Source organism: Salmo salar, chromosome 15 (assembly GCF_965601325.2).
Source record: "Salmo salar chromosome 15, fSalSal1, whole genome shotgun sequence".
In the NCBI taxonomy this organism is placed as follows: Eukaryota; Metazoa; Chordata; class Actinopteri; order Salmoniformes; family Salmonidae; genus Salmo; species Salmo salar.
The window spans coordinates 38,049,674-38,121,762 of record NC_138305.1 but is presented as its reverse complement, the minus strand read 5'-3'; the positions used below and the strand labels follow the sequence as shown (position 1 = coordinate 38,121,762).

At 43.3% G+C, this 72,089-nt stretch overlaps 1 protein-coding gene across 2 annotated transcripts; it reads left to right on the top strand.

Moving 5' to 3' along the window:
- Nucleotides 1-32,735: 32,735 nt before the first annotated feature.
- LOC106571331 (mitogen-activated protein kinase kinase kinase 7) lies at nucleotides 32,736-64,572 on the top strand. Of its 2 annotated transcripts, XM_082961714.1 has the most exons (17): nucleotides 32,736-33,544; nucleotides 34,338-34,448; nucleotides 34,569-34,634; nucleotides 34,853-34,898; nucleotides 38,313-38,451; nucleotides 39,135-39,263; nucleotides 40,888-41,012; nucleotides 41,520-41,650; nucleotides 43,119-43,200; nucleotides 43,331-43,455; nucleotides 43,724-43,871; nucleotides 47,194-47,274; nucleotides 51,164-51,231; nucleotides 52,416-52,518; nucleotides 52,868-52,929; nucleotides 53,379-53,494; nucleotides 60,599-64,572. In XM_082961714.1, exons 1-17 carry the CDS (start codon nucleotides 33,458-33,460, stop codon nucleotides 60,777-60,779), a joined length of 1,800 nt encoding a protein of 599 aa, XP_082817840.1. In that variant the 5' UTR covers nucleotides 32,736-33,457; the 3' UTR covers nucleotides 60,780-64,572. The 2 variants fall into 2 exon arrangements, with proteins under 2 accessions (XP_082817840.1, XP_082817841.1); XM_082961715.1 differs by lacking the exon at nucleotides 47,194-47,274 and having other exon boundaries at nucleotides 32,737-33,544.
- The last annotated feature ends 7,517 nt before the right edge of the window (nucleotides 64,573-72,089 follow it).

Sequence of the window (72,089 nt, the reverse complement as noted above, 5' to 3'; positions counted from 1 at the left end):
GTCCCTTTTTCAGGACCCTGTCTTTCAAAGATAATTTGTAAAAATCCAATAACTTCACAGATCTTCATTGTAAAGGGTTTAAACACTGTTTCCCATGCTGTGGAACGGTTGTTAAGATACTAACAGCTTACAGACGGTAGGCAATTAAGGTCACAGTTATGAAATCTTAGGACACCAAGAGGCCTTTCTGCTGACACTGAAAAGCACCAAAAGAAAGATGCCCAGGGTCCTTGTTCATCTGCGTGAACGTGCCTTAGGCATGCTGCAAGGAGGCATGAGGACTGCAGATGTGGCCAGGGCATAAATTGCAATGTCCGTACTGTGAGACGTCTAAGAAAACGCTACAGGGAGACAGGACGGACAGCTGATCTTCCTCGCAGTGGCAGATCACGTGTAACAACACCTGCACAGGATCGGTACATCCGAACATCACACCTGCGGGACAGGTACAGGATGGCAAAAACAACTACCCGAGTTACACCAGGAACGCACAATCCCTCCATCAGTGCTCAGACTGTTCGCAATAAGCTGAGAGAGGCTGGACTGAGGGCTTGTAGGCCTGTTGTAAGGCAGGTCCTCACAAGACATCACCGGCAACAATGTCGCCTATGGGCACATACCCACCATCACTGGACCAGACAGGACTGGCAAAAAGTGCTCTTCACTGAAGAGTCGCTGTTTTGTCTCACCAGTGGTGATGGTCGGATTCGCGTTTATCGTCGAAGGAATGAGCGTTACAGTGAGGCCTGTACTCTGGAGCGGGATCGATTTGGAGGTGGAGGGTCCGCCATGGTCTGGGGCGGTGTGTCACAGCATCATCGGACTGAGCTTGTTGTCATTGCAGGCAATCTCAACGCTGTGCGTCACAGGGAAGACATCCTCCTCCCTCATGTGGTACCCTTCCTGCAGGCTCATCCTGACATGACCCTCCAGCATGACAATGCCACCAGCCATACTGCTCGTTTTGTGCGTGATTTCCTGCAAGACAGGAATGTCAGTGTTCTGCCATGGCCAGCGAATCTCCAGTGTTCTGCCATGACCAGTGATCTCAATCCCATTGAGCACGTCTGGGACCTGTTGGATCAGAGGGTGAGGGCTAGGGCCATTCCCCCCAGAAATGTCCGGAAACTTGCAGGTGCCTTGGTGGAAGAGAGGGGTAACATCTCACAGCAAGAACTGGCAAATCTGGTGCAGTCCATGAGGAGGAGATGCACTGCAGTACTTAATGCAGCTGGTGGCCACACCAGATACTGACTGTTACTTTTGATTTTGACCCCCCGCTTTGTTCAGGGACACATTATTCCATTTCTGTTAGTCACATGTCTGTGGAACTTGTTCAGTTTCTGTCTCAGTTGTTGAATCTTGTTATGTTCATACAAATATTTACACATGTTAAGTTTGCTGAAAATAAACGCAGTTGACAGTAAGAGGACGTTTCCAAAATTATTTGCATGTCAGCAATTACATTTTCAAGATATAAAACGTTCAAATTGCTCCGTTATGAGCCTCTTTGCTGTTGGACCCTGACATGATATAGAACACAAAAAAGCAGCTTCATCCACGTATGAAGAAGTGTCCTTAGTGAAACATGTCTCATGAGACGGGAGAGGTCCAGTGGTTAATGAGATAATTATCTTCGAAAAGCACCTCTTTTATTGAATGTGACGACTTGAACAACATTTCTTTCACAAGTGGCAGAACCTCCCCGTCTTAGTCAGGTTCAGTGCTAGAGGCCATACCTGCCCTTCCTTCAGTCCTTCCTGTCTGCAACCTCCTCTCTGTGTTATAATTTCAGTGAATTAAGCTCTTCACCACCCAGATACAGTACCTGGACAACTGTAGGTGGAATTTAACACATTGCACAGTGTCCATATTAGGACAGCTGCATGTAGACTAGAGGTTCTTCTGAAAGACGAGGAAAACGATACTGTCACTAATATCAGCGTGATGTAAATTGAAGTTTCCAGGCCTAATAGAGAATGCATGTAAAAGCCAAAGTGTCATTAATGGGAGCTGTTTCCTCTGAGTCTAATTTGGTGTGAGGATCTAATGTTATGGTTATTAGACTGCTCTCCCTGTCTCTCTAACTAACCAACAATATGGCTGATGTAACACCACACTGAATCCCCAAACATCCTCCTGACATCTTAATTCAACTGCTCCTGGGCAGGTTTTACCCCGCTGTAAATCTGTTTGAGAGGATTATATCCTCACCTTATTTTTGGGGTGTTTGAAATCACCATATGTTGGCTTGTGGCTAAATCTAAATCCTGTTTGATTCAGTTAGCTACATGTGTCTGCACTGTCATCCATTCTACATCGGGAGAAGCAGATACGGTGGAACCTCTCTTGGTTATACAAGCGTAATTGACTAATTTAACCACTTTTGAAGGAAGCGTTAAAAATAGAAAGTGTATACAATATAACAACAACAGTACTGTATCCTGGCGTTCCGTCAAACCACAAATTACTCAGATGTCACAGCGACAGATGTTGAACCATGACAACGTCCTACCTCATCTATCCATTTATAGGGCTGCATGCTGTTCTGGTTTTCTGCAGACTCCAGGCGGCAAGTGACTGGCTGCAACCAGTGGACTCATAAGGGGAAGTACCTGCCCTGAATCCTGGGTGCGGGCACGATTGAGCAACTTTTGGAGTTATAACAACACACTCTGCCGAGGTAGCAGGGTTGGTCTGGCCTCACCACACCGTCTAATCACAAAGACAGCGGCTCCCAAAGTGATGAGCGAGCATTTCTTCCTCATTATTTTTTCAGCTCGACACCAGTTGTCACTTTAGCTCTGCAGAGTCAAAAATACAATTCCTGATATTTTCCTGAGACTCTCTCTCTGTAGTTTCTGGCTCTCCAGACATCTTCATTTCTTGCAGGTAGATTGCTTTGCCTGGGCATAGAGTTACCTTTTCTGACAGTCCTGGGACTTGGTCCCGAGAGATGTATTGAATTGATATATAATACAAAGAAATAAAGTTATTTGTATTAAAGTGAAACATACCATCATCAATACCGACCTATTATTCCCAGAAACCACTTCAGTACTACCTTTTAGTTCAGGTCATCACAACGTTCCTGTGGGACTATGCTCATTAACGCAAACAAAAGTTACACTTTCACAGAATGTCTACCTATTATCAGTTCACAAAAAGCTCTGAAAAGCACTGCCTAAGCGACTACACGTGACTGTTTAATGTTTATCTGGTGGAATCAATGCTTTAGCAGGTGAGCAGGCAGCTTTGTGGGCACAAAGGGAGGGTGTAGCTCGGTCCCTAGACAGAACTGAAATTTTAATTAGCATTGCTAGCGGTTTGGGTCACCAACACAGACATTCATCTGAGAGTGCTCAATATTTAATTAAATGGCTCTTGCTTTACCCATTTATTCTCCCAGCAACACCTTTTATCCGGCCTCCCAATTAATCAGTGCAAAATAATTAATGAGAAACAGCTTAGTCAAAGCCAGCCCTCAATATTCCACAAATACTGTATCAGTGGTTCAATTCTCCTGCAGAGGAGATGCAATGATGTTCAGTCATTCTGGCATGACATGTAAAGGATTTTAGCACAGACTTTGTGAGAATTGAAAAGACAGAACTACCCGAATGTTGAACACAAGATCAGTAAAGCTGACAAAAATAGGATTAATTTTATCAAATTGTTTCGGCAGGTGCTCAAAGGACACCAGGGGGAGGATCATCCTGTAGCACCAACTGTTCATTTGGTCTCCAATCCACCAATACCTATGTTGCCAGTTACGTCACATGAATAAAGCCTGTCAACGACTGCTGCATGACTTCTGCCCATCACCAATTCAACCGAATTATACATTTTTCCATCAGAAGATCGTTTGAAGCTCCTTGTCTAAACATCTCAACATTTTCAGTTTGTTCTGAGCCTAACTCTTGACTCATTTCTTCTACTTGATAACAGGTATTATTTGGCAGGTTGACTCTGCTCAGTTCTATTTCACTCTCTCATTTAACTTTTTTGCATTTAAATGACTTTTTGTAATTGCCTGGGCGAATCATGAAATAACACACACACATACACTTCTCCTCTGTGTTGTCATCCTCCCTCTTCACTCTCAATAATAAGCAAACACAAAGTGCTCCAGATCTCGTCAGGAATTTAGCTCACTTCAAGTGACTCATGTCACTGTTGGTCGTCTGACTTTGATTCATTTCTCTGTGACACACAGCAATTGAAGTCGGCTAGCCCCTACATCAAGTAAAATATTTACCAATTATTCACACAACCCTTGGGAATAGGCCTCAAGAAGCACACATTGTTAGCATGCTGTTCATGAGCCTGCACAGAAGTGTGTGTGGGGTGGTGGTGTGGGTATGGTGTGTGGGGGGGAATGCTGCAGATAGTTGCTGGCCTTTACGAGTCATCCTGCCTTTGAGTTCCTTATCTTGTGAATACACAAGGACATTCACAATGTTGGGCCGGGGCATGGCTTCATATTAAATCCTGGAGCCTGAGCACCAGAATGCTATTACAGCTCAATTGGGTGAAGATACACTTACGTATGGCTAGATGGAGATCAACGTACAGCACTACTAAAGGCCTTTTCTTCACAGCACCGCATCATCTGGTGATGATTAAAACAATAACTGTAACAACTGACAAGGAACACTAAAGGATATTACCATTTATTGTTATTATTATTATAATTTGCAGAATCCACATCTGTGAACAAAGAAACGTAGCGCTGCAATCCCTTCAACTGAAATGGCCCCTTTGAAATCTGAAAAACAGGATAACATTTTTTTGTTGTTAAAAGTTTATACATTTGCCATTAGATCTGACCTGCTGAAACAGCAAAAACAATTATATCTTCAAAGAAAGATTAAGTCAGGGAAAATAAACAACGATCCCGGGATATTATTCTCTAATAGAAATATGTATTAAATCTTCAAGGAGGTAGAGTTTGAAATAATCCACTGCTTGCATGGAATATAATAGGCAAAGCGAATGGAGTGGCGATTAAAGAGTTTTACAGGCCCTATGGGTACACTTTACCTTAAATCAGAGCTTTCCAGAGAACACAAAGACTCTTTCTGTTACAATGTCCCTGTGGATTAAAGTGGCATCAAACACTTTCAAAATGGTTTCTGCAGTCCAATGATAAGATGGCAGGCGGTAGCTATGTAAACAGAGTTAACACTTGATATAAGCTAGTGGAGGGGAAGAGGGCTCTCTCTGTGATGTACATTACAACACTGTGAGAGTGACACACTCCATGAGCATGATTCTAAAGCCTGCAACATGAATGCAAGGGCCTCTGTGTGTCATAGCAATTATAGGGAAGTATTTAAGGAGCCCTGATGCCCTCAGACATATATTCAACACCTTAATGATTTTCAGATCATTTTATTCACACAGAAATATAATATTATACAAGCAGTTGTCTAGTATATACAGAATATACAGTACTGCATAATAACATATCTGCCATTGGATCCTAGATCTCCATATCTGAATTGTGAATATACATTATTTTCATGTAAGTTAGCAGACATTCTTATCCAGAGCAATTTACAGTTAGTGCATTCATCTTTAGATAGCTAGGTGAGACAACCACATATCACAGTCATAGTACATTCTTCCTCATTAAAGTGTTACATGCTGACCACACCGCTCGGGTTGCGTCCGCAACGAGCGTTGTAAAATAAATGTACAGATACATGTTATTCAATCATTGCACCCACACTTCTCGCGTACGTCAACGAGCGTCTGCGTAGCCAAGAGCTAAAATAGAACTTGGCTCTATTTGTGACGCGCTGCAAGTCCCGCCTCTCCCATCTACTCATTGGTTTTTAGGAGAATATCCCCACGTGGGTGACTGAAAGATGAACTGAGGTCCACACCTCAGTCCAGTTGGTAATGGAAATGCACCTTAAAGTTGGTTGCCAACTGGCATATAAAGTCCAAAGAAGAAGAAGCCTGAAGGAGGACAGATTACTAGAAATTAACTTGGTTTACCCTTTTATCTGTGGATTAATTGTTGAAGTAGAGGACCTTGTGCATTTCAGGTAAAATAACAACCCAATGTTTATATCCCAGAACAAATTAGCTAGCAACAGCAGCTAGCTAAGTTGCCATACATGTTTAATGCTTTTTGACCTGTCCCCAAACGTATATAGTTGGTTCAACCTGCATGTCCTGATCGCGTCTGGTGTGGGTGGACAAAATCAACCTGCTCCACTGCCGCCCCGTCGATGTGGATGGTGCGTGCTCACCTCCCCTCCCCCTTTCCTGTAGTCCACAATCAGCTCCTTGGTCTTGCTGACGTTGAGGGAGAGGTAGTTGGCTGGATGTCCCAGTGATTCACAGCGAGCTACTTCCCTGACGTTGAAGCTGTCTATGTTACAAGCCATGTGGAAACAAGTTTTCTCACTGTTCACCTCCAGCAGTTCTTCACTTTCCACTAAATTAAATCATTTCAGATGAGAGCTGTCAGCGCCGCTCCAATCCTCCTCCCTTTTGAATACCAGTCATAAAAAACGAAGGTGAGCCAAGGGACTTGTGTTGGAACATCAACAAGCAGACGGTGAGCCAAGGGACTTGTGTTGGAACATCAACAAGCAGACGGTGAGCCAAGGGCCTTGTGTTGGAACCTCAACAAGCAGAAGGTGAGCCAAGGGCCTTGTGTTGGAACCTCAACAAGCAGAAGGTGAGCCAAGGGCCTTGTGTTGGAACCTCAACAAGCAGAAGGTGAGCCAAGGGACTTGTGTTGGAACCTCAACAAGCAGAAGGTGAGCCAAGGGCCTTGTGTTGGAACCTCAACAAGCAGAAGGTGAGCCAAGGGCCTTGTGTTGGAACCTCAACAAGCAGAAGGTGAGCCAAGGGACTTGTGTTGGAACCTCAACAAGCAGACGGTGAGCCAAGGGACTTGTGTTGGAACCTCAACAAGCAGACGGTGAGCCAAGGGACTTGTGTTGGAACCTCAACAAGCAGACGGTGAGCCAAGTCAACAGGAGGAGTTTGACAAAGGGGGTAAGAGAAAATAAAATGTGACTCATGTAATGTTGACGCAGGCTTTCTTTTAGTGACTGTGGGCTTGCATTTATAAGCTTTGATAAACTGTCCCCTGAAGTGGAAGAATGTCCTTCCCTTCAATTGACTTGTAACCCCACACAGTGCTTTATGCAATAAACATCCACACTTCAGGAGGGTGGGGATAGGAAGCATGTAACTGAGCACATCTCCTTAATTTCAATACTCAAAACCATACAGTTAATCATACAATATATTTGTATGTATGTAATAATCAGATACTAGCATCAGGTCACCTATTGAATGACACACCTGGACATCCAGATCAAGTCCCTTGAACAGAATTACTTGGCTGCCTTCTGTCACAACGAGCTCCTCTAATGTTAGCTGTTTGATGCCACACAAGCTGAATAGAGCTGGGTCGGAACAATGACGAGTGACAGACAGGGACGAGGAGAAGTGAGGAGAGGAGTGCTGTCGCCTCATACTCAATTACAGTGAATTGATTTGGCTGAGATGGAGGAAGTCTAATCAGTTTCGCAGGATCTCCTGTGGCTCCTGCGCTATTCACTACAGTAACATCTGCGCCATCCAGCTAGCGCAGTCAGACACACGCATGGCACTTGCTAGCCTTCTGAACAAAAAACACTGTCATATTTTCCTTCTCTTTTGTCAAAACGCTATGTAATTACTGTATGGTGACAGCAAGTCCCATTTGCAGAAAAGAGGCCGGTGTTTGTTGCCGTCTTTCTAGCCCCAGCTGTACTAGTGAAGGTTTTGTAAAACTTCAGAATTACAGTACTGGCATGACTTTGAAAACTGCTATCCAGTAAAGAGCAAACCCCAGGAGCCCTTTGAGATTTGTCTCAGATGTTTATAAAGAGTTCTATAAAGAATGTCTTTCACTTTTAATGATAACCCAAACTAAAACCCTACGTACATACCAACTGAGGGAATATCATCTTGTTAGTATTGCAGCATTGTAGATTTCCATCCGAGAATCTCTTGCATCATAATCAGAATAATAACCTGGTTGAAAATCTGTTCTTTGATAAAAAAAAAACTCTTAAAACCTGTTACTGCGGTGGGCTAAACACTTTATGTACATCACAGAAGGCTGAAATATAACAAAACTGTTTGACATAGAAACATCAGATGTTTGTGAGGTTTTTAAAATAACCTTTATTAATGATGAAATTATAACAAATATTAATAGCAATCCACCCATGAGGCCAAAGAGGGCGCTATTCCCAATGTAACCCTTTCCTGAATGACTGCAGGAAAGGGTTACATTAGGAATAGGTAACTCACCATGCGTGGGCATGCCTGTTGGTTCAATTCAAAACCTCTATATGGGTACACTCATGTCACGTTTCATATCAAAGTCTGGTTGGACACAGTTTTCAATTTTCTCGTTCGAGACATCTTTTTCTCTGCTGGCTGTCTGTTGTACAGTATGATGGACACAGTGGATCGGTGCAGTCAGAGTCTTTGAGAATTACCAAAGCTGGGAGAGTTGATTTCCCCCAGAAAACATGGCCAATCATCTTGTGTGGACCCATGTTATTTTTCACAGAAATTGTGTTTTCATTTCCTGGAGGGAAATAGTATTATTTACTCCAAAATTGCTTGGCTTGTTCCCCATTGGGTGAACTGTGCAAGTTCAGACTAAACATGTCTCCTCTCCTTGGCTTTTCACATTGCCTACACCACTTTCAGGAGAGGCTTCATTTTCTACTACTTTGCGGCACTCAGTAGTGGAGCAGCACAGCGGTCTTTAAGGCTAAAGAACTGGAGCTCAACCACCTCTCAAACAGATGGTTATATCAAGGAGCTCTCTGGGAATGCTCAGGAACCGCAGGGGTTTATCTACTATGTCTCCTCAAATGAGCTCTTTACATGGGGATGGGACAGGAATGCAGTGGTTCAGGGCTTCTCATGAATGACCGGCAGTAAGGAAACATACAGCTTTCAAGTGTATATCTTGCCTGACAACAGACAGATAAAGAATTTCATTCTGATTGTTCTTTGCCTCCATCAGATTAACTTTTGTAATCACCAGGCAGAGTAATAAGGCTCCATATTGGTTGAGTGCACTTGGAGTGGGAATTTATGAAGGTGTTGCAGTTGGATAACAGGTGTGGGATAAATCATACTGTAGACAATATGGAAGACACAGTTTAATAAGACACACAGCGATAACACATCCTGTAATAACTAATAGTGCACTGAAATGTCAAATGCGGGTGGGTGGGCGTACTAGTACATGGCACACACAGACCCGTTGTTAACCTGTTATACGCACACAAAAGGTTTGGAAGTGGATACACATAACGACAGCAATGCGCATTTTGTTTCAGTTTGATTGGAGAAAGCCTGAATTCTAGTCAGACTTTATATGAGGGTCACTGCAAGCAGCGCCTGCATTTGCCAGTGTTTTCCTACATTTTTCCTGGCTGTCTCCAAACCTGTTATCACTATACTGTATTATGCCTATACTGAAGCACTCTCCTCTTCCCATGACTAGAAACCAAATGGAAACAATATGATTCAATATCAGAGTTGTTGTTTTGTAGTCAATAATGAAACAAAGCTGTGGTACTCTGAACCATTACACTACTGAAGCTAAAATAAAACATTATAAAGAAAGTACATTTCAAACATCCAACAGTTGAGTCACCATTCACTGAAACAGTTGTAGAAATGACAATATAAAAGTCTGCTTCAAAATGTCTTGACAAAAGACATTCATAAAGCAATTGGCCCGCAATTAGGAACCGTTTAGATGAAATGAAACTGCTGGGGAGACAGTCGCATAAAGTCATTTGTGGAGGATATGACCATCATTTAAGAACGGTACAGCACAGATTGCCTGGGTACACTGTCTGTAACTATTTATAGGCATAAACCCATATACGATTGAATACCAATTGGCTAAGAAATACATTTAACTCACTTTAAACCAGAACGATATCGAGCATTACAGAGATTTGAATGTATATGTAAATACCTTTCCAGCGACGCAAATATCAGGCATGTGCATCTTCCATGTGGGAAAAACAGCACTAAATCTCCAATGACAAACATTAACTGTAAATAAGCAATGTCAGAGGTCATGTCAGAGTTAAGCCATAATCATCAATTCAACCTCTTTAATAATCAATGCCAATAAACCAGGCCACTCCCACTTCTTCTCCTTTTTAACATTTGAATCTTGGAAATCAAATGGTAATTAATTCCTAATATGTTTTAGAAATTGCATAATTGCTTCATATGCCCGCTCTTCTCAGTCAGCCACCAGTTGCTTGTAGCAGCCAGAGGATGAATGAGCCGTTAATGATGCTCGGTACACTACAGTGATGCTTGCTGCTGTAGCCTGGCACAGCACAGCCCAGCCCTGGCAGTGTCCTTCTAATTAAATGCTGCATACTGTATGCCATCATTACTGCTGGGAGAGGGAGCTAGCTCATCTGCTCCCACTGAGTGCCCTGAGATCAGGACAGCAGGGATGTTCTCCACTCCTCCAACTTTCAACTAGGTACTTCATGCAGAATACTGAACACAAGCCACAACAATCATCTTTCTGTCTTCTATCAGCTAGAAAGCACTATTAGTGTCTAATGGTTTTAAATGTGCTGCTTGTTAAGCTTATTTAGGATATCTTGACCACAGATCAGATATGAACTATTGGATGATTGCTTGCTGCCCGGGTCCTTTGCCTTTAGGGCTAATTGTCTATTTTTGTCTGATAGTCCTCCGTAGTTTTCTGAACCTTCCTTATGTGCTTCAGACAGACATTGTCTGGAATGTCACGAGTCAAGATCCACAGATACTATTTTTCACATTTGGCGTATCGTCATCTCCATCTCTGTAGAAAATATCAGTGACACGTGGGGAATGAGAAGCAGAGAAAATATACACTGCTCAAAAAAATAAAGGGAACACTTACACAACACAATGTAACTCTAAGTCAATCACACTTCTGTGAAATCAAACTGTCCACTTAGGAAGCAACACTGATTGACAATAAATGTCACATGCTGTTGTGCAAATGGAATAGACAACAGGTGGAAATTATAGGCAATTAGCAAGACACCCCCAATAAAGGAGTGGTTCTGCAGGTGGGGACCACAGACCACTTCTCAGTTCCTATGCTTCCTGGCTGATGTTTTGGTCACTTTTGAATGCTGGCGGTGCTTTCACTCTAGTGGTAGCATGAGACGGAGTCTACAACCCACACAAGTGGCTCAGGTAGTGCAGCTCATCCAGGATGGCACATCAATGCGAGCTGTGGCAAGAAGCTTTGCTGTGTCTGTCAGCGTAGTGTTCAGAGCATGGAGGCGCTACCAGGAGACAGGCCAGTACATCAGGAGACGTGGAGGAGGCCGTAGGAGGGCCTCAACCCAGCAGCAGGACCGCTACCTCCGCCTTTGTGCAAGGAGGAGCAGGAGGAGCACTGCCAGAGCCCTGCAAAATGACCTCCAGCAGGCCACAAATGTGCATGTGTCTGCTCAAACCGTCAGAAACAGACTCCATGAGGGTGGTATGAGGGCCCGACGTCCACAGGTGGGGGTTGTGCTTACAGCCCAACACCGTGCAGGACGTTTGGCATTTGCCTGAGAACACCAAGATTGGCAAATTCGCCACTGGTGCCCTGTGCTCTTCACAGATGAAAGCATTTTTTTTACATTTTACATTTTAGTCATTTAGCAGACGCTCTTATCCAGAGCGACTTACAGTAGTGAATGCATACATTTCATACATTTTTTTTCTGTGCTGGCCCCCCGTGGGAATCGAACCCACAACCCTGGCGTTGCAAACACCATGCTCTACCAACTGAGCTACAGGGAAAGCAGGTTCACACTGAGCACATGACAGACGTGGCAGAGTCTGGAGACGCCGTGGAGAACATTCTGCTGCCTGCAACATCCTCCAGCATGACCGGTTTGGCAGTGGGTCAGTCATGGTGTGGGGTGGCATTTCTTTGGGGGGCCGCACAGCCCTCCATGTGCTCGCCAGAGGTAGCCTGACTGCCATTAGGTACCGAGATGAGATCCTCAGACCCCTTGTGAGACCATATGCTGGTGCGGTTGGCCCTGGGTTCCTCCTAATGCAAGACAATGCTAGACCTCATGTGGCTGGAGTGTGTCAGCAGTTCCTGCAAGAGGAAGGCATTAATGCTATGGACTGGCCCGCCCGTTCCCCAGACCTGAATCCAATTGAGCACATCTGGGACATCATGTCTCGCTCCATTCACCAACGCCACGTTGCACCACAGACTGTCCAGGAGTTGGCGGATGCTTTAGTCCAGGTCTGGGAGGAGATCCCTCAGGAGACCATCCGCCACCTCATCAGGAGCATGCCCAGGCGTTGTAGGGAGGTCATACAGGCACGCGGAGGCCACACACACTACTGAGCCTCATTTTGACTTGTTTTAAGGACATCACATCAAAGTTGGATCAGCCTGTAGTGTGGTTTTCCACTTTAATTTTGAGTGTGACTACAAATCCAGACCTCCATGGGTTGATAATTTGGATTTCCATTGATTATTTTTGTGTGATTTTGTTGTCAGCACATTCAACTATGTAAAGAAAAAAGTATTTAATAAGATTATTTCTTTCATTCAGATCTTAGGATGTGTTGTTGAAGTGTTCCCTTTATTTTTTTGAGCAGTATATAATATTATTTATGAGGAGTCGCTGCCCTCTGAGCTACATCGTTTATGAGAGAAAAGGGACGCTCGTTCTTGATGGTGCACTTCAAGAGACATCAGAAATACTCTAGGCCAATTGTCCTAACGCATGGGAAAGAGAGTTTGATTATTTTCTCTCATTCTCTCATCATGATGGCTTCCGCCTCACACGGCTGTCATTGGTGTTCTTCTTATTAAAGATGAACAGGATTGTGTCCCTGGCGTTGTACACAGGTTGCCCCTCATGACTGTTCCAGATGAATCCCAGGCTGTGTTATTGTGTTCCTTTCAAGTTCCCGGAGACCAAAAGCCTGGATAGGACTCACTGGCTCCGTCTCCCTCACTCTCCCTGTCATTCCCTTTGTGGGTGGATAATGAAAAGTGTCTTAGCGCTGTGAAATATGAGATGTAACAAACTAAGTCGGCGAGTCTCCTTTTTTGGCACTATCTCCTTCAGCCCAAAGAGGAAAAAGGGAGGATTAACGTTTTAAAAGATTAAACAGCAGTGTTTCTTCTCAGATATATTTGATCGAATCCCCCGTTTGAGTTTCAGTTTCAGCCTTGCTCGTCAAGTCATTATTTTCAGACCAACAGCACACGCTGAAACTTTCTTTCACTCCTTCTCTCTCACTCCTTCTCTCTCAACCCTCTCTCTCACTCCCTTTCTCTAACCCTCTCTCACTCCCTCTCTCTAACCCTCTCTCACTCCCTCTCTCTCCCTCTCCCTCCCTCTTTCTAACCCTCTCTCTATCCCTCTCTCTATCCCTCTCTCTAACCCTCTCTCCCTCCCTCTCTCTCTCACTCCCTCTCTCTAACCCTCTCTCTAACCCTCTCCTCCTCCCTCTTTCTAACCCTCTCTCTAACCTGCTCTCTAACCCTCTCTCTAACCCTCTCTCACTCCCTCTCTCTAACCCTCTCTCTAACCCTCTTTCTAACCCTCTCTCACTCACTCTCTCTAACCCTCTCTCACTCCCTCTCTCCGTCCCTCTTTCTAACCCTCTCTCACTCCCTCTCTCTCCCTCCCTCTTTCTAACCCTCTCTCTAACCCTCTCTCCCTCCCTCTTTCTAACCTTCTCTCTAACCCTCTCTCTAACCCTCTCTCACTCCCTCTCTCTAACCCTCTCTCTAACCCTCTCCTCCTCCCTCTCTCTAACCCTCTCTCTAACCCTCTCTCTAACCCTCTCTCACTCCCTCTCTCTAACCCTCTCTCTAACCCTCTGTCACTCCCTCTCTCTAACCCTCTCTCTCACTCCCTCTCTCACTCCCTCTCTCTAACCCTCTCTCTCTCACTCCCTCTCTCTAACCCTCTCTCTAACCCTCTAACCCTCTCTCTAACCCTCTAACCCTATCTCTAACCCTCTCTCTAACCCTCTAACCCTCTCTCTAACCCTCTCTCTAACTCTCTAACCCTCTCTCTAACCCTTTCTGACTCCCCCTCTCTAACCCTCTCTCTAACCCTCTCTCACTCCCTCTCTCCCTCCCTCTTTCTAACCCTCTCTCTAACCCTCTCCCCCTCCCTCTTTCTAACCCTCTCTCTAACCCTCTCTCACTCCCTCTCTCTAACCCTCTCTCCTACCCTCTCTCTAACCCTCTCTCTCACTCCCTCTCTCACTTCCTCTCTCTAACCCTCTAACCTTCTCTCTAACCCTCTAACTCTCTCTCACTCCCTCTCTCTCCCTCCCTCTTTCTAACCCTCTCTCTAACCCTTTCTCACTCCCTCTCTCTCACCCTCTCTCTAACCCTCTCCTCAACCCTCTCTCACTCCCTCTCTCTCCCCTTCTCTCTAACCCTCTAACCCTCTCTCTAACCATCTAATCCTCTCTCTAACCCTCTCTCACTCCCTCTCTCTAACCCTCTCTCACTCCCTCTCTCTAACCCTCTCTAACCCTCTCTAACCCTCTAACCCTCTCTCTAACCATGTCTCTAACCCTCTCTCTAACCCTCTCTAACCCTCTCTCTAACCCTGTCTCTAACCCTCTCTCTAACCCTCTCTAACCCTCTATCTAACCCTCTCTCTAACCCTCTCGCTAACCCTCTCTCACTCCCTCTCTCTCCCTCCCTCTTTCTAACCCTCTCTCTAACCCTCTCTCCCTCCCTCTTTCTAACCTTCTCTCTAACCCTCTCTCTAACCCTCTCTCACTCCCTCTCTCTAACCCTCTCTCTAACCCTCTCCTCCTCCTTCTTTCTAACCCTCTCTCTAACCCGCTGTCTAACCCTCTCTCTAACCCTCTCTCACTCCCTCTCTCTAACCCTCTCTCTAACCCTCTCTCACTCCCTCTCTCATTCCCTCTCTCTAACCCTCTCCTCCTCCCTCTTTCTAACCCGCTCTCTAACCCTCTCTCTAACCCTCTCTCTAACCCTCTCTCTCACTCCCTCTCTCACTCCCTCTCTCTAACCCTCTCTCTCACTCCCTCTCTCTAACCCTCTCTCTAACCCTCTAACCCTCTCTCTAACCCTCTAACCCTCTCTCTAACCCTCTCTCTAACCCTCTCTCTCACTCCCTCTCTCACTCCCTCTCTCTAACCCTCTCTCTCTCACTCCCTCTCTCTAACCCTCTCTCTAACCCTCTAACCCTCTCTCTAACCCTCTCTCTAACCCTCTAACCCTCTCTCTAACTCTCTAACCCTCTCTCTAACCCTTTCTCAATCCCCCTCTCTAACCCTCTTTCTAACCCTCTCTCACTCCCTCTCTCCCTCCCTCTTTCTAACCCTCTCTCTAACCCTCTCTCACTCCCTCTCTCTCCCTCCCTCTTTCTAACCCTCTCTCTAACCCTCTCCCCCTCCCTCTTTCTAACCCTCTCTCTAACCCTCTCTCTAACCCTCTCCTCAACCCTCTCTCACTCCCTCTCTCTCCCCTTCTCTCTAACCCTCTCTCTAACCATCTAATCCTCTCTCTAACCCTCTCACACTCCCTCTCTCTAACCCTCTCTAACCCTCTAACCCTCTCTCTAACCATGTCTCTAACCCTCTCTCTAACCCTCTCTAACCCTCTCTCTAACCCTGTCTCTAACCCTCTCTCTAACCCTCTCTAACTCTCTAACCCTCTCTCTAACCCTCTCTCTCTCACTCCCTCCCTCTCTCTAACCCTCTCTCTAACCCTCTCTCTCTCACTCCCTCCCTCTCTCTAACCCTCTCTCTAACCCTCTCTCACTCACTCTCTCTAACCCTCTCTCACTCCCTCTCTCCCTCCCTCTTTCTAACCCTCTCGCTAACCCTCTCTCACTCCCTCTCTCTCCCTCCCTCTTTCTAACCCTCTCTCTAACCCTCTCTCCCTCCCTCTTTCTAACCTTCTCTCTAACCCTCTCCCCCTCCCTCTTTCTAACCCTCTCTCTAACCCTCTCTCACTCCCTCTCTCTAACCCTCTCTCTAACCCTCTCCTCCTCCCTCTTTCTAACCCTCTCTCTAACCCTCTCTCTAACCCTCTCTCACTCCCTCTCTCTAACCCTCTAACCCTCTCTCTAACCCTCTCTCTAACCCTTTCTCACTCCCCCTCTCTAACCTTCTCTCTAACCCTCTCTTACTCCCTCTCTCCCTCCCTCTTTCTAACCCTCTCTCTAACCCTCTCTCACTCCCTCTCTCTCCCTCCCTCTTTCTAACCCTCTCTCTAACCCTCTCCCCCTCCCTCTTTCTAACCCTCTCTCTAACCCTCTCACACTCCCTCTCTCTAACCCTCTCTCTTACCCTCTCTCTAACCCTCTCTCTAACCCTCTCTCTAACCCTCTCTCTAACCCTTTCTCACTCCCCCTCTCTAACCCTCTCTCTAACCCTCTCTCACTCCCTCTCTGTAACCCTCTAACCCTCTTTCTAACCCTCTCTCACTCCCTCTCTGCCTCCCTCTTTCTAACCCTCTCTCTAACCCTCTCTCACTCCCTCTCTCCCTCCCTCTTTCTAACCCTCTCTCTAACCCTCTCTCACTCCCTCTCTCTCCCTCCCTCTTTCTAACCCTCTCTCACTCCCTCTCTCTCCCTCCCTCTTTCTAACCCTCTCTCTAACCCTCTCTCCCTCCCTCTTTCTAACCCTCTCTCACTCCCTCTCTCTAACCCTCTCTCTTACCCTCTCTCTAACCCTCTCTCTAACCCTCTCTCACTCCCTCTCTCTCCCTCCCTCTTTCTAACCCTCTCTCTAACCCTCTCTCCCTCCCTCTTTCTAACCCTCTCTCACTCCCTCTCTCTAACCCTCTCTCACTCCCTCTCTCTAACCCTCTCTCTTACCCTCTCTCTAACCCTCTCTCTAACCCTCTCTCACTCCCTCTCTCTAACCCTCTCTCACTCCCTCTCTCTAACCCTCTCTCTTACCCTCTCTCTAACCCTCTCTAACCCTCTCTCTTACCCTCTCTCTAACCCTCTCTCTAACCCTCTCTCTCTCACTCCCTCCCTCTCTCTAACCCTCTCTCTCTCACTCCCTCCCTCTCTCTAACCCTCTCTCACTCACTCTCTCTAACCCTCTCTCACTCCCTCTCTCCCTCCCTCTTTCTAACCCTCTCGCTAACCCTCTCTCACTCCCTCTCTCTCCCTCCCTCTTTCTAACCCTCTCTCTAACCCTCTCTCCCTCCCTCTTTCTAACCTTCTCTCTAACCCTCTCTCTAACCCTCTCTCACTCCCTCTCTCTAACCCTCTCTCTAACCCTCTCCTCCTCCCTCTTTCTAACCCTCTCTCTAACCCGCTCTCTAACCCTCTCTCTAACCCTCTCTCACTCCCTCTCTGTAACCCTCTAACCCTCTTTCTAACCCTCTCTCACTCCCTCTCTCCCTCCCTCTTTCTAACCCTCTCTCTAACCCTCTCTCACTCCCTCTCTCCCTCCCTCTTTCTAACCCTCTCTCTAACCCTCTCTCACTCCCTCTCTCTCCCTCCCTCTTTCTAACCCTCTCTCACTCCCTCTCTCTCCCTCCCTCTTTCTAACCCTCTCTCTAACCCTCTCTCCCTCCCTCTTTCTAACCCTCTCTCACTCCCTCTCTCTAACCCTCTCTCTTACCCTCTCTCTAACCCTCTCTCTAACCCTCTCTCACTCCCTCTCTCTCCCTCCCTCTTTCTAACCCTCTCTCTAACCCTCTCTCCCTCCCTCTTTCTAACCCTCTCTCACTCCCTCTCTCTAACCCTCTCTCACTCCCTCTCTCTAACCCTCTCTCTTACCCTCTCTCTAACCCTCTCTCTAACCCTCTCTCACTCCCTCTCTCTAACCCTCTCTCACTCCCTCTCTCTAACCCTCTCTCTTACCCTCTCTCTAACCCTCTCTAACCCTCTCTCTTACCCTCTCTCTAACCCTCTCTCTAACCCTCTCTCTCTCACTCCCTCCCTCTCTCTAACCCTCTCTCTCTCACTCCCTCCCTCTCTCTAACCCTCTCTCACTCACTCTCTCTAACCCTCTCTCACTCCCTCTCTCCCTCCCTCTTTCTAACCCTCTCGCTAACCCTCTCTCACTCCCTCTCTCTCCCTCCCTCTTTCTAACCCTCTCTCTAACCCTCTCTCCCTCCCTCTTTCTAACCTTCTCTCTAACCCTCTCTCTAACCCTCTCTCACTCCCTCTCTCTAACCCTCTCTCTAACCCTCTCCTCCTCCCTCTTTCTAACCCTCTCTCTAACCCGCTCTCTAACCCTCTCTCTAACCCTCTGTCACTCCCTCTCTCTAACCCTCTCTCTCACTCCCTCTCTCTCTCACTCCCTCTCTCTAACCCTCTCTCACTCCCTCTCTGTAACCCTCTAACCCTCTTTCTAACCCTCTCTCACTCCCTCTCTCCCTCCCTCTTTCTAACCCTCTCTCTAACCCTCTCTCACTCCCTCTCTCCCCCTCCCTCTTTCTAACCCTCTCTCTAACCCTCTCCCCCTCCCTCTTTCTAACCCTCTCTCTAACCCTCTCACACTCCCTCTCTCTAACCCTCTCTCTTACCCTCTCTCTAACCCTCTCTCTAACCCTCTCTCTAACTCTCTAACCCTCTTTCTAACCCTTTCTCACTCCCCCTCTCTAACCCTCTCTCTAACCCTCTCTCTAACTCTCTAACCCTCTCTCTAACCCTTTCTCACTCCCCCTCTCTAACCCTCTCTCTAACCCTCTCTCACTCCCTCTCTCCCTCCCTCTTTCTAACCCTCTCTCTAACCCTCTCTCACTCCCTCTCTCTCCCTCCCTCTTTCTAACCCTCTCTCTAACCCTCTCCCCCTCCCTCTTTCTAACCCTCTCTCTAACCCTCTCTCTAACCCTCTCTCACTCCCTCTCTCTAACCCTCTCTCTAACCCTCTCTCACTCCCTCTCTCTTACCCTCTCTCTAACCCTCTCTCACTCCCTCTCTCTTACCCTCTCTCTAACCCTCTCTCTAACCCTCTCTCTCTCACTCCCTCCCTCTCTCTAACCCTCTCTCTAACCCTCTCTCTCTCACTCCCTCCCTCTCTCTAACCCTCTAACCCTCTTTCAATCCCTGAATGAAGTTGATGTTGGTGCTCTAAATTGGTTAGAGAGTTTTTGTAAAACTAGAAATGCAGAGTTCTTTTTCACAGCCAAACTAATAAAACTGCCAATGTCAACCTTGTCACAGTGACTTGAAGGTAAATTGCTCCTCCTTCACATTGCATTAAAGGAAGGCACATATGTCTTGATAATGCACATATGTCTTGATAATGCCTGTTTTTCACTGCACTCTGGGATATAACAACAGCAACTCAGCTGGCAACTTTCACAAATAAACAAATCTACAATGCTGGGAGGAACATGTTTTTGCATTGACTATGACAGCACATTAATAGCACTGACATGCAAATATGTCAATGACATCATTCTGCTGGTTGCCAGTGGGCATATTTCAATTGCTATTCACTGTCTGAGATGGTGTATGTTTTACATAGGAATGAGAAACGGGTTGGTCCATTATACTACATCTATCCAACCATATCACTTAACATAAATCATTTCAGATAGTCTCATTATGGAAATGCCCACGTAGTAAAACAGATGATAATGTTACATTTAAAGTCTGGGAGAGAGGCTCCATAGAAACACTGTCTCTTCCCCTAAGAACTGTCACTTTAACAGACCAATGTAGACCCTCCAAGCAGAGATGGAGAAGGCATTCGGCCAGGCAACTGCTTGTCAGCCGACAACTACAGTATGTGGCATTCAGGAAATTGACAAACACTGATTTACATAGTCTCCATTTCTCAACCTGGATCATTTGAGAAAAAGTTTCCTGTGCACACCCATGGAGGGCCTACTCCGTGGTGTTCCCAGCCCGTTGTCTGACATCCACGGAGCTAGTATTAAAAACACTAGTGGCCCATCTGAAAGAGACACTCAGTCGTGTGGGTTGATGGATACACCAGCCGCACCATGAAAATGCTCTAGAGAGAATAATTGAGCCCAGCTAGCTGTGAATTGCCAGTAAGCATTTCATGGTAAGGTCTAAACCTGTTGTATTTGGCACATGTGACAAATACAATTTGATTTGACATTTTTCTTTCCAAATGTAGTGACTTGTGAGAGGGTGGTGCTAGATTGCCTTGGATATAATGTCTCTGCTGTTTGAAGGCTCCAGACCATGGGCTGATGGAGAGACAGGTCCCTGTTCTAGATGCTGTGGTGCATTGAAGGAGGGTACAGTAAGGTCTTCCACCACCATGACTCAGCATCCCTGTGCTGGACCATTCTATGGGAAAATCTCAATTACGTACTCCTCCCGCCCTCTCTCCTCTCTCCTCGCCTCCTTCTTAAAACCCATTGGATGAGAAAGCCAGAGGTCTCTTCCCTCTGACCTTCTCCTGCAATTGGTTTTGAGAAGGAGGAGTGAGGAGAGAGGATGCAAGGAGTATGCAATTGAGATTCTCCCAATGTCATCACATCTTGTGGAAAGCATCACAAAATCAATCAATTAATCAAGTATTCAATCAAGGAGCTGAGATGTGCCATGCATATCAATTCCATTGGTTAAGAGGGAAGGAGGTACTGGCCTTTTGAAGGCTTAGTTACCACCATTCACAAAATGTATAATTCAATGGACATCATGATGACACTCACAATGATTTTCATGCATCAACCTAATTTGTCACTTAAAAGGTTTTCAAACAATTCCAAAAATGAACCTTCAGAAGACAAGCACACAAGTCATATTTTGCTGGAACGAGAATCCATCTGGGATAATTAACATTTATTCCATCTGAGCACCAGGGCGTCAGTTCTTGTTGGTGGAGGACCATATTGTGCCAATGGTGTGTGGCGATAACGGCTGTCTGCTCTGTGTGTGTGTGTGTGTGTGTGTGTGTGTGTGTGTGTGTGTGTGTGTGTGTGTGTGTGTGTGTGTGTGTGTGTGTGTGTGTGTGTGCGCGCGTGTGTGTGTGTGTGTGGGTGTATGCAATATAGGACTTTGGGGAGTAGAGTACTGCAACTCCTCTCGTTCCATGTTAGATTCCTAGCTCTAACTGAATACGAAAACAGCTTTTTGACCGAATTACTCTGCCCTTACTCTAAAAACAATTGTAAGTTGGATCTACGGGAGTCCCACTTGCAGTGAACTAGCAACACTCTCTGAATCAATTAGTGGTCTACCATGGTTTACTGGAGTGATTGGACCTTCTGGGTGCAATGGGAAATTGTAGGCTACTTGAATTAGCAATGAATAAAGGGGTGGTGAAAATAATGAGTAAGAGTAGATTATTTTCTGGCCAAGACCACTTCAGCTTTATGAAATATTTGTCCATTCCAGGCTTCTAGAAATAAACACCATGGCATACATCACTCATTTTGATGGTCATATTGGTGATGTAAAAAACTACATGAATGGAAATGCACTCGGGCATTGGCCGGCAAATCGGGTGACTTTAAATCAAAAGAATCAAACTCAATTATTTCTTTGGAGTCTAGAATGTTCTGCTTGGCTAATTAAAGACAAGTTAAAGGTCAGAGACATGCAATCACACACGTTGGATTGTTGAGTCAAACTGAAAACCACTGAGAGTCCCAAATAGCACCCTATTCCCTATATATTGCACTTATTTTGGTGAAAGTAGTGCACGATGAAGGGAATAGGGTGCCATTTAGAACACAGCCCTAAGAGGTTAATGAAAAATGGGAATCCACATCGATGTCAGAGGATCTGAAAGACATACTGTAAGCCCAAATAGCCAAAGAAAACGTCCATTAGATGGGGCATTGTGACAAGTGATACATCAAAATACTCACTAGGTTCGATTGATTTGATATTTGCTTAGCTATCACAGAGTTGGTTTCCCACGTTGTCACAGTGGGTTGTATTTCTACCAGATGCATATTGACTGACTCTTCCGCAAAAATCCACAAGAGCAAGGCCTGGCAGGTTGTCTTAAAACAGCTGATTTGTTGCTTTTACATGGGGAAAAAATGTATGCTGCCAACACTGACTGCATCGTGGGCAAATCTGGAAAACTTGGCTTGGGCCCTCCATATAGGAATTGGCTGTATGTGACCTCTGCTTGACAGTTTTGATGATATGCCTGCTGAGGATGGCATGTATAAATGACTCTCAATTTCCTTTATTCATTTTAAGTGTCACTATAAATTTGTTTCTAAGTGGACGTGTCTTGGCATTTAAGCTTGCTGCTGTACATTGGGATGTCCCTCCATTCTTAATCGCACGGCAGCATACACAACATTTTCTAAATGACATTGCCGGTATTCACCTTTAACCCATACTGTAGCACTGTTGTAGCTGCAAACAAATGCCAATCTTTAAACATCAAGTTGGAATTACACAACTCATTTCACTTTTACATACAGACTTTGCAAGACCTTAACTTGTCAAACAATGGATAGCAATGGGAGGTAAATGAACCCTCTGTCTGAGGACAGAGCCTTAGCTAATCAACAATCTTAGCATCCATGTAATTTTTACAGACACCTCGCCACCCATTCCCATTTTTCTTCATTTTTTTTAAACAAACAGAATCTCAGAATAGCTTCCCAAGTGGCAGCCACCGGCATGCATATATTCTGGCTGTCAGAGTCTGTATTGTAAAAAGAGAGCAGGGGAATAACTTTATCTGAGATATGATGGCATCTGTCTCTCAGGCAGCAGACTCCTCATTACAGGCAGTTACTTTGACTGGTTGTTCAGACATCAGCTGTCTCAGTTCATCAACCATGCCAAGGTAGGGGCAAAATAAACAGCTGCCAGAAGAATGCTCAGTAGCACTGGAGCTGCAGACAGGTGAACACTGAGGCACTGTTATTTAGAAAATTCTCCAAACGCCTGACTATTATGTAATAAGATAGTGTTGCAACGTATGCTTATTTTGCCTCCATACTGTTGGGAAATATGTTGGAAACCAGTAAATAAAATGTATACAAAGAATAAAGAGGCATACAATGACCAGAATCCTTAGTTAAATCCCTACCTCAAGGACAGTAGTAGTGAGACCTGAGACCTGAAGACCACCAGACGGCCCAACATAGGCCTTTAGAGGTCCAAAGCAGCCGTTTCTATCTCAATAGCAAATCATTTCTGGGTAACAATTAAGCACATTACTGTGATTGTTTTCAATTAAAAAGAAACCAAAAATTGCGTCTTAGCAAGGGCAAAATCTCAAGCAAGAATTTTGTAAGAACTGTCTGGGTGGAGAGGGGAAAACTGAAAACGATCTATTATTGTCCGAGAGGTTTGGAACTCTTTCCTATTGGTCTATTAACTAATTTACTGCCAGGTGATGTCACCAAAACTCCATAATAACAAAACAGGCTGAAATTTCAGGCGGTCTTTTCAAACAGCTCTTACACTAAATGGGCATTATAATAATTCTCACAATTTCATAGTATTATTCCAACCTCATAGTGTGGAAATATTTATAAAATACAGGAAATCCCGTTTTTGACTGCACTGGGTCTTTAAAGCTGAAATCTGCATAAGGTGAAATAGTGCCACAGGCGCATTTGTTATTGTTTTTGTTTTGTTTTTGAAACAGGGCAAAGGAGCATCCTGCATTGTGGTAAAAAATAAATCATAGTACATACTCCACTGTTGTATCGCGTATGCAAAGACGTACAATGATGTCCGATTGGAGAAAACGGTGTTAGTTGTTTGATGTAACGTCTTTGTTGTTGTAATGTTGCAAATGGGCGTGGCAGTTTCACCTCTACAAATTCCAGCTTGAATAGATACTGTAAATAGCAAAAACATTTAATGAAACATATGACCTGCCAAAGGCAAGTGGGCGTGTAGAGGGTGGTGGGAGAGGCGTGTAGAGGGTGGTGGGAGGGGCATGTAGAGGGTGGTGGGAGGGGCATGTAGAGGGTGGTAGGAGGGGCGTGTAGAGGTGCTGTGAAAAGGTATAAACCCTGGCAGGTAGTGAGACCTAGCAGTCTGCCATGTCCTCCTGTCTGATCCCACCGTGTCTATATCTTTGGGCCAATCTGATACAGCCCTCATCTCTGTAGGGCTTTCCTATCCTTCCATCCTATCGCCGTGGAGCGCGGAGGTTCTGCACAACTGCCCCCCCCCCCCCCCCCAACTCCAAACGCTGCCCAGTGATCCCACAGCCACATTCCGAGAGTGCGGAAATTGAAAAAACTGAGGCTTCGCTCGGCCTGCTGTCGTTAAAGTCAGTGGTCAGATGGAGAGCTGGTGCTAAGGGGTGGTCATAATCCTCCTAAATCCCTGGGAGCTTGTATACCTGACCCGATGGCACTGAAAATAAATTAGTTCCCTACGCTGTACAGTTACAACTTGCCACTCTCTAAGAGTCTTCTTTACTTTTCAGGCTTTTTTTATCACCTCAAATGGGGATTCCTGCAGACACTCAGAGGAATCATCACAAATAACAAGGATGTCCTTGATCCCTGCCTGAATACCCTCTGGAGGCTGGCCGTCTGTCTGACCATTCTCTGGAGGCTGGCCGTCTGTCTGACCACCCTCTGGAGGCTGGCCGTCTGTCTGACCACCCTCTGGAGGCTGGCCGTCTGTCTGACCACCCTCTGGAGGCTGGCCGTCTGTCTGACCACCCTCTGGAGGCTGGCCGTCTGTCTGACCACCCTCTGGAGGCTGGCCGTCTGTCTGACCACCCTCTGGAGGCTGGCCGTCTGTCTGACCACCCTCTGGAGGCTGGCCGTCTGTCTGACCACCCTCTGGAGGCTGGCCGTCTGTCTGACCACTCTCTGGAGGCTGGCCGTCTGTCTGACCACTCTCTGGAGGCTGGCCGTCTGTCTGACCACCCTCTGGAGGCTGGCCGTCTGTCTGACCACCCTCTGGAGGCTGGCCGTCTGTCTGACCATTCTCTGGAGGCTGGCCGTCTGTCTGACCACCCTCTGGAGGCTGGCCGTCTGTCTGACCACCCTCTGGAGGCTGGCCGTCTGTCTGACCACCCTCTGGAGGCTGGCCGTCTGTCTGACCACCCTCTGGAGGCTGGCCGTCTGTCTGACCACTCTCTGGAGGCTGGCCGTCTGTCTGACCACCCTCTGGAGGCTGGCCGTCTGTCTGACCACTCTCTGGAGGCTGGCCGTCTGTCTGACCACCCTCTGGAGGCTGGCCGTCTGTCTGACCACCCTCTGGAGGCTGGCCGTCTGTCTGACCACCCTCTGGAGGCTGGCCGTCTGTCTGACCATTCTCTGGAGGCTGGCCGTCTGTCTGACCACCCTCTGTCCCTCTGTATTCTAGCAGTGAGGCTGTCCATCTGCCTAGCTCCTCCAACACTGGCATTGGTGAGACTGTCCACCTGCCCAGCTCCTCCAACACTGGCATAGGTGAGACTGTCCGCCTTATCCCAGTACTCCAGCACTGGCGTAGCACACACCCCCACAGCCCCCGCAAGGCGGAGGGGCCCACGAGCTTTGGAGGTTGGGTCCCCCAGATAACATATGAACACATAATAAGCCATAAAATAAATGTTTAGAATTACAGGAAATGTTCTCTAAGCCTCATGGCAAAATGTGTAGAATAGCAGAAAATTAGCTCAGAGATTCTTGAAAGTCGTGACAATCCTTATCCGGCAGGGAAACTCTATTTTATATTTGAAAATAATGGATTTTGTTGCATTAATTGAGCTTAAAATGTACAGTTAGGGGAATTTCATAAGGGAAAAATATTTGTTTTGGGAATTTCTAAATAGTTCAATACTATTATTTTATTATTATTAATTTCCATGTCAGCTGGAAGATGTGTCAAATGGCCTAGTGGCCTCATGGGTGCAATGTTATTAATATTTTGGTTAAAATGTAATACATTTCAACTCTATATTTGACATGGTACAGGTGTCTTTTTTGTTTTAAGCCCATGTGTTATGGTGTACAGTATACCTTTGTTTCAAAGTAGATTAATTTAAGACTACCAAGCAACACTCTGTGTGACCCTGATTTAGCCCACTGCAGTAAAAGGTGAAACACTTGTTGGACAATAATTGTACAAATTAAATTCCTTTTATGGTGTCTGACGAAGTTGACATAAATCCAGTTAGATGCGGGGGGCCCCTCGAAACGGTGCTACACCACTGTCCTCCAGGCATCCGACAACACTGAAATGTGTGATTGTGTGTCCCAAATGGCACCCTATTCCCTTTATAGTGCACTACTTTTGACCAGAGTCCTATGAGTAGTGCACTATATAAGGAGGAGGGTTCCATTTGGGATGCATCCTATGTGCATTTGAGAAACCTCTGAAAAGCCACAGTGATAGTTCCAAAAAGAAAATTGTCATTAAATGAAAAGCCAGTCTATCTTATTCAGAGCGCATATATTCATGCAATTCTTAGAAATAGACAAGTCAACAAATATGTGATAAATTGCTCTTTATCAGAGGCTCTGGAAATGTAATCTTGATCTCATCTCATGACTCAATTATAGAAAATTCTTTCAGGCGATGTAACCAACGAGGCCTGAAATAACCGCACCTTACATTTCCAATGAAAACACAAAGCATGGATTCTGAACCAGTATTCCACATTGAAGGTAATGAGTCATTTGTTTCAGTTATCACCGTATATATAGCCTAAATAAAATCACAGAGATATGTTGACCTGCATGACTCTGAATGAAAGGGCGGTTTACTGAGATGGGTCCCAAGGGAGAATTTTAGAAAGGCAATCTACAACTCCTGACACTGTCCATCGGTCTGAAATCACTTTAAACATGATTGATTCTCTTTGAAATCAGATATATGTACTCTGAACTAAACAGAGGAAATAAGCAAGAAAATAAGCAAAGTATTTCAAAGACCAGTGCACCATGCAGAGATAATCAACAGGCGCATGTTCCCATATGGCTGATAATGGTGATACCCAGACTGTTGGAATCTGGGCACTAATGTGGTTTTCTAAACATGCTAACAGATCGCATGCTTTCTAGTCTACATTCTATTCTACCATTTCTTCTGTGGTATTACTTTCCAGTAAATCGTTAACATTCTGTGAGCAGAAACATTGAGCTAGATTTTTTTATATTACCTCGTAACATGCTTCCATGGATAGGCCTATCTCAAAAGCCAAGCACCTTCAATCAAAACCTACAAAAAAATATATAGATATATAAGTGAAGAAAAAAGATTTTTTTTTTCTTGAGCTGCAAGACTGTGCTTATGCCGTTTGGTTTAACGTGGTAAACAACAACACAATTCTTACTGAGTGAATCATGAAACAAAACAGTAGGCCTATACTACTTCAAACATGCTGAAAAGGAAACTGAAGAGGTTTGGATTGAATAGAGGACGAAGACGTCACACTCTGATCTGTTTCACCTGCCCTTGTGATTGTCTCCACCTCCAGGTGTCACCCTTCTTCCCTATTACCCTCAGTGTATTTATACCTGTGTTTTCTGTTTGTCTGTTGCCAGTTTGTCTTGTCAAGTCAACCAGCGTGTTTTTCCGTTCTCCTGCTTTTTCCAAGTCTTTGTTTTTCTAGTCCTCCCAGTTCTGACCTTTGCCTGCCCTGACACTGAGCCCGCCTCCCTGACCATTCAGCCTGCCCTGACCTCGAGCCTGCCTGCAACTCTGTACCTCCTGGACTCTGACTGGTTGATGATCTTTTGCCTGTCCTCGACCTGTTTCTTGCCTGCCCCTTGTTTTATAATAAATATCAGACTTGAACCATCTGCCTCCTGTGTCTGCATCTGGCTCTTGCCCTGTATCGTTATAGAAGACCACAATAACACATATTTGCTTCATCAAAAAAAATGTATTTTCCCAACTTGTCAGAGGATAAACAATTAGCCGCGTGTCAGAGGCCCTCTCCTCTCTGAGAGATGAGACCGTCTCCAAAAAGTCAATGTCACTTGCGTCAAAATGATAAAGGTCACTCGTTCCCGTCAGTTCTAACCTCTTTAAGCCTGAGCTGAGGAATTATCACAGAGGAGAGACAATGGATGGAGGCCTCATCACCGGGATCGGGAAGGTGGCGGCATGATGTGGTGTGGTGCAGAGAGAAGAGCGGCTGCTGCTGCGCTGCTCCATCAGCCCACACGCTCAGCACCACCACTTATCAAGTGTGATGTATCTGAGCCCGCATTGAACAATCGGGAAAGGTCACTCTCAGCTGGTCCCCTGTGCACAGCAGTCAATCTGTGAGGAAGAAACAGCAGCCACCAGCTGTGCAGGGGGAGAGCAGCTTTGTCACTTGTCGGCGAGGAGGGCCTACCAGTATGATTCAAATCAGATGGCTGAACAAGAATGGAGGGCAGGCACTTTAAATGACATGGTCTATGAAGCCGGCTTCAAATAAAACCCTGGATTTACCTATAAGTATGGACCATATTATTCACTGGCCCATTCTTTAACCTGATTTAATCGAACAGCTCCACTCATTGGTCTAGACTACAGCTTTAGGCTCCCATTCAGGAGGTCCGCTGACTCACAGAGGCTACTATTCTAGTAGGGGTTCAGTCACTGCAAACTGCAGGCAGACTACCTCAGACTAATACTGATTAGGCTGCAGGATTATTTTTCAGCTGATTTATTTAGTATGTCACATAAATTCAGTGTAAATGAATGGAGGGTTTGGATCAAGTTAAAATGATTTAGCAAAATGACTGCACAGTGGTCCCTGGTGCCAGCGCTGTTTACTTGTCGGGATGCAGCCCTGGGAATTGCTCTACTTACACCAAATGATTTGTGTGAATATTTGCAAAGAGCGGTCTTTTTTTCTCACCACTCTAATTAAACAATGTAAGTTCTTATTTAGGACATAGATATTCATAATGCCAACCTAGAAGAGCTGGTGGCAACTAAAAGCCATAAACATAAGACAAATGTTAATCAGCTGCAAGAGTGTTATGTCATCAATCATCTGACTTTATTAATGAACGATATTAATGAAGGCATTCTAATTGTATAAGATCTGTTCTTATACCCAAATGCCTGAAATATGTTGTCCTTTTCTTCACTGACAACGCCATAAAGAGAGTAGCAGGAGAGACAAAGGCCTCCTCTCAGAAGTACACCAGCATCACCCTGTGGTGATGATAAAATCACATGACACCAACTATAGGAGCTCCACTACAATGCCTTCTGAAGGATTCCCAAGTGCATGACCTTTTCACTTCAGCTGAATTCATGCTCCATGATCATGAATGCTATGCCTAATTAGCATCAGCAAGACAGCAAGACAATAATGCTCCAAAAGTGATACCAACTCAAGGGCAGACCTTTCAAAAGGGCCAAATTCACATGATTAAATACCTCAGAAACTCTACAAATATAAACGAATTGACTGTGATGGATGACTAAATGTGATAAGTTAATTTAGTTGGTCAATCATCATGATTATTCAAAACTTTACAGGTATGCTATAGAGAGCAAACAAACCTGCTAGATTTTGAAGAGCACAGGTCCCCCGCCATATGTATGGCAATGTTGGTAGTCTCAGATAACACTCATTGAAGAGCATTTTAAACAGCCTTTCAGTCAAGTGACTAAAAAGTATTATTTATTGCAGTGGGAATTGGATAGCACTTGCATACTTCCAGTTCAATATACAACAAATAACTTATGCTCTTTGGTATGAGTTATGATTGCCTTGTGGTTGTGATTTACCAAGCTTCCTGTGGGAACTCCTTTTATTAATCTTTGTAAATAGGGAGTGTTACTGTTTCATCATGTGCTGTGTTTCTTTCAATACATAGCCTCATTTATTTAAGTGTTGCTGCTCAAATTCATATTAAAGCAGAGTTAGGATATTGGTTGTTAGACGTTATTACAATGTTATCTATATTACTTATTTTAAATATTGTTCTTATGGAGAAGCACTGATTCACTTATATGTGGAAAGTATTCTCGTGACCTGTACTGCTGGCTGCCTCAGCTGATAAAGTAGTTGGAAGAGACATCAGCTGAATCCTTTTTCAGACTTGCATTTGGTCTCATGGTCCTTCTGAAAGTGACATGAAGAACATCTGTTGGTTGGCCCACTTACTAGTAGACGTAGAATAGATATTAAAAAGATATCAGAATAGTATGTTGAAAAGCAGTCTCTTTCAAAGAAACTCCTATCGATGCTTCACTGATATTGAAATAAACAGTGTATTGTATTGAGTGTATTGTAGTGGCTCACTATATTCAGCGGTTAGCCCTGAACTTTTAATCAAACACAGCAGTTAATCCAACCAAGATAATGGCATTATACATTTGGGTTAAGGACTTGAGCATCTGATACATTCTAATCCTAGACTCAATCTGTAGTGGAAATACCCTTTCTTTCATTTACGTCATTCAGCAGACGCTCTTATCCAGAGCGACTTACAAATTGGTGCATTCACCTTATGATATCCAGTGGAACAACCACTTTACAATAGTACATCTATATTTTTTTTTGGGGGGGGGGGGGTTAGAAGGATTACTTAATCCTATCCCAGGTATTCCTTAAAGAGGTGGGGTTTCAGGTGTCTCCGGAAGGTGGTGATTGACTCCGCTGTCCTGGCGTCGTGAGGGAGCTTGTTCCACTTTCACTCTTTGCATCCCTGACACAGACAGAGATCTTGGTTGAATATAAAATCTGTCTTCCCCTTCCCAAAATTAGATTTTATATCAGACCTTATGTCAGAGAAGACAAAACATAGGGTCATGATGCTGATCAACAGTCTACTGAAGTTTCTGCCCCTCTCCACTGAAGTAAAATGGCAAATTTGATCAAAAATAGGTTTGATATATACGGCTTACATACCATACAGACTTGCTTTCTTTTCATTTTCACATAATAGAAAATGTAGTACATGCCGTCCTAGACCAACACACGATCGATCTGTTTCACATGGATAGCAACATCTGGGCCTATAGGCCTAATCAAATCACAAAGCCAATTTATTGGGAAACAGCCGGGAGGCAGATAATATTCCCCCCAAAATATGTCAAACTTTAACAAATAAATACTTAGAATCAAAGTCAACACCTTCTTACAATTGACCACACCTAAAACAATTGTCTTCAAGACAGCACAGTTCTCAAAATGGTTCTCAAACAGACAGCATCTCTACAAAATTCAGGTATAAATATAATGACACCCGCTGGTACACCACCGGTGTCCCTCCCCAGATAGTATATGAACAGGACATAAGTGATGGCAAAAATGTTTAGAATTACAGGAAATTAGCTGTAAAACTAAAAAAAGATTCTCTCAACCTCATGGCAAAATGTGTGGAATAGCTAGCTATAAAACTGCACATTTCTCTAATTGGCCCATGGAAATGTGTAGAATTGCAGGAAATTTGCTTTAAACAGCAACATTTTCTCTCAGACTAATGGCATTTTTTTTTTTTAAATAACATGAGATAAGCTATACAATGTGCTTTAAACAGCAACATTTTTCTCTTTGCCAAATAGCAAAATGTGTAGAATTGTAAGAAGTTAGCTGTTTTCCTTGCTCAGATCTTGCAGGGCCCTGCAAAACGACGGTACGCGACTGGAGATACCCCACTTGCTGTTTTCTTCTGGTTCAATGAAAGTCAATGAACTAAGTAGACCAGACCCAGCTGCTATTGCACCGGTGTCTATTGAAGACTGATCCCATTAAGTAGTCCGGAACTGACATTATTTTTCAATGGTAAAGTGCCTGAGTGAACTATCTTAACCTACCTTTGACACTTTAATAGCTTTTGAACTGTTTGCACCCTAAGTAGGCTCCCCTGGGAAACGATGACCAAAACTATGGTTCCTACTCTGTCACACGTGTTTCAATGACGAAGAGGGACTTTACAGATGTAATTGACATATGGGAAACAGCTGAATTGTATTTTGTCCAGACTACCAGACATACCATGGTTGATAGATCATGATTGATGGTCCATTTGATAAATGGACAATTTTATTTTGAAACACTAAAGCACTAAAATGAATAGCATTGTATGTTACCTGTGTTCGTCTAATTAACAAAGTTTATATTCACAGTAAGTCACAGTCACTTGCGTTTTTCAACTGTAGGCTACCAGTGGTGGGAAAAGTACCCAATTGTCATACTTGAGTAAAAGTAAAGATAGAAAATTACTCAAGTAGAAGTTAAAGTCATCCAGTAAAATACTACTTAAGTAAAAGTCTAAAAGTATTTGGTTTTAAATATACTTACGTTTCAAAGTTAAATGTAATTGCAAAAATATACTAACGTATCAAAAGTAAAAGTAAAAATAGAAATTATTTTTAATTTCTTATATTAAGCAAACGAGAAGGCACAATTGTCTTGTTGTTTTTTACTTAATTGATAGCCAGGGTCACACTTCAGCATTTGTGTTCAGTGAGTCTACCAGATTAGAGGCAGTAGGGATGATAGGGATGTTCTCTTGATAAGTGCGTAAATTAGACCAACCTCCTGTCCTGCTAAGCATTTAAAATGTAACGAGTAGACTACTTTTGGGTGTCAGGGAAAATGTATGGAGTAAAACGTACATTGTGTAGTGAAGTAATAGTAAAAGTTGTCAAAAATATAAAAAGTAAAGTACAGATACCTCAAGTACTTTACACTGTAGGCTACATATACTATTGACATTTAAGAGGCTAATAACGTTACTTATAGGGACATACATATGCATGCATTTATTGTAATAAAGTTAACAATAACATCGCATCCTTTTTATTATAGCGTCTCTATTTACAAAGTTGCATCTGCATGCTATTCGGGACACAAAGCTGGTGGGGCAGAATTCAGGGGAGCACACCATTTCTGGAGCTGCTGCCTGTAACAACTGCGGAATAAAACAAAAGTCGTATATAATGGAAGAAAAGTCGTAATTATAAAGTTATGTACGCGAGTCAGGTGTTTAGAAAAACGCAGGGAAAAACGGTGGACACTTTTTTTGTTGTTGATTGTTTGAGTTTTAAATGCTGAGGAAATCAATCACCCCATGTCTCGAGCCACTACGCCGGTGGTGCACAGTCTACGGCGGCGAAGGACTGGCGTGATCAGGCCAGCAATCGGCCTAGTCAAGTGACTCCCAAAGTGTCAGATATAGCTTGCTCGCCAGCTAGCTAACTTGCTGATTTACTTTTGTCAACCAACGTCGTTGACGTCCCTGATATGGCAATTGCAAGTTGCTGTTTTCAAATTGTGGCTACTGCTAGCCATTGTTAATCGACTTTTTAGCTAACATTAGCAAACTACCTTACTAGCTGTCTAGCTAGTTCAGCTACCAGTTGGCTATGTTGGACTGAGCTAGCTAGCCAGTAAACACAGCTTGCGAGTTCCAGTTTTTAAACTAGATTTATTTCCGTTTTAGGTCCGCCAGTGTCTTGGCAAGTTGTGTCATGTAAGATTATTTTCCTTCGTGTACGCGTGTCTTGCATATTATTCTTTTTACATTTTTACATTCAGTTTTAATGAATAACTAGTTAGCCAGTTAGCAATGTCTCTGCCATCCGCCGATATGATCGAAACTCCCCCTGGATATCCATTTGAAGAAATAGATTATGTGGATATTGAAGTTGAAGAGGTAAGTAACAAGTTAGCTATCTCAACATTTGATTGGAACGTGAGGGATCCTATGATGCAGAAGTTTGCCACAGTGCGTGATATCGCAATTGTCATGGTTGCTAGCTCTACCATTGTTAATCGACTTTTTAGCTAACGTTTGCAAACTGCCTTACTAGCTGTCTAGCTAGCTCAGCTACCAGCTGGCTATGTGGGACTGAGCTAGCAAGCTAGCTAGTCAACAAACACAGCTTTGCTGGCTAGGTGTGAATCACCCCAAGATGGGGTGTGATGTTGGGTTTGAATCACCCCAACATTGTGAAGTTGTATGGCTCATGCAATAATCCGGTAAATCAGTGTGTTGGACCATGCATTGAATGTTTTGTGTATTATGGTTTTGAAAAGGCCTGGGAATTAAAAGTTACCATAACTATCTCACTAATAGCTATGCCATTCATAAATTATTTTGCTATAGACGTTATGGAGAATGGTCAGTTAGCTATGCTCCAAATCTATTTGGCAGTTATTGTTTTGATTGTAACTAGCTAACTAGCTGCAGTTCCCGACAGGTGGGCCCCACACATCAGACCCCTCCATCAGATCAGCTGACGTTGACTGTCTGCACACAGGAGTTTGATTGATATGCTGGATTGTGTAATGGAACTTGTCCACAACAAATAACAACAACAGTGTTAGCTTGTCTAACTCCCAAAACACCCAGATGGAAAGTGGCATTAGTAGGGTCATGATAATAAAGGACGAATAACATTGCATCCAACACACTTGGCTTATGTCGTCTACCTGTTATCTTTCAGGTCGTGGGGAGAGGTGCATTTGGTGTTGTCTGCAAGGCCAAATGGAAAGGCAAAGACGTCGCAATCAAGACAATTGAGAGTGAATCTGAAAGGAAAGCATTCATAGTTGAGGTATTGTCACATTGTACTGGGATACTAATAGAGATATCCTGTAAAGTTATGGCAGGGCAGTTTATTACAACCCAAAGAGATCCCTCTTGATTCTCTTCCCTCCTCCTCTCCCCTCCCAAGCTGCGACAGCTTTCACGTGTGAATCACCCCAACATTGTGAAGTTGTATGGCTCATGCAATATTCCGGTAAGTCAGCTTTTTAACACACTGATATTTCAGTGTGTTGTTATAGCCTATGGTTTTTGCCAGTTGTAAATACCTTGGAACAGTGGGTTGTTACTGATTTATTGTAGAAACACCAATAGCAAGGTAAACAAACGACCAGAACATCGTGGGATACTGTATACCCTAATAACTACCTTTTTTTTTCTTTCATTTTTGACGGCACAAATTGACCGATCTAGGTCTGCCTGGTGATGGAATATGCTGAAGGGGGGTCTCTGTACAATGGTGAGTCCCTGGACAATGTAGGCAAGCCTACTACTAGGCTTGGGCAGTATCCAGATCCAGATTGTCATACCTTCATACTGACCTTGTGCCATCCTAGGATATGAACACAAGGGGCGCTATATTCAAACCCCACTGAGTCTGTAATCTGAAGGTTAGCAATGCTAATAAGTACACTGTATATACAAAAGTATGTTGACACCCCAAATTAGTGGATTTGGCTATTTCAGCCACACCGGTTGCAGAGAGATGTATAAATTCGAGCACACAGCCATGTAATCTCCATAGGGAAACATTGGCAGTAGAATGGCCCATACTGAAGAGCTCAGTGACTTTCAACGTGGCTTTGTCATAGGATGCCACCTTTCCAACAAGTCAGTTTGTCAAATTTCTGCCCAGCGAGAGCTGCTCCGGATGTTATTGTGAAGTGGAAACAGCGGCTCAGTCACGAAGTGATAGGCCACATAAGCTCACAGAATGGGACAGCCAAATGCCAAAATAGGATGCCACCTTTCCAACAAGTCAGTTTGTCAAATTTCTGCCCAGCTAGAGCTGCCACGGTCAACTGTAAGTGATGTTATTGTGAAGTGGAAACGTCCAGTTGGCTGGAGGCAGGTAGCGCGTTGGCTACCCCAATGCATAGTGCCAACTGTAAAGTTTGCTGGAGGCATGACAATGCCCCTGTGCACAAAGCGAGATCCATACAGAACTGGTTTGTCAAGATCTGTGTGGAAGAACTTTACTGGCCTGCACAGAGCCCTGACCTCAACCCCATCAAACACCTTTGGGATGAATTGTAATGCTGACTGCGATCCAGGCCTAATCACCCAACAACAGTGCCGACCTCAATAATGCTCTTGTGGCTGAATGGAAGCAAGTCCCCGCTGCAATGTTCCAACATCTAGTGGAGAGACTTCACAGAAGAGTAGAGGCTGTTATAGCAGCAAAGGGGCACCCGACTCCATATTCATGAACATGATTTTGGAATGAGATGTTCGACAAGCAGGTATCCACATTCTTTAGGGCATGTAGCGTACATTTAAAACCTTATAGCGAATGCTAACTGAATGCTAAGGAGCACATGCAAACATTTTATACAGTATTTGACTAACTATTTGCAGGACAGACATCCCAGCTATAAGTTATACAAGTAAATTAAAAAATGCTGCACGCATTAAAAAACAATATTGGTTAACAAGGCTCTTGATCCAGGAGGGGATTCTCTGATGTTACCAAGAAGCTTGATTTTCAAGAAGCTAACCACTTAGCTAACACATTTTTAGCACATTTTAGACGGTTAACTTAATAGTTATAAGATATCTAGCTGGCAAACATTTAGTTTGAATTCCATATTGTAACTAGATAACCTGGCGCATGCTGCACAACAATGAGTAAGTGACTAAAGCGTCCAGTCTCTATTCGTTGTGTGCTTGTAAACAAAACAATGTGGCTGGAGACTACCGGTAAGCTTCATCAGGAAACATGTGCAATCAAGTATATACAAATATTTTATTTTTTTAAAGCTTCAAAGAAATGAAAAACCATCCTGTGGCTATTTCCAAATGCCCTGGTATACGGTATACCGCCCAAGCCGACCTACATCTCTACCACACACATTGACATGGCTTGTAAATTTGTTTAACTGCATGCCATGTCAAACAAGTGGAAATATTGCAATCAACGTCAATAACTCCAATACCCAAATGCAAACTATGCTCTTATTAATCCTTTACACTCGTACCCGTATACAGGTAGAAAATTGCAGATTTGGGCGCTAATAAGCACCTAAATTGGAACGTAGTGGCTGTACAGTGACATGCTATAAGTTACGGTAGAGCTCAGGCTCTGCGCTTCACAGTGTTATATGGGTTTTGAATGACAGCCGTTCTGAATTTGAGCATAGCTCGCAACAACAAGTTGACCCCATCCCTCCCGGTATTTGGGCAATTTTCTTGTCTGAGTGAGGGAATTTCTGTAAATTAAGATGACTTGATGTAATTTGAAAGATGTGATTTTGAGGATTATAATAAATACCGTTTTGATGTCATACAAGCAAGCCAAACACCCTTGAGTCCAAATGTGCACATCATGACTCATGTCATATACAGTGTCAACATTTAGGATCACTATATTTGATGTACAGTTACACGATGACATGTCGTCATATCCTGGGTTGTTCTGAACAGAATGAGCCTATATTTGTTTATTGTGAAGAAAATTTGCCACGGCACACACACCTGAATGCACTCATGACTCATTTCTATGATCTGTTTCTCTGAATTGCCCTGTGAAAGCTTACCACTAAGATCGTATTTTATAACTTAGCTAGTCATGTTGGCAATAGAACAAGCTTTCAAATCATGCCCACCTGACCCAGATTGCGATGTTATAATGGAGTGTTTTTGGAATGTATCCAGAGTATTTTCAGATTTCGTTATCAACAAATATGGCGAAAAGTACAGTAAATGTAAAATGCACATAAAATCAACAGTGCAATATTTTGATTCAGTCTTGTGTGATGTTAACTGTTGTGTCTTCACCTTGGTCTAATAATATCTCTTATCTCCTAACTGTTCCATTTCAATTTGGCCTCATCCATATAGGCCAATTCCCTCGAGTATAAAGGGTTATTAGGCTCACTATTGCCATGATTCCTTAAATTGGTCAGTCCTTTCACAATGACCTGTTATATAGTATTGCAGAGTTAGGAAGTGTTCATGGATCCCTTACCAGAAAGGGGTTCAAATACATGTGTATTTGAGTGTCTGGTATTTTAATATACTTTAAAAAAATACCTCGGTTAAATGCATTGGAGTGAATTTGAGGCAGTGTTTCTGACTATTTTCAAATATATACATTAAAATATTGAACTACTTGTCTTTAATAAATAAAAATAAAATCCTAATACTTACTTTGAATGTATGTGAAAGTAATTGAGGTATTCAAAATAGTATTCGAACCCAGGTCTGACTCTTACCTGTACAAGCACTTTACCCCCTTGTATACTTTTCTACCTCTGAATCTCTGTCAAAGTTATTTAAAGTTGGTGTTCTTAGTTGTGGTCGTCACAACTTTGTTGAATGCTTGAAACTATAACTTTGAAGGTATTCTCTCTCTCTCTCTGTGTGTGTGTGTGTGTGTGTGTGTGTGTACGCGCATATTAGTGGTAAACAAGGAAAGTTCTCCCTGGTGGGGACATTTCCCAGGTCCCCACAAGGACAAAGGCTATTTTAGGCTTAGGGATTAGAGTTATGGAAAATATTATGTTCCCACAAGGATAGTAAAACATGGTGTATGTGAAAGTGTGTTTGCACTTGTGGACTTTTTAAGGCTATGGAAGTGTGTGTGTGTGCATGCAGGTGTGTTTTGTGTTTATTTTGAGGTGTCTGTGGTAGTGACTGTGTTCTCTGTCCACAGTGCTGCATGGTGCTGAACCCCTCCCCTATTACACTGCTTCCCATGCCATGAGCTGGTGTTTTCAGTGTTCCCAAGGGGTCGCCTATCTCCATGGCATGAAACCAAAGGCTCTCATTCACAGGGACCTCAAGCCACCCAAGTATGCTCCTCCTCACCACCTCCCCCTCTCTCTTGTTTCACTGCCAATAAAGTGCCTTGTTCCCCCACTCAAGGTGACATTTAATAGATGTGTGATATATTATATTATGCAATAGTGTCAGAATATTTGTATCTGACTTTATTAACCAAAATACCATAGTTTTGTTATATATATTTTTAATGAGCATAGTCAACGGACGGGCTCCAGTCGTCTGCGTATAAAAGTATTTTGCTTATGTTTTTGTTCCATTTCTGTTAGATCTGGCTTCAGTAGTAAGGCCTTAGTGTTTTCATAGTGTGCCTCTGACTGAAATGCTTAGAGTAGCTGTATCAGCTCCAGAGGTTATATATTTGGCTCTGACGGAAAAGACTGGAACCTAACCTTCACGCTCTTTGTGTGACACAGCGGGTTTTGCCAGACTTTGTGGTTGTAAAGTTATTTGCTGTAAGGGATCTGACTTTCCTTTGTATGCATAAAAATAATCTGACTAGCTGTATTCCCTTTTTTCATGTTTTTTTAATGATTAGAAATGTTTGCTTTGAAGCTAAAGTGGATTTTATTACGTGTTTGTAACCCAGTTAGACCTCAGCAGCCTTTAGTAGTTACCCTTACGTAGTCTCACACGTCACTCAAGTTCACACGTCACTCATTTGAGTGGATCTTTGTTTACTTGTTTGTTTCAGCCTGCTCCTGGTTGCCGGTGGCACCGTGCTGAAGATATGTGACTTTGGGACAGCGTGTGACATTCAGACCCACATGACCAACAACAAAGGAAGTGCTGCTTGGATGGCCCCAGAGGTGTTTGAAGGCATGTATGAACAGCATGGCAAATGTTTGAAACACGCCAAGGGATGCCTGTCCCATCTGTCTTAGAAAGCGCAAATTGGACTGACTCTTTAAGAACAAGGGTATCTAAACAAGTGTAGCCTTTCATAAATGTGTTTATCTAGAGTGCATTGATTGTCAGTGTTTGGTTAGGTGGTGCTACTGTTGAGAGCAATGTTTATACAGTAGGGCTTATGTCTAGTGGTGGAAGTGATCGTTAATTGTAATGGTGCGCCACTTTGGCTTTATCACTTAGTTGATCATTGGAAGTCACCCCAAACACGTAGACTCCACCATTTCTCAAAGCCTGACTAATCTAACTCTTGTTAGCATTCTGTTAATTTACATTCATTCATATCTTAGGTGGTATTTATTATTATAATTATTGTGGTTGTACACACAGACATTTAGAAGTTGAATTGAGGGAAAGATGCAGCATATTGCAGAGACGGTTTCGGTTTCATCCCAAGGAGAATGTAGCATTTTAGTCTATGCTGTCAGCCGGTAGTTTAATGCAGGATTTCCCAAACTCGGTCCTGGGGGCCCCCCTGGGTTCACATTTAGTTTTTTGTCCTAGCACTATTCAAATAACCAACTCATCAGCAAGCTTTGATTATTTGAATCAGCTGTGAAGTGCTAGGAGCAAAACAACTATACATGCACCCAGGAGGGGCCCCAGGACCGAGTTTGGTAATCCCTGGCCTAATGTACTTTGTTTTACAAAGCACATTGAGGCAGCCTCTTGTCAAGGGGGTCAGGAGGAAACGCTAAGGAAATAGTAATTATCTTGTTTAAGGGAGTAACATGAATAGTCATTATCTTGTTTAAGGGAGTAACATGAATAGTCATTATCTTGTTTAAGGGAGTAACATGAATAGTCATTATCTTGTTAAAGGGAGTAACATGAATAGTCATTATCTTGTTTAAGGGAGTAACATGAATAGTCATTATCTTGTTTAAGGGAGTAACATGAATAGTCATTATCTTGTTTAAGGGAGTAACATGAATAGTCATTATCTTGTTTAAGGGAGTAACATGAATAGTCATTATCTTGTTAAAGGGAGTAACATGAATAGTCATTATCTTGTTAAAGGGGAGTAACATGATTTCCATGCAATTTAAACAGCTCACATTTGCCCCCAGAATGACCTCCGTAAAGCTAATTTGCGTCACGGGGAGAAATGTTATTAAAAAAGGCCTCGGCAGCAAAGCAACTTTAAATCTGAGTCCCAAATGACACCCTATTCCTTATATAGTGCATAATGGGCCCTGGTCAAAAGAAGTGCGCTAAATAGGGAATAGGGTGCAATTTGGGACACAACCCAAACGCCTGTGTGAAGAGTAGTTTAATTCCACAACATAGCCACAGTAATTAAGCATCTCAGGAGTGGCCCTGAACTAAAATTGCCTCCTTATTTTCATCACACATATGTTCTTAAGGTGCGCAGACCAGATGGATGCTCCTGTGCTTTCCCAAGCACATCCCCCTTCTCCCCAACACTCCTCACACATATTAACTGTGCTTTTTTGAGACTTACTTTTCATCAGTCAATCAGAGCAATCTGAAAGGCCCTGAGTGGAGCTGTTTCTCTGCTATGTGCTTTCAGGCAGCAATTACAGTGAGAAGTGTGATGTGTTCAGCTGGGGCATCATTCTCTGGGAGGTGATCACACGCAGGAAGCCCTTTGACGAGATTGGAGGGCCGGCCTTCCGCATCATGTGGGCTGTGCATAACGGTGAGTCTAAGAGGAAGTAGGTGGGGGAGCTGAATGAGTTAATCTTTGTGCTGACATGTCAATCACCCTGGCATCTCAGAGCCGGCTGCCCAGTGAGACCTGCTGTGAGATTAAATGAGTTACGAGGCTGACGGGGAAGCGCAATTAAAAGACAGACTCACCTGTATAGCGCTCCCTGCTGTTCCCTCCGTCGCACAGTAGAGTGATGGAGCACAAACGGAACACTGACTGTCTGAGAACAGGAGCACACCTGGGGACAGGACACTACTGCGTCTGTCATTCCGACAAATTAGCGGTGCCACCACAGCAGGGGCTTTCATTTGCATTAGATTAGAAGTGTTTACTTGTACTGAAATTAACTTTCTGGAACTTGATTACATTTTTAAAAGATTGCGTTTGTAATACCTTTGACCTCTCCATCCATTTTACTGTGATTGTGTTTGGATTCATAGTGATAAATGTTGACGTAGTGCGTCTTATCTCTCTGTTTGTATTGATAATGTCCAGGCACCCGGCCACCGCTCATCAAGAGCCTACCCAAACCCATTGAGAGCCTGATGACCCGCTGCTGGTCTAAAGACCCCTCCCAGAGACCCTCCATGGAGGAGATAGTCAAGATCATGACCCATCTTATGCGAGTAAGGCCCTCCTACACACAAACACTCATACTTATAGAGATGCATTACCATAATTTCCGGACTATTAAGCGCACCTGAATATAAGCCGCACCCACTGAATTTAAAAACAATTATTATTTTGAACATAAATAAGCCGCACATGTCTATAAGCCGCAGGTGCCTACCGGTACATTGAAACAAATGAACTTTACACAGGCTTTAACGAAACATGGCTTGTAACAAAAATAAATAGGCTTTAACGAAGCACGGCTTGTAACAAAAATAAATAGGCTTTAACGAAACACGGCTTGTAACAAAAATAAATAGGCTTTAACGAAACACGGCTTGTAACAAAAATAAATAGGCTTTAACGAAACACGGCTTGTAACAAAAATAAATAGGCTTTAACGAAACACGGCTTGTAACAAAAATAAATAGGCTTTAACGAAACATGGCTTGTAACAAAAATAAATAGGCTTTAACGAAACACGGCTTGTAACAAAAATAAATAGGCTTTAACGAAACACGGCTTGTAACAAAAATAAATAGGCTTTAACGAAACACGGCTTGTAACAAAAATAAATAGGCTTTAACGAAACACGGCTTGTAACAAAAATAAATAGGCTTTAACGAAACACGGCTTGTAACAAAAATAAATAGGCTTTAACGAAACATGGCTTGTAACAAAAATAAATAGGCTTTAACGAAACACGGCTTGTAACAAAAATAAATAGGCTTTAACGAAACACGGCTTGTAACAAAAATAAATAGGCTTTAACGAAACACGGCTTGTAAAAAAAAATAAAAAATTAGCAGTAAGCTTTAGTTGTCTTTTTGCACTGAGTCAATTCCTCATGCTGCTGTTTCCAACGTCTTATCATCGACTCATTAAGACCAAGCTCACGTGCAGCAGCTCTATTTCCTTTTCCAATCGCCTTCAACTTGAAAGCTGCATCATATGCATTTCTCCGTGTCTTTGCCATGATGAGGGTGACAAAATAACTACCGTAATCAGAATGATGGGAAGTTTGAGAGTGCTCGATTTAATCTAAACAGTAAACAAAAAAGTTGTTTGACCTTAACCCGTTCGGCAATTTCATTGGTCTAATGAAAGCTTCATGCCGCCAAAAAACTGAGCACGTCACAGAATGTGTTTTTTTGGAAGAAAAAAAATTGAAAGCGGAAAAAGTCCATATATTAGCCTCGTCATTGTTTAAGCCGCGAGGTTCAAAGCGTGGTAAAAAAGTTGCGGCTTATAGTCCGGAATTTACGGTAAATGAAATTGAATGCCTTACCAAGATGGCCGTCCTGCAGACAAGTGATCTCCACAGTGTCCATTCCAGTGTTCTTTTGAATTCCATGCCGACACCGATCCTGGATGCAAGGAGGACTCTTAACCATGGTGTCCTGTTCTCAGACTGCTTGCCTGGTCAGATGGTCAGTGTTGGGAATGTCGCAGTTACATTTTATGTCAACCTCTCTTTTCCAGTGCTTCCCAGGATCTGATGAACCCTTGCAATATCCGTACCAGTCTTCAGATGAAGGACAGAGTAGCTCGGCCACCAGTACAGGTAGCTACATCTATATCGTTGAAGTAGTGGAAGCTTTTATTATCTGCATTAGAGTTTTACCTACATAAAACATCATGGAAGTAATGTGGAAATATCTCACGTCTCACCACCTCTCTGTTGGGTGTTACAGGTTCCTATGTGGATTACACTTGCAACAGCAACAAGAGTGACACAAACATGGAGCATGGGGACTCTCCAGGGAGCAACGACACCATCAAGATCACACCTCAGTTTGCTCATCAGTTCAGGCCAAAGGTAACGCAGCAACCTGTACTGGTATCATTAAACCTGAGCAATTTACTTTGTCAGGTGTCTAGGTGAGAGAAGGTAGACAAATTAATGCAATTAGCTAGATTTGTGTGGATATGAACAAAATGATTTAAACAAGCATCATATGAAAGTAATCACGGTCATTTTGACGTAATCATCAGTGCACAAAATGTAATTGAGACTTTTTGACCACACTGAATAAGTAGTGAAATCTACTGTAGGCCAACAGTATCTGTTTTGTCTGTGCTCTCAGGTAGACCCATTGTGGAGCCTGCCTCTGTCCAGAGGGAGCAGTGTTGAGAGCCTGTCGGAGCGAACCCACAGTCTGCTGCCCTCAGAGAGCAAAAGAATGAGCGCAGACCTGTCAGAGCTGGAGCACAGGGTGCCTTTCGCTCCCACAGGTAACGTCAGAATCGACACCCTTCACACACCCCAAAATGGATTGTACAAGTATAGGACTACATATTTGACACATCACACACTTCTAGAAGAGATGCATACAGTTCATACTTACAGTAATGTTACATCAGCTAATGAAGTCAGTTTTATTTCAGTACGAGAGAGAGCAATAAAGGCATCCTACGCCATTAAAGCTACTATCAGGTTGGCAGGTAGCCTATCGGTTAAGAGCGTTGGGCCAGTATCCAAAAGGTTATTGGTTCTAAGCCCCGAGCCGACAAAGTGAAAAAAATTACTCTGTCGATGTGACCTTGAGCAAGGCACTTAACCCTAATTGCTACTAGTCAAAAGTTTGGACACACCTACTCATTCCAGGGTTTTTCTTTATTTTTACTATTTTCTACATTGTAGAATAATAGTGAAGACATCACAACTATGAAATAACACAAAATAGATTTTATATTTGCAATTCTTCAAAGTAGCCACCGTTTGCCTTTATGACAGCTTTGCATACTCTTGGCATTCTCTCAACCAGCATCATGAGGTAGTCACCTGTAATGCGTTTCAATGAACAGGTTTGCCTTGTTAAAAGTTCATTTGTGGAATTTCTGTTGTGACAAGGTAGGGTGGGTATACAGAAGATAGCCCTATTTAGTAAAAGACCAAGTCCATATTATGACAAGGACTGCTCAAATAAGCAAAGAGAAACGACAGTCCATCATTACTGTAAGACATGAAGGTTAGTCAATCTGAAAAATTTCAAGAACTTTGAAAGTTTCTTCAAGTGCAGTCACAAAAACCATCAAGTGCTATGATGATACTGGCTCTCATGAGGACCGCCACAGGAATGGAAGAAGCTCTGCTGCAGAACACGTCAGATTGCAACACAAATAAATGATTCACAGAGTTCAAGTAGCAGACACATGTCAGCATCAACTTCTCAGAGGGGACTGTGTGAATCAGGCCTTCATGATCGAATTTCTGCAAAGAAACCACTACTACAGGACACCAATAATAAGAAGAGACTTGCTTGGGCCAAGAAACACGAGCAATGGACATTAGACCGGTGGAAATCTGTCCTTTGTTCTGATGAGTTCAAATTTGAGATTTTCAGTTACAACTGCCTTGTCTTTGAGACGCAGAGTAGGTGAACGGATTATCTCGTGTGTTTTCCACCAGGAAGCATGGAGGAGGAGGTGCGGGGTGCTTTGCTGGTGACACGGTCATTGATTTATTTAGATTTCAAGGCACACTTAACCAGCATGTCTACCACAGCATTCTGCAGCGATACGCCATCCCATCTGGTTTGGGCTTAGTGGGACTATCATTTGTTTTTCAACAGGACAACGACCCAAAACACACCTCCAGGCTGTGTAAGTGCTATTTGACCAAGAAGGAGAGCGATGGAGTGCTGCATCAGATGACCTTGCCTCCGCAATTACCTGACCTCAACCCAATTGAGATGGTTTGGGATGAGTTGGACTGCAAAGTGAAGGAAAAGCAGCCAACAAGTGATCAGCAAATGTGGGAACTCCTTCAAGACTGTCGGAAAAACATTCCTCATGAAGCTGGTTGAGAGAATGCCAAGAGTTCAAAGCTGTCATCAAGGCAAAGGGTGGCTACTTTGCAGTGGTGTAAAGTACTTAGGTAAAAATACTTGAAAGTGCTACTTAAGTTGTTTTTGGGTTATCTTTACTTTACTATTTATATTTTTGACTACTTCACTACATTCCTTAAGAAAATATTGTACTTTTTACTCTATACATTTTCCTTGACACACAAAAGTACTTGTTACGTGAATGCTTAGCAGGACAGGAAAATTCACGCACTTATCAACCGAACATCCCTGGTCATCCCTACTGCCTCTGGTCTGGCGGACTCACTAAACGCACATGCTTTGTTTGTAAATTGTCTGAATGTTGGAGTGTGCCTGGGCTTTCCGGAAGTTAAAAATACAAAATGGTGCCGTCTGGTTTGCTTAATATAAGGAATTTTAAATTTTTTTTTACTTTTGATACTTAAGTATATTTTCAACCAAATACTTTTACTCAAGTAGAATTTTACTGGGCCACTTTTACTTGAGTCATTTTCTATTAGGATATCTTTACTTTTACTCAAGTATGATAGTTGGGTACTTTTTCCTACCACTGCTACTTTGAAGAATCTAAAATATATTTTGATTTGTTTAACACTTATTTTTTTGGGGGTTACTACATGATTCCATGTGTTATTTCATCATTTTGATGTCTTCCCTATTATTCTGCAATGTAGAAAATAGTACAAATAAAGAAAAACCCTGGAATGAGTAGGTGTGTCCAAACATTTGACTGGTACTGTAAGTCGCTTTGGATAAGAATGTCTTCTAAAATGACTTCAATGTAAATCATGTCTCCCTGTCTGTCAAGATGCATTTCATCTGCTTTCATCTCCGAGGTGATGCCTCACTCCTCATGTAAGCACCTCCATATGCCCCTCAGCACTGGTGCCAGTCATCTCCCCTCCTTCACACAGATCTTAGGCTGAGGTTTATAGACAGGCAGCCCAATTCTGATCTTTCCTCCACTAATTGGTCTTTTGACCAATCTCATCGGATCTTTTCACATCAGCTCTTTTGCAGAACTGATCTGATTTGTTCCAAAGACCAATTAATGGAACAAAAAGATCAGAATTGGGCTGCCTGTCTAAACGCAGCCAGAGAGAATGCCCCGTATTCATCATCTGCCTTGTCAAATTTAAGCTTCCAAGGCATGAGTAAGCTACCATTAGCCTTAGTCTCTATTTGTCAGGGTTTTTCCTCACGCTTTCTTTTCAGCTTAATGTGAGAGACTGTTTTCTGTGAAATATCTTCAGTTGTCTGTCTTATTGTATAGAATTATTTTACATTGTTGATGCTGTACATGGTATATCATATGAATATTAGTTTAAAATGTAATATATTTAGCTTTATCATCTGTTTATCTTCAGTGGTCCTCAATGGTTACTATATATTACAGTATTCGGTGTCATCAATATGGTTTGAGCAATTTATTTGAATTCCTTTTATCATACATATTCTATTGGTACAGTCAAATTGTTTGTTAACCAAATGCCTGTCATGTCTGTGCTGAGACTTCCTATGCAGCATCGCTAGCACTGTGTTGTCAAACTAACCAACCAACCTCAGGACAGGACGCATGTTGCCTGTGCATTGTGCATGTATGTGCTCTGCATGTCAATACAGTCCAGAGGGGAGCGAGGAGAGAGCAGCGTCTGACATGCTCCAGCTCTGGGCCCTCTCTTCGTCTGCATGTGTACGCCAGCTGTGTGTGTGTGTATTTGTTGCAGCACGTCCCCAGTATAAACGAGGCCACCGTAAAACGGCGTCATTTGGCACCATTCTGGACGTTCCCAAGATCGTCGTCACAGGTACCAGTGCGGACCACCAGGCTACCTGGTACCCTGGGTATAGCTGGCTTGGCTGAACTGAATCAGCAGTTTTGCTCTGTGCTCTGACACTGCTGGGCCTTTAGTGTCTGTTACTCCAGGTCTCACAGGCTACAGGGGCTGCTTGTAGTTGATGCGTCTCAAATGTCACCCTATTCCCTATATGGGCCCTGGTCAAAAGTAGAGTACTAAATATGGAATAGGGTGCCATTTGGCATGCAGTTCTTATATTCTGCCTTGACACTTTACAATTGAATTGAAGTAGGGATATTATTTCCTCTCTTAGGAACCTGACTCACCACCAGTGATGACTCAATGCAAATTGGTATTGAGGCTATGGATGATGATAAACCTGGAGTAACACACACAGTTCTCTTTTTCCTCTGTCTTTTGTGGTTTTGTTAGACATTAAGAGGGACATGAGTTACACATGGTGGTGGTCTTATGTGTTTCACCCTCCAGGCACAAGATGCTGATCAAGCTGTTTCAATTCACACAGATCCATCTTTTAATCAACATATCTAATCCAGATTCATGGGTGAATCCAAACTTGTTAGGCTGATGTGCAAAAACAATAGAATAGACTGTTGATTAAGGTTATTTTTATCATCATGCCATCAGAAGGGGGGGGTGAAATTAATGTGATAAGATTCATAACTCATGGCCCTGTCTGTTTCTCAGATGTCCTTCTGGCTTTGCTGCAGGCATGCAGGGAGTAAATCGGTTGGCTTGGCTTGCTCTGTCTAGAGTTGAGCTCCTCTCTCAGCTTGTCCTTGTCTTTCATGCATAGAGGACGTCTGTTAAAAGCTTGGCAACATGTTTTTTTTTTTCTCTCTTTGCATCCATTAACTTTGTCGATTTGATTGATTTACCTCACATTGAGGGTCACAGCTATTATTACCACCCAAGATGAGTATGAAGGAAATGGGGACAGCAGCACTGGATTTCAAACAAAAAAAGGCCTTTCTATTTAGGAAGGAGGAGCTGCGAGAGACATGTTGAATGAGTAGTTAATTAATCAGTGACTAAAGGAGAGGGCTGACGTAAGGGGATGTTAAAGGCATGACAAGGTTGTTATCACTGTATGTGGCACACCTAGATGTCACTCATTTCTTCAGTTCATTTGAACCCAGTCTCCATTTAGTATGAAGCATTACTCAAGTTTTTTGAAGTTCTGGATTGGCATTCTAATTAAAATGTCTATTCAGTGTTATCATAGTAGGGTGTGACTTCAAATGGCTATGCTCACAAGCACCTCTGTTGCCATATTGTACATACTTGGCAGCAGCAAAGTATATTATTTTTACATGCAAAACAGCAATCACACAATAACAGGACCTTATTCTGATCTACAGGGCCTTCAGAAAGTATTCATGCCCCTTGACCTTTTCCACATTTTGTGTTACAGCCTGAGTTTAAAATTGATTAAATTGAGGTTTTATGTCACTGGCCTACACACAATACCCATAATGTCAAAGTGGAATTAGGTTTTTAGACATTTTTACAAATGTTATTAAAAATAAAAAGCTGAAATGTCTAATTATTCAACTCTTTTGTTATGGCAAGCTTAAATAAGTTAATGAGTAAAAATGTCACAAGTTGCATAGACTCTGTGTGCAATAGTGTTTAACATGATTTTTGAATGACTACCTCTTCCTTGTACCCCACATATCTGTTATGTCCCTCAGTGAATTTCCAACACAGATTCAACCAGAAAGACCAGGGAGGTTTTCCAATGCATCGCAAAGAAGGGATATTGGTAGATGGGTAAAAAATAAAAACATTGAATATCCCTTTTTCTGCATGGTGAAATGGTTAATTACACTTTGGATGGTGTATCAATACCCCCAGTCACTACAAAGATACAGGTGTCCTTCCTAGTGGTTTCCGTCCTCTCCTTTAACTGAACTAAGGGATTTCACCATGAGGCCAATGGTGACTTTAAAACAGTTCCAGTTTAATGACTGTGATAGGGGAGAACTGAGGATGGATCAACAACATTGTAGTTCCATCACAATACTAACCTAAATGACAGAGTGAAAAGAAGGAAGCCTGTACAGAATCAAAATATTCCTAACATGCATCCTGTATGCAATAAGGCACTTAAGTAAAACTGCAAAACATTTGGCAAAGAAAGTAACTATGTATTGAACACAAAGTGTTATGTTTGGAGCAATAACAACACATCACTGAGAACCACTTCATATTTTCAAGCATGGTGGTGGCTGCATCATGTTATTTGTATGCTTGTCATCTACTTTCCAACAGACACTGGGAGACAAATTAACCTTTCAGCAAGACACTACCCTAAAACACAAGGCCAAATATACACTGGAATTGCTTGCACAGACGACGTTCAGTGTTCCTTAGAAGCCTAGTTAGTTTGAACACAAATCGGCTCGGAAATCTATGGCAAGATTTGAAAATGACTGTCGTGGAATGATCAACAACCAACTCGACAGAGCTTGAATACTTTTTTTCAAAGAATAATGTGCAAATACTGTACAATTTAACTAGAGACTTAGAAAGACTCTCAGCTGTAATCACTGCCAAAGGTGATTCTTACATATAGTGACTCAGGGGTGTGAATACTTATGTAAATTAGATATTTCTGTGTTTAATTTTCAATACATTTTCTAACTTCCATTTTGAATTCAGGCTGTAACACAACAAAATATGGGATAAGTCGAATGGCTATGAATAATTTCTGAAGGCACTGTGTAGGCCTAGAGCAACAATTACTGCAGTGACAAATGAGCATTTGTCTCAATCCAACATTCAGTGTATTGTTTGTGTGTGTGTGCGCCTGTGTGTAGTGTCTATTTGTTTCGGAGTTTTGTGCAATAAGAGAGGTCAAGTTAAATTGGTTAGACCAGTGCTTAGACCTACTTTACAAGAAAATAGACGGGCAATTTCCTACATCCATTTTCCCTGTGGTGCCACGTCTTGCAAACGTACATTCCAGGTAGATTTAGATGTTAGCTTCCATATCATGTAAAAAGTTATGCATTCACAATTTTGTAGTTTAGAAAGAAAAAAAAATCAGTTGAGGGCATTTAGTTACATTTCTAACAACTTCAATTGTCCCAAATTGTTTTTTAATGGTTTCCACCTATAATATTTCCCTTGTTGCAGTAGTTCAAATGTTGTATGGGTCTGGGATTGATGCCAAGGGGTGTGCGGAGGGTTAAAAAGACCTCCAGTGCTCCCATCGCTAGAAAATTCCCAGCAGCTGGATATTCCGACTCTGAAGACACTGTTAATAATTCTCCAGCAAAGATCGAACTAATAATACTTCTAACTGCCAGATGGCTGGGATTTCACCTGTTATTCTGACGATGCCAGACAGGTCAGAGCCAACCTCAGGTTTACCTTGGCTGGGGATGGAGTGGAGGCAGGGTGCAGATCAGGGCCAGGCCAGACCTGATTGTGCTGTACAGCACAGGACCCCCTGCCCGTTGGCCTTGTCTTGTCTGAGGCCCAGCAATGTGCTATGAGCCCTAAAATACCCTAGTTACCCATCACCAGCATCCTTTACTCACAGCCCCCCCCCAAACAAGCAGATCTGCACAAACACGTGACACAGTGAGGCCTAGCTATTCATGTGGTAGGTGTGTGTGTGTGTGTTGTGCCGTGTTAGTGTGGGGATTGAGGGGGATGACTACTGTGCTATGGTCATGCTATGGGCATGCCAGAGCACATGTGACTGGCCAAGGAGTCAGGGGTTAAATCTGTGCAAATGTCCTGTCTCTGTGTGGCTCTGTGGTTTGGATACCCCACTTTTCACAGACCTCGGACAGACGACAGACAAGTCCCCCTGGAACTGTCTCTAGGTTTTAACGGTTCCTCTATCTCTCCATCCTGTCCACAGCCACCTGTGAGGCGCAGAGACGGAGATCTGTACAGGACCTCCCTGGGGTCGGCACAGAGTCCAGCCAGGTAAGATGCTCTACAGTAGGACAGCCAGGTAAGATGCTCTACAGTAGGACAGCCAGGTGAGGTGCTCTACAGTAGGACAGCCAGATGAGGTATTCTACAGTAGGACAGCCAGGTTTGATGCTCTACAGTAGGACAGCCAGGTTTGATGCTCTACTGTAGGACAGCCAGGTTTGATGCTCCACTGTAGGACAGCCAGGTTTGATGCTCTACAGTAGGACAGCCAGGTTTGATGCTCTACAGTAGGACAAGGCCTGGATTGACTAGCGTAACACCGTACATAAGCCTTTCACAGAGGGGGAAATGCATGTTATGAAAGCTTTCTCAAAAGCTTTTTGGTGGTATAGTATCTTTTCTCTCCCTCCGTGAATTGCATTGCATTTTAACTGATCGTGTTTTGCTTCCTCGGAGGATTTGATGCATGCTCGATCAAACATGGTGTCCAATGGCGGAAAAGCTAAGTAATGTAATGGAGAATGTCACTATTGCGAAGATGAATATATTCCAGGTGTAGAAAGAACATTCTCTTATCTCCCTGTGCATTTTTTTGCAGTAGCAAAATTCCCGTTTAGTTTAATGAGAAACTAGACTCTGGACATGTATTGATTTATATTTGTATTGTTCTTGTCTGATACCTTTTTGCATAATGTTATCTGTGGAGATCAACTCGTGAATTCCCAGTAGTGTGACGGAGTGTTTTCCTCTTCTTTTTTTTTTTTTTTACATGTTTTTCTTTTTCGGGATTGTGTACATAACCCCAGACAGACTTAAGACTTCGTTTTTCACACTTTACTTGACAAACTATACATTGTTTCACCCCACTGAAAGAGGCTCAGGATTGCCATGTGGGATTCTGTTGCCGTCTGAAGCCATGGGATGACAGCTATAATAATTGTTGACTTTGCTTGAGGTTCTGGTGATTTGTGCTCAGTGGACAAAAGCAATAGCGGTCCTGTATGGCTGTTGATAAACCATGGCGCTTGTAACGCCAGGATTGTGGGTTCGATTCCCAAGGCCACCCACTCATAAAATGTATTCACGCACGACTGTAAGTCACTTTGGATAAAAGTGTCTGCTAAATGGCATAAATTATTATTAAAAGAGCCATTTTGTGGACATGTGTTTCCACCTCTGATCCTCTACGATTGGCTGTATGAGTGATTGACAGTGTTGTTGGCCTGTTACAGGGGAGCCGGAACAGCAGCAGGTCCTCCAGTCCCAGTGTGAGGATGATGCCGCCTGATAAGTCCAGCAGCAGAGGCTATAGCTTCTCTCCCGATGACCCCACAGGTACAGTAGTATTGGTGGCAGGTAGTCTAGTGGGTTAGAGCGCTGGGCCAGTAACCAAAAGGTAGCTAGTTCCAATCCCCGAGCCGACAAGCTGAAAAATCTGCCCTTGAGCAAGGCCTTAACCCTAATTGCTCCAGGGTCACCGTTGATGACGGCAGACCCTGACCGAGACCCCACTCTCCGAATGGGGAGTTGGGATATGCAAAAAGACAAGGGTCTATTTCTGTTGAAGGAATTCTGGTGTCTATTGATAACTGTGTGCCTGCCCAGTGGACTCGGCTTGCACCGAGTCCACTACTGTCACTATCAGAGCAACAAAAAAACACAAGTCTTGCTCTCTCCTGCCCAGATACCAACGGCTCAGACAACTCCATTCCCATGGCATATCTCACTCTGGACCACCAGCTGCAGGTAGGGAATCATTTCATACCGGACCTCCCCTTTCCTGCTAATGTTAAGCATTATTTTATACCACGATACATCTTGTTCCCACTCCCATCCCATTCAACTGTTTGTGTGGACCTGTCCAAAAGCAATATGGTGTCACAGTGAATCTTGATAATTTCTTTAGTGTTGATTTGCTATTTTGTTTTAATTGAAATGTTGTTGATGTTTTCCCCACTCAAAGATGATTTCAAGGACACTGCAAAATGACTAACTCAATTAGGGCAGGATAACCTCTGAGAAAATTATGCTATCTAAAAAGAGGAATGTCTGTATAAATATCCACTGGCAACGGCGGTGAGATATTTTGTATATTTTTAAAAGCTCCGATGATTCTGATTAAACTCTAAAATGTATTTATATCATCTAACTGGATATATTCTTCCAAATAAATTAATTGCATGTTTTATTTTCAGCCCCTCGCTCCTTGCCCAAACTCCAAAGAGTCCATGGCTGTGTTTGAGCAGCACTGTAAAATGGCCCAGGAGTACCTAAAAGTGCAGACAGAAATCGCCTTGCTGATCCAGAGAAGGTAAATAGTGAACCTTTACTGTACCTCTCCATCTTGTAGGGCAAGCGTTCAGCCACCACCAAAGGGCTGAGGTAATGCGCTGTTCTTTCATTCTGTTACCACACCAGAGTTCAGAGTAATTAACTCTAGTCTGTACTGTAGGACCTGCTGAATGTGACCATACACATCTGTGCGATCCAAGCAGACAAAAACGTCTCCCCGTTTAAGGGGGTGGGCTGTCTTGTGACTAACAGAACAAGCGGCTCCATCAGATGTGAAACATGTATTTAGACTTGGGCATATGACTGCTGAGGGCAGAGGTCCACCCAAAGGCAATTACTAATTTAGATTACCAATGAAATTCAAACAGGCCTGCTAAGCTGTGCAAGTCGAGCGTAGTGGAACAACTGGCTGTGTTTGGATGAAGAGCTAATCTCCTATTCATAGACCATGACTTTAGCAAGGAATTAACACATTTGTGGAATCAGCGGTTTTCTCACAGAAGCGATTGGATGCCTTGGTGCTTCGTCATCCACCAGCCTCTCAGCTGTGCTTATTGCATGTGATGCTATTCCTCTGTTCAAGCACAGAGTAATTCACAGTTGTCTTAATCCTATTTTTTTTTATTACTTAAAGGTGCAATATGCAGAAATTGCGCTGCCATTTCCTGGTTGTTACAATTGTAATAATTCGCCTAATTTCAGTTTGTGCCAAAACAAGCAATGGATAGTATAGAGCAGTGATTCTCAACTGGGGAGTCACGGGAGGATTTTAAAGGGTCACGGGACTTGTGCAAGAATAATAAAATGAAATAAAAATAAAAAAAATTTGAAAGGGTACCGCTGCACCGCTTATTGTTGCTGACTTAACACATGCAGTGCGTCCGCAGTGGTGAAATGGCAAGCTACGTTTGGAATCGGAGGGGGTTCATGCTGCACTCACTCACTGACCAATACAATAAATCCCCCACACACACACACACACACACACACACACACACACACACACACACACACACACACACACACACACACACACACACACACACACACTGATCCAATGAAATGACAGATTTCTTGACACCCACACACACACACACACACACACACACAAGCATTTCGCTACATCCGCAATAACATCTGCAAAATGTGTATGTGACCAATAAACATTTAATTTGACACACTGATCCAATAAAAATGTCATTCTGCAACATTGTTTTAAATGTGACACGTCCAATCAGGTAATACAGATCTTCTTCTGACAGCTAGCTTGATTGACAGCTAACTACGCAGAGGTGTTCTGCAGGCATTGCACATGTGGATAGTTGACTGTCATTTAACTCATGTAGCCTAGCTGTCAGAGTAAAATCATGGACCAGTTTTTAAAACGTGCAGCTCCCTCTTCATCTACTGCTGCTACCAACATCAACAACAAGGCAGACAACCCGGTCCCTGTCAAGAAGAGAAAATACCACCCGACTTCATCAAATATAGTTTTATATAGAAGAGAGGCAGGGTGAGTGTAGACTCCAGTGGGTGCTGTGCAACGAGCTGTTAGCTAATGAGAACATGAAACCCAAAATGAAAAGGCATCTGGGCACCAAGCATCCAAGCCACAAAGACAAGACAGCTGACTTTCCTTTTTTTAAAGGAAATGTCAATATCTGGAGGCCTCACAAGATTCATTGAAGAACGTCTGCGCGGTACAAGAAAAAGCACTTTGTGCATCATACCTTGTGGCCCAGCGTCTTGCTAAGTGCAAAAAAAACCACACCAGCGCAGAGGATCTCATACTCCCTGCTGCGATTGATAAATGCACTGAATATCCAATGACACTATGAGGAGGAGAATCCGGGACATGTCTGGGGACATAACGTGCCAGACATCAGAGTGCATCAGTGCAAATTTCCATTCCGCACTGCAGCTTGATGAATTCACAGATGTGGCTAACCATGCAATTCTAATGGTCTATGTCAGACACGTCTGGGATAATAACTTCGAGAAGCAGTTCCTTTTTAGTGCCGATTTGCCCACCACCACTCCAGAGGCTGTCTTTAGCACAATGGATATGTTCCTGGGCTCCGTGGGACTGGCCTGGGATGGGTGTGTCGGTGTGACCACAGATGGGGCAGCTGCCATGACGGGACAGCACTCTGGAATAGTAAAGCGGATCCTGAAGAGAGCACCGAGTGCGACGTGGAACCACTGCTTCCTACACAGGGAGGCTTTGGCAGCGAAGGACATCATGCCTGAGCTTCACGCCACTCCACAATGTGAGCGAAAAGCGGTTGTTTCCAGGCCTTCTGCAGGGATATGGCGAGGGAGCACCAGCAGGTGTTTTATCACGCAGAGGTCCACTGGCTTTCCAGGGGTAAACCTGGCAGATATTTTTGATCATCTGAATTCGCTCAATGTATCAATGCAAGGGAGGGGTCACAATCGATTTCAACAAAGGGACAAAGTGGATGGCTTCCAGATGAAACTTACCGTTTTGGCAAATCATGTTTCTAACGGGTGGATTGACATGTTTCCCAATGCTGATTTTCGAGATTCAGAATCTGATCAACATAAGGCACCGCGACACACTGAAAAATAAATCGTTAAACAGCATCTTGTCAAGCTGCAGGGAAAGTTTTGCGACTACTTCCCGGAGGAGAACAGAAGACTAGACGACTGGACCCGGGACCCCTTTTGAGTGGAGATGGGAAGCGTCACGTTGCCAAGTAATGAATAGGATCTGCTGGTGGAGCTGTCATTTGATAGCGGACTGAGCATGCACGTCCCGGAAATGACACTGCCACAGTTCTGCTGCAGCGTAATGGGAGAGTATCCTGATCTCACCTGTCATGAGTCATGCTACCGTTCAGCACTACCTATCTGTGTGAAAGTGGCTTCACTGCTATGGCCGTGCTGAAAACTAAAAGCAGAAACTAACTGGACAGCCAGCATGACCTCCGAGTTGCCCTGTCAACCATCACCCCAAACTTCAGTGAATTTATCAAACCAACGAAACCCCCCCAGCTTTCCCACTGATAGGCCACACACACGATAAATAAACAGGTTAATGAGTTATTGTTCACTGTTAATTATTATTGTTAATTAATTCTGACATATTATACTTTATTTAAATGGTTAAAAAACATACACCTTTAAAAATAAATTCATAGTTGTGAAACTATTCAGATGGTAATTGATAATAAAGAATTCCTAATGATAGAAGAAACAACAATTTTAAACACTGGTACAGTGGGGCAAAAAAGTATTTAGTCAGCCACCAATTGTGCAAGTTCTCCCACTTAAAAAGATGAGAGGCCTGTAATTTTCATCATAGGTACACTTCAACTCTGACAGACAAAATGAGAAAAAAAATCCAGAAAATCACATTGTAGGATTTTTTATGAATTTATTAGCAAATTATGGTGGAAAATAAGTATTTGGTCACCTACAAACAAGCAAGATTTCTGGCTCTCACAGAGCTGTAACTTCTTCTTTAAGAGGCTCCTCTGTCCTCCACTCATTACCTGTATTAATGGCACCTGTTTGAACTTATCAGTATATAAAACACCTGTCCATAACCTCAAACAGTCACACTCCAAACTCCACTATGGCCAAGACCAAAGAGCTGTCAAAGGACAACAGAAACAAAATTGTAGACCTGCACCAGGCTGGGAAGACTGAATCTGCAATAGGTAAGCAGCTTGGTTTGAAGAAATCAACTGTGGGAGCAATTATTAGGAAATGGAAGACATACAAGACCACTGATAATCTCCCTCGATCTGGGGCTCCACGCAAGATCTCACCCCGTGGGGTCAAAATGATCACAAGAACGGTGAGCAAAAATCCCAGAAGCACACGGGGGGACCTAGTGAATGACCTGCAGAGAGCTGGGACCGAAGTAACAAAGCCTACCATCAGTAACACACTACGCCGCCAGGGACTCAAATCCTGCAGTGCCAGACGTGTCCCCCTGCTTAAGCCAGTACATGTCCAGGCCCGTCTGAAGTTTGCTAGAGAGCATTTGGATGATCCAGAAGAGGATTGGGAGAATGTCATATGGTCAGATGAAACCAAAATAGAACTTTTTGGTAAAAACTCAACTCGTCGTGTTTGGAGGACAAAGAATGCTGAGTTGCATCCAAAGAACCCCATACCTACTGTGAAGCATGGGGGTGGAAACATCATGCTTTGGGGCTGTTTTTCTGCAAAGGAACCAGGATGACTGATCCGTGTAAAGGAAAGAATGAATGGGGCCATGTATCGTGAGATTTTGAGTGAAAACCTCCTTCCATCAGCAAGGGCATTGAAGATGAAACGTGGCTGGGTCTTTCAGCATGATAATGATCCCAAACACACCGCCCGGGCAACGAAGGAGTGGCTTCGTAAGAAGCATTTCAATGTCCTGGAGTGGCCTAGCCAGTCTCCAGATCTCAACCCCATAGAAAATCTTTGGAGGGAGTTGAAAGTCCGTGTTGCCCAGCGACAGCCCCAAAACATCGCTGCTCTAGAGGAGATCTGCATGGAGGAATGGGCCAAAATACCAGCAACAGTGTGTGAAAACCTTGTAGACTTACAGAAAACGTTTGACCTGTGTCATTGCCAACAAAGGGCATATAACAAAGTATTGAGATAAACTTTTGTTATTGACCAAATACTTATTTTCCACCATAATTTGCAAATAAATTCATAAAAAATCCTACAATGTGATTTTCTGGATTTTTTTTCTTCTCATTTTGTCTGTCAGAGTTGAAGTGTACCTATGATGAAAATTACAGGCCTCTCATCTTTTTAAGTGGGAGAACTTGCACAATTGGTGGCTGACTAAATACTTTTTTTCCCCACTGTATGTGTTACTGAGTCTGATCATATATTACACCCCACTCCTGAACTGGTCGCCTAATTAAATGGCTTATTCTCTTGAATTGATAATACATGTTCTCAGTTAATATGGCTGTGTAATGACTTTCTTTAATACCATAATTGAGTCTATTTTGCAAGTGAAACCTGCCCAAGAAGGCAGCTGCAATACAACATTACAAAATGTAATCATCAACAGTCCATAATATTGGGTTGTGACTTAATTGTGACTGTCAAATTTGGGTCCCTGGGCAAAACCAGTTGAGAACCACTGGTGTGGAGAATCATTGTTCCCTCTAAACCGCTATGAAATATCTTTTCATTAAACCAAAAATATTGTATTTTCAGCTGTTTGACCAAAAGTAGATGTCGCAAAAACAAAACTTAAAGAACAGGAAGCATAGAAATGGGGCACATAGAACAGATACCGGGGAACAGTGGGTTAACTGCCTTGTTCAGGGGCAGAACGACAGATTTTCACCTTGTCAGCTCGGGGATTCGTTCCAGCAACCTTTCGGTTACTGGCCCAACGCTCTAACCACATTTCTATGTGAATGTGGTTGGGTCGCCCAAAAAGTTATATATTGCAGCTTTAATGCCATATCCCTTTCCTTTTTTTCTTGTTTTCATTCTGTATGCTTTTCTCTCTCTTCTCCGATGCCTTTCTCTTTTTAATCTTAGTCATATTTGTATTTTCTTATGTAAACTGCACTGCAATTAAGTTTTCTGTATTGTAAAGTGCACCATTGTGGCACATGTAAAAAAAAAAAGAAACGTCCTCTCACTGTCAACTGTGTTTATTTTCAGCAAACTTAACGTGTAAATATTTGCATGAACATAAGATTCAACAACTGAGACATAAACTGAACAAGTTCCACAGACATGTGACTAACAGAAATGGAATAATGTGTCCCTGAACAAAGGGGGGGATCAAAATCAAAAGTAGCAGTCATATCTGGTGTGGCCACCAGCTGCATTAAGTACTGCAGTGCATCTTCTCCTCATGGACTGCACCAGATTTGCCAATTCTTGCTGTGAGATGTTACCCCACTCTTCCACCAAGACACCTGCAAGTTCCCGGACATTTCTGGGGGGAATGGCCCTAGCCCTCACCCTCTGATCCAATAGGTCCCAGACGTGCTCAATGGGATTGAGATTTGGGCTCTTCGCTGGCCTTGGCAGAACACTGACATTCCTGTCTTGCAGGAAATCACGCACAGAATGAGCAGTATGGCTGGTGGCATTGTCATGCTGGAGGGTCATGTCAGGATGAGCCTGCAGGAAGGGTACCACATGAGGGAGGAGGATGTCTTCCCTGTAACGCACAGCGTTGAGATTGCCTGCGATGACAACAAGCTCAGTCCAATGATGCTGTGACACACCGCCCCAGACCATGGCGGACCCTCCACCTCCAAATCGATCCCGCTCCAGAGTACAGGCCTTGGTATAACGCTCATTCCTTTGACGATAAACGCAAATCCGACCATCACCCCCTGGTGAGACAAAACAGCGACTCGTCAGTGAAGAGCACTTTTTTCCAGTCCTGTCTGGTCCAGCGACCGTGGGTTTGTGCCCATAGGCGACATTGTTGCCGGTGATATCTGGTGAGGACCTGCCTTACAACAGGCCTACAAGCCCTCAGTCCAACCTCTCTCAGCCTGTTACGGACAGTTTGAGCACTGATGGAGGGATTTTACATTCCTGGTATAACTCGGGCAGTTGTTGTTGCCATCCTGTCCCGCAGGTGTGATGTATTCGGATGTACCGATCCTGTGCAGGTGTTGTTACACGTGGTCTGCCACTGTGAGGACAATCAGCTGTCCGTCCTGTCTCCCTGTAGCGCAGTCTTAGGCATCTCATAGTACAGACATTGCAATTTATTGCCCTGGCCACATCTGCTGTCCTCATGCCTCCTTGCAGCATGCCTAAGGCATGTTCACGCAGATGAGCAGGGACCCTGGGCATCTTTCTTTTGGTGTTTTTCAGAGTCAGTAGAAAGGCCTCTTTAGTGTCCTAAGTTTTCATAACTGTGACCTTAATTGCCTACCGTCTGTAAGCTGTTAGTGTCTTAACGACTGTTCCACAGGTACATGCTCATTAATTGTTTATGGTTAATTGAACAGGAATGGGAAACAGTGTTTAAACCCTTAACTTCACAGATCTTCATAGTAATTTCGATTTTTACGTATTTTCTTTGAAAGACAGGGTCCTGAAAAAGGGACGTTTATTTTTTTGCTGAGTTTGTGTAAATAATACAAATCTATATCTCCAGGAAGGAGTTGATCGCTGAACTGGACCAAGATGAGAAGGACCAGCAGAACACGTCCCGCCTGGTCCAGGAGCACAAGAAGCTGCAGGAGGAGAATAAGTCTCTGTCCACCTACTACCAGAAGTGCAAAAAGCAGCTGGAACTGATCCGCGCCCAACAACCGAAGAGACAGGGCACCTCATGATGATCCACAAACTGGCCCCTACCTGGCTCATGCTGCAGAGACACAAACAAACTGTCCCCATGTCATATCCCCTGTTCTCTTCCTCTCCTGATCTGGGTCACCTGTAGTCTGGTCTGAAACCCAAACCTCTACTGTCCTGGGTCACCTTTAGTCTGGACTGAAACCCAAACCTCTACTGTCCTGGGTCACCTGTAGTCTGGACTGAAACCCAAACCTCTACTGTCCTGGGTCACCTGTAGTCTGGACTGAAACCCAAACCTCTACTGTCCTGGGTCACCTGTAGTCTAGACTGAAACCCAAACCCTACCTGCAAAGCATTTGCCACTATCTCTCTCCCCCTCCCTCTGCCCTATGAAAGCTATGATCTCAACCTAGGTGCCCCCGCCCACCAGCACCTGGGCCCTGTAGGTTCCAGTGGATCTTGTTTTACCTTGTACTGTAAAGAGACCTGTGTTTTACTGTATACCTGCATGTTGCGTCATAGACACACTGCTGATAACATGGAATGGACAATAAGGTGTGCACTCAAGCAGGCTGTTATGGAAAGTCTCTGTGTGTCCATATGTTTGCACATCTTTACAGTGTATTCTTTGATAGCAGACCAAAACAATCAGCATCCATCTACCCTCTCTGTCCATAAAGAGCTGTAGTCCTGAGGTTGTGATTGCCCTAGGTTCAGTGAACACAGAGGGCAGAGGAGTGGGCTTCTAGCCCTCAATGGTCAGCCATCCTTTGGGTCAGAAAGGATGCTTCTTGAGGTGTGAGTCCTGTACAGTAACCTCCTATTGCCTTGTGTTCCACTGAGCCTGATGGGAGGGGAGGCCAGTGAGGGGTGTGAAATATGTTTCTCTCTATTGCTCTCAGGGCCCCTCGGACCCTCCCCTGGGCTGCCTGGTCAGTGTGTGTGTGTGTGTCCTCCCACAGTCCAGTCCTCCCATTGGTTAGTCCGACCCTGACCTGTCTTCCTTACTGGCTAGTGGCCATGTGTCCTTGAGAATGTGAAAAACAAAGATGGACGTGTGAGTTACGTTCAGAATTTGGAGTTTTTAATGAATTACGAACTGAATTTGGCATTTTTTAATGAATTACGAGCAGAATTTATTTGACTGTGATCACTAAGTTCTAAGTGTGTTTTTTACCCTCTTAGGCAGAAATAGCCACCCTTGTATCTATATAATGTAGACGTCTCCGTTCTCACTCCTAGTTCTTATGGCAGCATAACCCCTTACAGAAGAAATCCACCACAACCTATCTGAAAGTATTTCATGTAAGTTGCATTCATTTTAACGGGGGATGTATTTTAGATATGCCTTGCGTATCCATGATGTGTCTGTGGATAAAAAAAAGAATGTCTTGGCTTGTTAAAAGTACCTGTATTGAAACGTGGGTTGGGTCTCAAACAGAGATGCGATATTTATAGGCCGCTTTCAACAACAACAACACAAGCAAAATTATGAGACTTTTATTTTTTCAACCTGCTTAAGTAAAACAAACTTTGTATGAGGTTGAAAGTGCAACATGTTTATCATGACTTCAGTATTTTGTGTTTCTTTGTCTTTTATTATTCTATAGTTTTACTTTGTATAAGTAAGACACCGTTTTTGTGTTAGGGATTATAATTTTATCTGGTATGGGAATATACAGTGCATTCGGAAAGTTTTCAGACCCCTTGACTTTTTCTATATTTTGTTACGTTACAGCCTTGTTCTAAAATTGATTCAATAAAAACATTTCCCTCATCAATTTACACACAATGTCCCATAATGACAAAGCAAAAACAGGTTTTTAAACATTTTTGTTATTACAAATAAAAACCTGAAATATCACATTTACATAAATATTCTGACCTTTTACTCAGTACTTTGTTGAAGCACCTTTGGCAGAGATTTCAGCCTCGAGTCTTCTTGGTTATGAAGCTACAGGCTTGGCACACCTGTATTTGGGGAGTTTCTCCCATTCTTCTCTGCAGATCCTCTCAAGCTCTGTCAGGTTGGATGGGGAGTGTCGCTGCACAGCTATTTTCAGGTCTCTCCAGAGATGTTTGATCGGGTTCATGTCCGGGCTCTGGCTGGGCCACTCAAGGACATTCAGAGACTTGTCCCGAAGCCACTCCTGCATTGTCTTAGCTGTGTGCTTAGGGTCGTAGTCCTGTTGGAAGTTGAACCTTTGCCCCAGTCTGAGGTCCTGAGTGCTCTGGGGCAGGCTTTCATCAAGGATCTCTCTCTGTACTTTGCTCCGTTCATCTTTCCCTCGATCCTGACTAGTCTCCCCACAGCATGATGTTGCCACCACCATGTTTCACCATAGGGATGGTGCCAGGTTTCCTCCAGACGTGACGCTTGGCATTCGTGCCAAAGAGTTCAATCTTGGTTTCATCAGACTAGATAATCTTGTTTCTCATGGTCTGATAATCTTTAGGTGACTTTTGACAAACCCCAAGCGGGCTGTCATGTGCTTTTTTACTGAGGAGTGGCTTCCGTCTGGCCACTCTACCATAAAGGCCTGATTGGTGGAGTGCTGCGGAGATGGTTGTCCTTCTGGAAGGTTATCCTATCTCTACAGAGGAACTCTAGAGCTCCTTCAGAGTGACCATCGGGTTCTTGGTCACCTCCCTAACCAAAGCCCTTCTCCCCCGATTGCTCAGTTTGGACGGGCGGCCCGCTCTAGGAAGATTCTTGGTGGTTCCAGACTTCTTCTATTTAAGAATGACGGAGGCCACTGTGTTCTTGGGGACCTTCAATGCTGCAGACATTTTTTGGTATCCTTCCTCAGATGGCCTCGGAGCTCTATGGACAATTCCTTCGACTTCATGGCTTGGTTTTTGCTCTGACATGCACTGTCAACTGTGGGACCTTTTATGTACACAGGTGTGTGTCTTTCCAAATCATGTCCAATCAATTGAATTTTCCACAGGTAGACTCCAAGTTGTAGAAACATTTCAAGGATGATCAATGGAAACAGGATGCACCAGCTTGAGTTCGAGTCTCATAGCAAAGGGTCTGAATACTTGTGTAAAAAAAAAAAAAAAAAATTGCTTTGTTATTATGGGGTATTGTGTGTAGATTTAATCAAATGTTAGAATAAGGTGGTAAAGTAACAAAATGTGGAAGAAGTAAAAGGGTCTGAATACTTCCCGTGTTGGTTTTTAGTTCACATATTGCCTAAGAATTTTATTGCTAGCTGTTAAAGTACTTGACTTGTTTTTCTTTGCTATATTGAGGTGGGAGAAGTTGTTCACTTGCGCCTCATTTTAATGGACAGTCAGTGAGAATTATGTGACTTTGTGTTTTTTGGGGAGGATTGTTTATTATGCTAATGATTTCCCAGGAGGCTGATTGTCTGGTCAATGGTGACGTCAATATGCTGCAAAGGAAATCTTAATGAAATCTGTCACTGCTTTCCCCAATGAATAGAATTAATCCCAGTAGCTTTAAGTATCCATGAAAAAAAGTTGCTAAGAGAAATGATCTTACTTTAAAATGTTGTCTTGCTGTTTAATTTGAGCAGATCTGTCTTAGCTACAGTCCTTCAAATGTTTTGCACAATCATCTGTTTTTACTGATCACATGTAACAAACAGTTTGGTTCTGGTACTTTGAAATACACATTCTGATGTACGAGACAAGATAGGTGAAATTGTGGGTTCATTTGCTGCAGTGAGTTAGTTTAAAGTTATGTTCACTATATTGTTTTATTGACCATTTACTGTATATAAATGTTTCTTAAGCTATTGGGAACAGGTATGTGCCTAGGAGGGAGGCATAATGAAATAAACTAAACGGGGACAAATTGTATTATTTGAACATGTTTTATATATTAGAGAGAATCTACACAGACACCCAAATAATTCATAAAACATAGTGATCCACATTGCTCATGGTTACTAAAAATGCCATAACATAGACCCTAGTTGTTAGGATTAGAAACTGAGCTAAATGAATCTGTGCATGTGTTTATTTTCATGTTAGGTCTCAAAGCTACCAGTAACACCCTCAAAACAATTAAACTGTTGTGTGGGCTGGGGTAAGGTGTTTACACCTGGACTGCCAACACAAAACATTAGTCTGGTAAAGGATGGACGACTGATGACTCGCATCACATCAGTCAAGGATATTACTGTGTAGAACTTCAACCATTACTGTCTTATCTTTTGTAGTGGTTCATTGTTTTATACACTGAGTGAACAAAACATTAAGAACACCTTCCTAATATTGAGTTGAACCTCCACCCCCTTTTGCCCCCAGAACAGCCTCAATTCGTCAGGGCATAGACTCTGGTGTCGAAAGCGTTCCACAGGGATGCTGACCCATGTTGACTCCAACGCTTCCCACAGTTGTCAATTTGGCTGGATGTCCTTTGGGTGGTGGACTGTTCTTGATACACACGGGAAACTGTTAATCATGAACAATCCAGCATCATTGCAGTTCTTGACACACTCAAACCGGTGCTACCATACACCGTTCAAAGGCACTTTAAATCTTTTGTTTGGCCCATTCACCTTCTGAATGGCACAAGCACAATGTGTCAAATTGCCTCAAGGCTTAAAAATCCTTCTTTAACCCGTCTCCTCCCCTTCATCTACACTGATTGAAGTGGATTTAACAAGTGACATCAATAAGGGATCATAGCTTTCACCTGGTCAGTTTGTCATGAAAAGAGCAGGTGTTCCTAGTGTGGGCGGTGTAGTGGAGATATCTGGGTGTCAAATTGTATTTGACCAGGAGGTGGCGAGCAAGATCTAGACATGGTCTAGTCACAGCGTTCCGTACTGTAGTCTTTTTGGTATAGTTGTTCACTGTCCAGGAACTGAGGCCGTTTTTCACAGACAAAGAAACCGAGTATTACCACTGCGGTATAACAATTGAGGGGATCGAACCTGCCCCTTTACGTTGTGTGTAATGATACAATACCCAGGGTAACCTAATGTACTTGTATGAATGATCATCTTTTTATATTGGGCAAAAGTTATACAAGTCTCTAACAAAGCTGGTCAGATTTGCCTTTGATATTGAAGTCAGCATAACCATTGATCTGGGCGAAACTTACATAAGACGGGGTTTATATTTCATGTTAAAATGATCCCTTATCTGCTTACAAAGGCTTTGTTTTAACCCTCACAAAGAAGTTTATCGTGTGTTTGAAGTTGACTGCTAAAGAGAAGACAATGAATCATTTCATTGAGGAGAAATGACGTTATCTTCCTTCTGCAGCCAGGTATTGTGTTGTTCTCTGGCTGGCCTGCATGCCCTTGTTGAGCGGTGATGGAAATAAGGAAGTGAGCATATTGTTAGCAGGCCTATCCTGCGCTGCTTTGTTCTCACAGGGACATTCACTTCTCTTCCTGTCTCTGCAGACTAGGTCGAAAAAATACAGGTAAGACAACGTCGTCACAAATCGGACCAGAGCCGTTGCTAACAAGCTTAGCTGGTCCCTGGTCCAATTGTTGCAAAGGGTTGTTGGATATTAGAATGGTGTTTGACATTATCTTATCACAGCACTGGTAAACCATGGTTGGCCAACTCGCTGACCAAAAAGGCTGACCTTTATCCCATCATAAGAAGGTTCATGTCCATTCTATTATACTAACTCTGGGTGAAGGTCTGTGTGGCCAAGGAAACAAGAATCCCATCTGTACATTCCAAATGCACATTCTATTCCCTTCCTAGCGCACTACTTAATATTGCACTTCACTCTAGGGTGACATTTGGGATGCTCGCCAAGTCTTAATACGCAGTGTAATCTCTATTTCCTAGATGCATCATGTGTCTTTCTGTGTTAACAACTGTGAAGGTGTGTTTGGGTACACACATTGATTCTGGTTGCATGCGTGAATCCAATATTTTACATTCTTCATAGGGGATTAGTTACATTTGTAAGAACTATTGTGCATGTGTTGTAGGAAGATATGGCATACTGCATTACATGGTTAGAGCCCAAAAGAATGATAATCTTCTCTCTGATAAGGGAAGTTTCACTTGAAATGTGCATTAGAGTTTATATATATATATATATATATCTCGTGGTAGCCATGGAAACTGTGTGACATAAGTAGGCTAGAAATGGTCGGTGAGATGTTGCGGTTTTTAATAATTGAAAGAATGTGGGTCGTAATATTTTACCGGTATGTTGGTCTATAAATCGCTCTGTGTGCCAGATACCTGTTCCGTTAATCTGTATGAATCCCTGGTTGGCCTTCAAAGAGGCTCTAGATGATTTGTTTTAAATTCTCGTCTGCAGAGTCAAATACATCACACACAAAATGATTCCTGTTCCAGCTCTGTGTTGTCAGTTTACTCTGTACATCTTACCAGGCATATTATTGCATGTAAGGCTCTATCGTATGTACAGTAGTAAGTCATTAGCTTTGACCGACATTGTTTATTTTTACGGTAATAAAATAGGACAATCTGTCATTTTCTAAAGTGATTGACTGGATCAGAAACAATTAGCAACCGAAACAGGAAATTGGTTACTGATTTAAAGAAGAATATCGAAAATATTTGGTAGTAAACGATTGCAAGTACTGCCTGACTCCCTAGACGTTCAAAATGATCCTCATTAGCATCCGTCTAAAGATAGCCTGGCTGAAATTCTCAACAGAAAACAATTGATGTAATGGCAATTAAGCTAAGCCGTCCTATTGTATCATTTTGTCCTGGAATTGACAGTTGTAATGTCCTGAGAGGATACATGATGTCATTTCTAGACCTGTTGAGGGTGACTGACAACCTCCCACCAAGACAGAGGAGGAGCAATATGAACAAGAGGTCTCCGATGTGCATGTATGACAGACAAGATGTAATGGGTTGTGATAGAACGACTAATACCAGGGAAATGTCTGTTGACATGTTATATTTTCTATTGATATGTTCCCATATCACAGACGCTGACCCCATTGCGATGACTCACTGTCTCCTGCACTGTACTGTGTACTGTATATTAGATTAATGTAATGGGACGTGTTTATCTTTAATCATGAGAGCTGCATACCACATCTTCTCCCCAGATGGCCCTGGGTCTGGGCTGTGGAGAGGACAGAAGAGAGGACTGGCTCTAGAATACAGCTAGATAACAATCAACCATTCCCTTTCAGTCTGCACATTTCCCTCCACAAAGCCAACAGCAATCAGATTCAAAATATGTACAGTATATGTGTACATTGTACAAGAGTGTTTCTATGTGACAGAGAAGGGGGGCGGGGGCGTTGAAGCACTGGCTGTGTTGTGAATGGGACAGTGAAACAGGCTGTTATTTCAGGCTCGTGACTGACAGTGTGTGGGCGAAAGGTAACTGCTGAAGTATGCCTGTGGTGATGACGGGGACCTATAGGAGAGAGAGAGAGAGAGAGAGAGAGAGAGAGAGAGAGAGAGAGAGAGAGAGAGAGAGAGAGAGAGAGAGAGAGAGAGAGAGAGAGAGAGAGAGAGGAGAGAGAGAGAGAGAGAGAGAGAGAGAGAGAGAGAGAGAGAGAGAGAGAGAGAGAGAGAGAGAGAGAGAGAGAGAGAGAGAGAGAGAGAGGAGAGAGAGAGAGAGAGAGAGAGAGAGAGAGAGAGAGAGAGAGAGAGAGAGAGAGAGAGAGAGAGAGAGAGAGAGAGAGAGAGAGAGAGAGCACAGAGAGAGGGGGAGAGAGAAGCACAGGGAGAGAGAAGGGAGCTCAAAATGTGATGACTCATATCTCGCACCCCATTCACTCTGTTTATTCCACCTGTCCATCAACAGATCAGGAGACTGTCTCTCACACTCCGGTGGCCCATCTTAAAGGATTTCACCTGTTTAGCCACTCGACAAGCAGCTTAGAGCACAGAGGTCCACTTCCCATGTAAACAGCCCATGCAACCCAGTTGAGTCTAAACAGAGAGATCAGCTCTTTACTGCAATATCCAGTCACACAGTGAGTTCTTCAAAAGCAACTGGCTATAAACTCATCATCAACACAAGAATTGTGGCACTGTTATGGCTATTCCTTTTCCAGCTTATCCTGGTCAGATACTTTTTCCTGGGCGGAACTGGCAGCCACTCAGAAATTCTTGTCTCTGCTCCTCCTCCCCTCACTGGCCAGAACTCACACATCAGTGGCTCAAACTGGCAGTAAACAAAGCTCTGTTATTGTTTGACTGTTTGGGTTTTTCTACACCATGTGGGTGATTGAGGGTTATGCTTATGTGCCAAGGCATTGGTTTGGCATTGTTTTGAACCCTGCAACCCCAGCCTCAACGCCCACGCACATACACACACTTGTCCACACTTGACGAACATAAAATAACAACCTGTCAGCTGTGCATATTCAGGCTTTTATCTTTCAATCTCAAAGGTAAAGGGAAAAATGCTAACTTGTTAAACTGCCAGACAAGTATTGTAGGAGGCATGAGGCAGGGATTGACCTGAAGTCATCACAAGTCTTCTAGTCAAACAGTAGTGTTCTGGAAAAATACATTCAAGAAGTGTAGCTCTAATAGTTTTGGGAGGTGTGTGCATTTTTGTCTGTTTGTTATTGTTTGTGTGTGTGTGTGTGTGTGTGTGTGTGTGTGTGTGTGTGTGTGTGTGTGTGTGTGTGTGTGTGTGTGTGTGTGTGTGTGTGTGTTTGGTGTCTGTTATTTGTGTGTGTGTGTCTGGTGTCTGGTGTCTGTTTGTTATTTTGTGTGTGTGTGCATGTGTGTGTTACCTGTCCTGAAGTTAACCTGAGCCAGGGAAGTTGTTCTGTGGCAGGCTTTGTTATGAATGGCGGTTAGAACGGTCCCTGGGTTGCTGTCAGAGCCACAGTAATTGACGTAATCAAGGTATTTGGCTTTGTGTCTCATGCTGGCTGCTGGCTGACAACAAGGCTGCATTTACGTCTTTGTGCCTCTGCCTGGGCTTGCCGAACTCCTTAGCTAGCAAATTCATGGATGTTTTCCGGCTCTGGGTCCTATCACTCAGACCGCAAAACCAAATGAATCACTTTTAAATGAGTCATCCCTCTGTGCTGTGACTCTTTGACCGACTTGTCTCTCTCTCAGTTTGTGCAGGGCTTTTGTTTTTACTCCCAACACTATTGCTATGTGTCACTAATTTCGGCAAATGCAAGATTATACATATGCCGGCTATACTTGCAGTGCAATGTGTTGGTGTATATACCTTATATATACAGTGTATAAATGAAGTATACACTAAGTATAACACGTTTTAATTCATAAACATCAAAAGCCATTAGATCTGTGTATGTTCTACTCTTTCCAAGAACTGAATTGTCAAGACGGCATTTCTAGGTGCTCCCTCAGTGTAGACAGAAAGACCACACAGGTGTTGTCTGGATTGCTATGAGGTAGCTCTGTTAATCTAAATCAAATCAAAGTTTATTGGTCGCGTACACAGATTAGCAGATGTTATAGCAGGTGCAGTGAAATGCTTATGCTACTAGCTCCTAACAATGCAGTATAATGTCAAACAAGTACACAAATAATAACCCCCCGATAAAAATGCTCAAGAAATCAAGACATTTTGGAACGAATCCAATGAACAACCCAAATAGCACTGTAACAGTAATCCATCTATACGTACAGTATATACACTGGATGAATTTACACTAGATATACTAAGAATCATATGTACAGCAGTAGATATAAATAGCACTGTAACAGTAATCCATCTATACGTACAGTATATACACTGGATGAATTTACACTAGATATACTAAGAATCATATGTACAGCAGTAGATATAAATAGCACTGTAACAGTAATCCATCTATACCTACAGTATATACACTGGATGAATTTACACTAGATATACTAAGAATCATATGTACAGCAGTAGATATAAATAGCACTGTAACAGTAATCCATCTATACCTACAGTATATACACTGGATGAATTTACACTAGATATACTAAGAATGATATGTACAGCAATAGATATATTAGCTATGTCAAGAATCCAGCATATAAATACACAGTATAAACCCCATAGCAAAATGGATAGAATAGCAGGAAATTAGCTTTCGGACCAGAGTCCAGAATATATATGTATGTGAATGGTGTGTGTAGACAGTATGGACAGTATGTGAATTGAAAAGCTGTGTATCTCAGTAGTTATATAGGATGAGTCATGACTAGAATTCAGTATATACATATAAAGAGGCTAAAATAGATGGTAAACATTATTTGAAGTCCCAGAAGAGTACTTTTCCAGACATAGCAGCATAGTATCTGGATGTACTTAACTAGCTGTAGTTTGTAGAGATTGTTTCCTTATAATGGAATGCCCTCTCTCTGCTTATTGTTTATGCAACTCAACACAAAAGAATGTTCCTCCCTATTGAGCAATCTGTGCAACTGCCTTGTCCACACAGATTCCCCTCCGCTCTGTTGGTGAGTTGAGTCAGACCTTCCTTTCTGTAGTGCCCCAATACACTGTCCTATACCTCCAATGTCTTGACTGAATGTCAGACACTGAACATGTTGTTTGTATTAGCGCTAATTAGACTTCCTGACATAAAACCAGTGTTGGTCTGCAGTGTAGGCGGCAATCAAAGGCATCGCCATCCCCATGTAGACTCCTTACCCCCCATCTCACCCCCTCCTCTTCTTCCAAACCCACCCACCTCCTTCCGCCACCCAACCTCAGTTAGCCCCCTAGGAAAAGCCCCTAGGGAGAGGTCGTTGACTGCGGTGTGTGTGCATTCTCCTCGTGCACTTTAAGCATTCTCAGCATATGCAAGATGTTGACTTTAGGAACACTGTCTGCTGAGACAAAAGAATGAACCATATCTGTCTCTCAGTACTAAGATATGGGACACCCTCCCTCCGGAGGCCCCCAGGCGAGCTTTGGTGCTGATCCAGTTGTATGGGTATTAAAAGCTTCAGATGTCCTGAAGGTTTTTGAGGGTGAATATAAATATGAATTTCTTCACTAATCTGCTGGATTAGTTTGGGATTGTCAAGCGGTGTTTCTCTGGCCTCCCAAAAATCCCGGACCTCCTTGCTTTTCTCCTCACTAAATGTCTCACTTCACACTTTCCTCTCTTTTTTTCTCTAATAAGGTTTAGTTCATTGTTGCCATTTGACATTAAAAGGGTAGTTCTATGTTATCCATGGCTCATCTCAAATTTAAGTTTGAACTTTTGTGTTGGTTACACATTCACTCTAAAATGTAAACAATGCATGTTGCTTTATCCGCAAGGCAGCTAAGAGGAGGATGACCAACTATGACCTGGTGCAGATGTCTAACTCAAAAACACCCACTTGTCATGTCCGGAGGCAGAAAAGACTGACAGCGTTCATCCAAGAACGAAGAGGATTGATTAAGTAAGCATGTTGGTTCATATTTAAAAGACACA

Excerpts from the sequence above, each read along its gene's own strand:
- LOC106571331 (XM_082961714.1), top strand. The coding sequence starts at position 33,458 with ATGTCTCTGCCATCCGCCGATATGATCGAAACTCCCCCTGGATATCCA. Across the intron at positions 34,449-34,568 it reads GGAAAGCATTCATAGTTGAG|CTGCGACAGCTTTCACGTGT; the intron begins GTATTGTCACAT and ends TCCCCTCCCAAG. Across the intron at positions 53,495-60,598 it reads GCCTTGCTGATCCAGAGAAG|GAAGGAGTTGATCGCTGAAC; the intron begins GTAAATAGTGAA and ends CTATATCTCCAG.